The following is a 67648-nucleotide window of genomic DNA, read 5'->3' as shown; positions in this document are numbered from 1 at the left end:
GTTTATTTGAGTACCACAAACCTCTTTGGTGAGCTTACGAGACACTGGAACAACACAATAGCCAGGATTGTCACATGACAAAACATTATCTACAGTTCTACAAATTAAAAAGAAAAACTTTTGGACAGAGGAACAACCGTCATCAATTATATTAGACCCAGTTTCCTCCACTTTAGTTGCATTTTCTATGAATCTTTCAAGAACCAAATGTCCTTCTGAAAAAGCCTCTGACTGTCAGACTCAGGAGTCTTTGACTGAATTTCTCAAATAAATGAAAATGAAAATGAAATCAATTTGCCACAAAACAGAGATCCCAGACAGCACAGATGCAAGAGTACCTTCTCTCTGCCAGGAGTAAGGTAGCAGGTCTCGACGGAGAACAAAGACCTCTGACCTCTCTTTAATTAAGTTCTTCATGTCGAAGGTACTTTCTATGATTTGGCTTCTTCCCCTGTTCTTTCTCGACCTTTTGCAGTTTCTGTTTGAATATGTGTGTATGACACTGTGAATTATTCCTAAAAATGATATGTCAGTGTGTCAGTCATTCCTTTGACTTGTATCTCAAATCTTTCTAATCGCAATGTGATTTAATAGGAAGAAACCCACAGGCAGCCAAACCTGGCTTTACAGATGGATGGAAGACGTCATCGGATGATGATGGCTGACTTTAAAGGCATAAGATAAGGATAAAAAGTCAAAATGAAAATGGCTGCTGATGGAGAAGAATCTTCCCAACCAAGCAGATCATCAAGAGTGCACTTACAGTGTGTGGGGTCTTTCTAAAACTTGGACAGAGCTGCTACCAGATGACACACAAGCAGGGTGGGAGAGACATGGGACCTCTAACCCTCCCACTGATGATCTACAACTACTATTTCCTGTTGTGATTCCAATGAGCAAACTTTCTGGAGGCTTCAATACACCCCAGCTGAGTCAATAAGTTGGAGCTGTGCACGCTGTCCTGCTCTGTGCTGCTGTGAGTTCCTGTCTGACGTGAAAGTGACACAGAGGTGTTTGGCCAGTGGGGGTCAATACTGAGGAGATTTGAGATTTAATCTTGATGGAAGTGATCATCACATCTGTGCAACGATCCAACTTCAAATGACATCCCAGAGCAAAGAGAAGCAAACAAATCAGAGGAGGTGAAAACTTCAGCTCCACTGGGGATGGGGACAGGAGCATCAGCTGGTTGCCATCTTCAACTGGGAAGCCTTGACTGCACTATCAAACTGGGAAGGAAATACAGAATCAAATAGTTTGGACTTTTTAACCAATATAATGTGATGTACTTGATATTAGACTACACTGGTGGTACACAGGGAGTTGTGTTTTCACTTATATTATGACATCGCTGTAAATTATGTAGAGCACCCTAAATATGTATCGTAACAATATCTGGTAATATCACATCTTGAGGACCTTGGCAATAGGCAGAACTATGATTAAGAAATAGCTCTAATCAAAAATGGCCTGATCAAGAAGCAGGAAGAAAAGTACCCCAAGAATCTGTCTGTTGTAACATATTATGATGGACTGACGCTGTTGTTAAGTAGAAATACACTGCTGTAGCAAATCAAAGGGCAGCACATATGCAGCTCATGCACTCCTTTGGGGTTCAAAATAAAACGAACGTTTTTCAGCAGATGAAAAAGGACGAGCTATACAGCGAACAAGTGTGAGACCGATGCAATTACATGCAAGAACACATCAGACAAAAGCGGTATATTTTCAGAGAAGAGGAATTCAACACACAATTTCTGCTCTCCAGTGTTCCTGATTCTGAGTCTGGTAGCACACCGCATCAGCTCCCCCTTGACTCAACAAGAGCTTCTGTCACACATTGGATATTACAATTCCTCTTTTGAAGATTACACACCCACCAGCAGCGAGCTGCTGGAGTTTTGACTCTTTCTGATCAGTCTTGTATCTTGATAGAACGATTGTATAAGCCAGCTGAAGTCACAAAACAGTTGTGAGTAGTTTCCCCAGGTCAAATCTTCACTCGACTTCATCTCTTATTCTGCGTGAGACGTGTGTCTTCAACAGTGAACCATCAACATCCACTGACAGATATCTGGGAACTCTAATATTAGTCCCGCCCGCCATTTTTAGCCTGAGTGTGAACAGGACCTGGGTCAAGCAACCCTACTCACACCAGAGTCCCCAGCAAAAATAACTCCATTAACTGTTTCCCATGCACCATCTTCTCCGCTTCCTGTTGTCCCCCCACTCCTCCAAACACACAGTCTCTCACTCATAGTCTCTCACACACACACTTCCTGTCATGACAAGGCTGAAAATTAAAACAGGCTGTTGGTTTGGACCCTTCTGCAGCCGACAGTCAGAATAGGGAGCTTTTCTCACAGTCGTGTGTGTGACGGGACGTTAATTCACTCTGTCATCATTAGCGACATTTGCTTTGGCCTGTTACATACAGTCTAATGGCTCTCTTGTCTTGTATATTGTTTGGATATATTGTTTTAATTATAAGCGTGAAGTTGTAAAGACAACTGATAGTGAGAATGAGGGTTCAAAGGAGTACAGCAAAGCTAAATGTTCCAGTGACTCACAGCTCATCGCTGCCATGAAGCCTGTTTCAAGGCAGGCTGCTGCTTCTGTGCACTGGGAATTGGCCCTGAGTGTGCTTGTGACTAGCTGCTGCTGGTGGCTCTCACGTTGCCTCACAGACCCTGCAGAAAGAATAATGGGAAAAACGTTGGTTTCAAGCCACTCCCTAGGTTAGCATTTACCGTAACAACAGCGGATACTTGATTAAACCGAGTTGTCAGATTGTTCAAGGTTTATTTCTAAAAACCCACATTCGCATAGAACTGACTTTTCTCTGGCATTGCCAACTTCGTCTATTTGCTCCTGCAGCTCAGAGACCTGTCGCGCACATTTACAGGTGAGTTGAAACATGGAGAAATCGACCAGCTGCTTCAGTAAAATGATGAACTTCATCAGTGGCACTCAGGCAGGGCAGCAGCCTCTTATGTTGCCTGCCACCTCGGTCGGCCGTCAGCACTGACCCAGTTGCTGTGTCTGTGAGTGGGAAGTCTGTGTCTTGGTGGCTGCCGACCGCCCCCTGTGGTCGATTGGGACACCTTGTATGTTCCGGTGGTGAGAGTCTTAGCTCTTAGGAGAAAACCTGCACAAACGACTTCACATGTGACAGCAGGGACAGTTGACATACAGTTGGAGAGAAAAGCTGTGGAAAAGACAAAAAGGAGGAAAATGTAATCCAGCAACATCCCACCTTCAAAAATGGATGTGCTGCGTCCCTGTTGTTACAAGGACTCAACAAGCTCTCATTCTCATCTTCTTTTCTTTATGAATTCAGAAGTTCATGAGTTATTCAAATAGAAACAGAGCTCCATGGTGCAACAGAACCAACTTGATGCTGTGATAAGGATCCTGACTCGTTCAAACATGAAGAGGAACAGTGGCAAAATTAGGATCTTTATTTTGATCTCTGACCAACCTTGTGCTCCCTTTTTGTACAATTATCAGATTCATGGGTCTCTTCTTCTCTTTGTTCCAACATCTCTTCCTGGTTATTGGTAAATAACAAAACCGCAAAACAGCGTTCCATACCTGGCCGCGTCTCCCGGTCACGCTGGTATTTGCTTCAGCACGGACTGCTCTCAACTCTCCTGGAAAAGCTCCCGGAGCTCCGGTGACCCGTCCAGGCCTGTCCCTGCTCAGCTGTCACCCACATTCCACGTCACCTTCCTCATCTCCAATCAGTCACCCCCTCAGGTGCCTCCAGGTAAGTTTCTGCCTGGACTTTTGACTTCAGTTACCTCCTGTATGTAGGTTTTCTCTTAATCTATCCTCTGACATGAGTTTGAATAGCTTCTCATAGTATTTGAGAATCGGTGAGCATCTATAACAGATATGAGGTCAAACCAAAGCAAACACACAAATAGTCTGAAATAAACCTGATTCCACAAATACACAGTAGTCAGGATTCCATCAGCCTGTTTTTATGAGCTTTTTTGATTTGCACACTAAATTACCTGCATGGAAAATTTTAAAAATATCCTGATATACTGAAAAAAAAAAATTATGCTCAATGAAAGTGTGAAAGTTTATGTATTGACAAAGCGTAAATGCGAATAAGTGAAAAGGACACAGATTATAGCCAATAAAGGATGAGATTTAGGAATCATGTGACTTACAGGACACCATGAGAGGACACGCAATGGCGGCAGCAGACCAAACCTCACACCTTGTCCAAGCATTCATAGCTGGAGTACCAGACGATTCCAGTCATATTTTCCACAGCCACTGTGCCCTTCACACTCTTTGTTGTTACATTTTCAACGTTCTCTTTCCTTTAGTTTTGTGCTTTAATTACGCTGTCATGTTGCTCTGTCTTCTTCTGTTGTGGTTAATGACACCTGAGTGGAAATTTTGAACCACCTATTGTTTATTTCAGTGAACCTACTCCCAATATTCACTAAACGACCGAGGCTGGAAACACATGAATCCACATTTCCACTACTTTCAAACCGCGATACACTGAAACCAAGCTGTTGACTCATCTTCTATGTTTCCCCTCCTGCTGTTTGATAATAATATTTATGTTCAACTTTAATTTAATATCTATAGACTCAAAACAGCCAAACATCAAAGATATGCACAAGTAGGCAGCACTGAAAATATTCCATAGGAAAGACACTGAGCCTTTTTCCGCAGAGGCCATTTAGAGGTAAAAACATTATCATTCTTTATCCATCCAATTTCTTCCACTTATTCCTGTTAAGGGTTACGGGGGGAGGGGGGGGGGGGGGGGCTGGAGCCTATCCCAGCGGCTATGGGCGAGAGCCGGGGTTCACCCTGGACAGGTCGCCAGTCCATCGCAGGGCCAACGCATAGAGACAAACAACCATTCACACTCATTCCATTCACACCTACAGTCAATTTAGAGTATCAATCAGTCTCGTCCCATTTGCATGTTTTTGGACTGTGGAGGAAGCTGGAGTACCAGAGAGAACCCACACAGGAACAGGGAGAACATGGAGACTCCACTCAGAAAGATCCCGTGATGGAGCCAGGACTCGAATCACAACCTTCTTGCTGTGAGGCCACAGTGCTGACCACTGCACCACCGTGCTGTATCATTCTGTATGGGTGGGTCAATTTACTTCATACATGACAAATAAATAATCCTGTCAGATTGTCTCACACACACACACACACACACACACACACACAAGTAGAGATTAGAATCTCGAAAAGCTAGAAAAAGGACATTCCAAGAGCTATAATGCAAATGATCAGCCAGCCTGCGTCAGATCAGGATCAGTGGAGTCGTCTTCCTGGTCCCTCCTAAGGGCTTCCACTTACACAGTTGGTCTGCTCAGGTCCCTCTCTCTCGTGACCCTACCAGTCGAGGCAGATGGCCGCTCACAGAGCCTGCTGCTGGACGCTTCATCGCTGCTGTCTTAGATGTTCACCTTTAGACCAAATGGATTTAACAGTTCTAGACTTGTTCTGCTTGTAGAATGTCAGAACGTTAGCTATGATTCAATGCTATGTAAATACAACTGGCTCGACTTCACTTTCATGTTAGGTATGAATGTCACGAGTGAAAGTTGTAAAACATCATTTTCCAGGGTTCTTCCTGTCGTTTGTTTGAACAGAGAGAAGATGGCGACATGATGAGGATTTCTTGACTTGTCCAACAGCGAAGTAGTTGGGGAGCAGTGGTTCTTCATAAACATTTCACTGCTCGGACAAGAGTCACATGTCAGCCAAGACACCAGTCTCTGAAATGCTTTATGACCACATCTACTACCAAGTACCCCTGCTGCTTCGCGTCATAACCATTCAACTGGCAAACCAGCAAAAGTTTTTATAAAGAATTTTTCACAGGAAATACAGCATGACAAGAACATAAGACAACAGCAGTTTTAGGCAAGTTTTAGTTAGATTGGTGATGTTATGAAGCATATCAAAATCAAAGTCAACTTTAGTGTCAAATATACTATACGTGCATGACATACAGCATGGGTGAAATTTCAGTCCTCTCGGACAAAACAGGCAGAGTGCAAAACAGACAGGAGTAGTATAAAACAAACAAACAAACAAATAAATTAAATAAATAGACAACACTTGAAGTAAACATTCGACATTGACATACAAGGTACTGATGGAATTTCCTGAGGTCGTGCGTTCTAGTGCAAAGAGTGCATAGTAGTAAATAGTGCAATGCATAGCAGGGAATACTGCAATTAGTAAATAGTGCAATGAGGGGGTGGGGGTGTACGTGAGGGCAGAGTCTGTGGGGGGGGGGTGGAAGGGGGCAGAGACTCTGTGTGTGAGTGTGGGGTGGGGTGGGGTGCAGGGGGAAGTACTGGCAGAGTCCATGTGGGGGAGCAGCGACATGATGTCAGTTCCTTTGAGGGAGGCAGTGGGGGGGGGGGGCAGAGCAAGGGGGGAGTTGAGCCTCCGGACTGCCTGGTGGAAAAAGCTGTCCTTGAGCCTCCTGGTTTTTGCTTGATGCTGCATGACTAGCTGCTCGAAGCACTTCATGAGGATGCAAGGTGAGTGCGACCGGGCGGTAGTCATTGTAGCAGGAGGGAGACGACTTCTTGGAGACCGGGATGATGGAGGTAGGTGGCTGCGAGGCAGGTGGGGACAACAGCCTGGCTCAGTGAGGTGTTGAAGATGTCGGTGAAGACATCTGTGAGCTCGTCGGCACAGTCTCTCAGGACACGGCCTGGAAGTTGTCAGGAGCTGGGGCTCTATGTGCGTTGGTCCTTCTGAGAGATCTCATGTTCTGACTGTGGCGCCTCCATAGTGGGCTGGATGCAATGGGGTGGGGGGGGTGTTGGTCCTTGAGCAGGGCTCTGGAGCAGACCGCAGTCGCGTAGCTCCACCACAATCTCTGGACTTATATCCATGGATAAGGCTCTGCAGATGTCGAGCAGAAACTCACGGGAGTACGAATGACTTGAGTGTAGTTGATGCGAAGAGGATGAATATTTACATGTTGTAACACGACACGAAACACACAAAAACACCGTTCTGTCGGGACAGAGAGGAACGGCTGTGTGTGCACGCGCCACCATCTTGGTTGTAGACATTATTTATCAATATTGATTTTAATTATACAGAATTATACAGATACTTTTTGTAACAATCGTACAAAGTGTTTCACAAAAAAAATAAAACCAAACAGAACAGGGGAAAAAAGAGAAGGGTGTGAGGTGTAGATCCAACATTCCCAAAAGTTTTTATAAAGAGAAAGTTTGAGGAAGAGTTTTAAACAACGCCTCAGTCTTTGTGTGTCAGTTAAGTGGGTGAGGAGCCTCAGCGTGTGGGGTCTTGTACAGCAGCCGCCCTCAACCTCTCTGTGACACCGACTGTGATCTGGGAGCCACGAACAGGAAATCGTCCACAGACCCAAGGGGTTGACGCAGCAGGTCACTCCAGCACGTACCAGGTCACGACAGCACGTACCAGGTCACGACAGCACGTACCAGGTCACTACAGTACCTACCAGGTCACTACAGCACCTACCAGGTCACGACAGCACGTACCAGGTCACGACAGCACGTACCAGGTCACTACAGTACCTACCAGGTCACTACAGCACCTACCAGGTCACGACAGCAGGCATGGTGTGTTAAGTTAACTGAAGACTGGCAAAAATGACAATAAAAAAGACCAAATCTTTGGAATGATCCCTGACTCATTACTCAGAGCAGTCACACCCAAATGGCTGAGGATGAGAATTCTGGGACCAACAGTAGCTCCGGCACTGCCAAATCAACTAGGATGAACAATAATTCTTACTTAAAATTGATCTCCTCATACTTGAATGAACACATTCCCTGATTTGAACTATTTACCATCATTTAAACTGAGGAAAAACAAAATCATAATCATCAGCAGCAGCAGCAGTAACAGCAGCATGTTTTTTTGAAGGGTTGGTCATCACAGATGATACTGACTTACTCGTGAAAGACAAATTTAAGTATCACCTACGACTGGGATTATTTAATCTGTCTGGTTGTGTGAAGTCCTTGTCTGTAATTCGTGTCTTAAAAGAGACAGAAATGTTCTCTCAGCAGCCTGCAGCACTAGCGTCCTTGTCTACAAATTAACCTTATACAGTCAGGCAAATCAAGCGTAAATAATACAGCTGTAACTGTGGACATGCTGTTTGCGGAACTACCTGTTCACATAAACACTGTCATGACTAAAATGAACTGTGACCTACAGACATGATTTACATATAAAACACGATTCTCTAACTTCTTGTTTTGGACCACTGCTAAGGCGAGCAAACCTGACCAGCTGGTTTGAGCTCAGTTGGTTGAGGTGTGTGACACCACATCACTGCTCCACCTGGTACCCACCTACTGACCTTACAGTGCAAGTAAGGAGGAGCTGACATGTGGTTTGGTGTCGCCATCATGTGGCAGTTTTTCTATCAGATGTATAAAAAATATGTTTAACTTTTAGACAAATCGCATCAATGCACCCTGACGTGAAGCTACTTGGTTGAATGAGAGTTCTGTGCATCCTTTCTTGTCCTTCAGTTGTTCCCATAACATCAAGATTTGAGGGTCCTACAGACACATATAATGTTCCCACCAGTAAACAAAACAAAACAACAAAAATAAATTTCACAAGTGCCTTTCAATACACTTAAACAGTCAGAGCCAGATTTCACTCCACAGACCAAAGGTGTTCTCTCATCTGAGTCATGTTGGGGCGGGGGGCTTCAGTCACAGCACCACCTACAGCCAGTGGGTGTTCTCCTGCTGACTCGTTTGGCACAACTACCTTGAGTCACCATCAGCAGCCACTGTTGGTGAGGCCAAAGGTTGTGTAATGTCACAGAGTGTCAAAGTTATCCAGGATTCTGAGTCATCTCTGCCTGTCATCCTGCCTGTCATCTCAGTCGGAGAATAAAATCAGATTAATCTCTGTAAACAGATTCTGCATAGAAATACAGAACCTGTACACAAGGGAGGAAAAAAGGTGAGGGAAGCTTCTGGTTTCTGTTTTACATTTGAGCAGCTCTGACCAATGACGTTTCAGCGTGCCTCGGTCGCATCCATGGAAACAGTCCATATGGAACTTGAAAGGGACGGAACCCATTGGCCACAATGCAAGATGGGAAAAGGGTCCACAGTCTGATGATGTATCCATTGTAGTGATTTCTTTGATTAAATGAGATACGTATTTAAAATGTTTAAGTAAAAATAAGAAAAAAAAATAGTTACAACAAAAGCATAAACAAAAACAAAAAGAACTGAAAAAACCGAATGCATATCAAAGAAACATTCTGCAAGGAGACGTAAAAAAACAATCACACCCCTTTTCCATTAGTCATTAATTGATAATATTGATAATAACCTACTTCCTTTTTATCCCTTTCTCTTTTTATTTCCCTTTTCTCTCTCTCTTTATCTCTGTCCCACTCTTTCCTTCTGCATATCTGTCTTCCTCCATCATCTGTCTTTGTCTCTGCCCCGCTCTCCTGCTCTCTTTCCCCCCAAAGTCAAAGCAGAAGGCCGTCCCCATTGAGCCTGGATCTGCTTGACGTTCCTGCCTGTTAAAAGGAAGGTTTTCTTCACCACTGTTGCAGGATGTGCTGCTGATGGAGAATTGTTGGTGTAAATTCATTGAAGGAGTGTGGTACTGGACCTGCTCTACCTGTAAAGAGTCATGAGATAACTTTTGTTGTGATTTGGCTCTATATAAATAAAATTGACTTGACTTTATAATGAAAGTATATATACACATACATACATACACACACACTATCTGATTGTGCATGTGAGATATGAAGAATAACACACAATGGACACTGGAATAACTACTGTGTGAAAAAGAGCAAAGACAAGTTGATGTTCAGTCACTAAATAAATAAACAAACAAAAAGTAAACACCCGTTGATTGTTAATCCTCGTCTGAGGATCAAGTCTTGGTACTTGGTTTTAAACTGATATGTATTTGGGCTTGGTTCACGCCACAGACCCACACACAGAAACTTGTTCTGCTGGTCGGAGCACTGCAAGTTTTAAAGCTGAGTGTCCACCTTGAAGAAAAGCCACCCCCGCCCCTCCCCCCGCCCACTGAACAAGTTTGCAATGTTTCCCAGTAGTGTTTTATTTTTAGCCTTCTTCATTATTTGTGCTACTTGTAATCCGAACGATTATTACTAAGAATTTTCCTAATTTTGAAAGCAAAAATGAGGAGCTGGTGTGTTGCAGATAACCCACATTGTAAATGATCCTACATCTTCTTCTCTGTTTGCAGAATAGATGGCGATGATGGTGAACTCTTGTATTTGATGTACAGTACATATGGTAGGGCTACAGTGAAGAGTGCAGAATGTGGACTGGCTTTTGATCCAGACTTGCTTTGCTTTGAATAGTACTGAAATGCTTCTAGATACTTTCTTGTGTACATGTTGAACATGTGATTTCCAGTTCATGTGATCATCTACAGTTAGCCCAAACTCCTATTCTTTTTGTTCTGTCGTTATCAAATAACATTATTTTTGTTTTATGCACGCTAAATGATAATATAATCATAATGATAAAGGCGCTACAGAGCCCTGCGGACAAAAACCTCAAGCCTGAAAAACAGTTTCTTTCCCACTGCCATCACTCTCTTAAACAGTTGATCTGTTAACCTGCTGCACTGTTGAGTGGTCACACACTCATGTTCAACTGGATACCCACTTCAGTCTGCACTACATTGTGGACCTTGCACCAATTGTGTTTTTGCACTGACCATATTTTGGACATATCTTCTTTATATAGGTTGGTCAATAAAACTGATTCTGATAATTCATCTCTATCAAAACATTTAAAAATGTTTCTCATTTCTGTAGTAATGTCATCCAGGGGTCTTTTAGATTTTCCTCAGAACAATTGTGGGCCCAACAACACTGACCCCTGGGGATCCCACCGATAAGGTCCAAATATGCTAAGCTTCACCGACTGTTGACATATTTGATCCAACCTTACCAGCTTTAAACCTTGAGACCACTGAGACAGTTTTTGGTTGAGACAGGCTCAAAACCGCTGCTCCGTGTCGATTATGACGCTCCGCTTCTACACTGAATGTCGCTGCTGTCGTCTGCCGGACCGGCAGTTATGATGTTAACATGCCTTTATTTTTCTCTTATTTTGTGTTTAGTCATTGCTGTAAAGCACATTGTGATTTTGTCTTTATTGCAAGTGGTGTTATGTAACTAAAAACTACTGAATTACTTAACAGTGCATCTTTTGCCATATCCTATCCCAGTACTGTGCCAGTTAGTCATTTCCAGTACATGAATGGATCCTCTGACCTCCCTCGTCCGTATTTTTTGTGTGTCTGACCTCCTTTCCCTGGAAACGTAGTCGTACACAGTGAAGCAGGGAGGTGGTCCCTGATGCCACCGCCTAATGAGCCACTTACTGCATTATTGTTGATGTAATCAGTGAATCTATAATCGATTAGAGAGAGGCAGTGGGATGTAATTCTGCTGGGTCTGGTGATTTTTGGAACTAAGCCCAGACACTGACTGACGCACCCCCTCTAGAGAACCCTGGATGATCATGTCTTTGGATCATTTTTCACAGTGATATTATGAGGCTAATATCTGCATGTGCCAGTGGAGCTTCATGTTTTTTGCCAATGGCGTTGCACTTGTGTGTGATTGGCAGTGTTGGGACTAAGACGTCATTGCGTTATTAGTTACTGCCAAAAAAGTAACTTTGGCAGTAACTAATAATCAAACGCATTATTTTTAAAATTCAATAACTCAGTTATAGTTACTAAACGATCCGTTTACTGGTTTATTTTACGTTATTTTACTATCTCGGCAGAGCCACTGTGTTTACTTCCTGTGTCGGGGGGGGGGGGCAAGAAGAGCAAGAGACAGGAGGGGAGTGAGCTGCGCTGTGGGGGCGTGTTTGTTTATAACAGCAAGAACGTGCAAGACATCATGGCGGAACTTAGGGCGAGTTTCTTCTCGTGGAAGTACGTTCACTACTTCTCCTTCGTTGAGCAGAAGTAGAAAAATGTTTATGTTAAATGCAGCTTATGTCTCGGAACCAAGACCCTCTCTTCGGCCGCAAACAGCAGCTCTAATCTATTAAAGCATCTACGCACGCAGCGGCGACGAAACTTGTTACTTGAGCTAGCGGGTCAGGGACAGACACAGATACCGACACAAATGTCACCGCACCCCGTGCACCTAAGCAACAGCGCCTGAGTTGTTCTTTTCAACGAGGGAGTGCTGCTGCTAGCAAGGCTAAAGTTAATCAATCAATCACTTTGAAACATCTTAGTGTTTGTATAAATATAGACCATATTGCTTAGCAGAGTTCAGTTCAGTGATGAAAATGCATGTCAAGTAGTACAGAGCTTACAATGTTGACAGTTCTGAACTTTTTTTGTAACTAGTTACTTTCATAGTAATGCTTTACTTTTTGGTTTTAATAACTGTTAGTAACTGAGTTGCTTTTGAATTGCAGTAACTATAACTAATTACTGTTTTGCAGTAACTAGCACAACACTGGTGATTGGTCATAAACTGCAGTTACTGCTTGTGTTAGTGAAGCCACCCGTAGCAGGGTTGGCAAACCTTGGTTTAATACCTCGATCCCCAGTGCCGTGACAACACTCAGCCTTTATGCTCCTTGTCGAGAACGTTAACGCTAACACAGGCGCTGCATTAAAGACCAAATAAGGTGGTCAACAAAGATGGTGGCTAATTTCTCTCTCTCTTTCTGTGTGTGTGTGTGTGTGTGTGTGTTTAAGACACCTTATGGACGGTCACATTCATGGTGCTACATTTCTCATCTTTTCTCCAAAATCAACATTGAAAAAAGCCATGTTGTGATTATTACTTGGGTTTATCTGCTCAGTATGTGTTTGAGAGGTTTTAATCATGTGATTGCAGGAGCCACTATTTCAGTAAGTGTTTTTTTGAAAAATGATTAAGTCAGTTGGTGTGACACAGCAGCCTCTCCGAGACTCAAACCTCTTGTTTCATTTGGTTAGAATCTGTGAATGTGTGACCAAGATTGTTTTTTAGTTTCTGCATGATAATTTTTTTTCATTACAGAAAAGATAATGCACATTGTCTACAGAGGTGGTTCTCAGACTGCGGTATGCGTACCACTTGTGGTACATGAGCTCCCTCTTGTGTCTGATCCTATGTGGTTATGAGAATTCATACAAAGTGTGACGCACCTGCTGCTGCTAATGTTAGCTGCCAATGTTAGCTACTAATGTTAGCATCAAACGCTACAAGATGGTGAGGAGCTGTGACTTCAGTATCTCCAGTCTGGAGTCAGGTGGACTGAGGAAGAGCTGAGGCCCCAGCGTGTGTATATTGTGAAGTTCTCAGCAGTGGATCATGAAACCAGAACCTCAGATGGAAACTTTGGCCCGAACACCCGGGACTGAAAGACAAGCTGACCCACTGCAGCAGCAGTCCATGTCCATCATGAACTCCACCAGGCAAGGATGAAAAAAAAAAAAAAAGTATTAATACAACACATTTCAGCAACAGGGCAATTCAAGGTCTGTCTCCCAATCTAGACCTTCTTTTGTGACCCAGTACAGTTCTGTTGCTAGACATGTTAAACCTATTATTCAGTCGAACTGGTCCATTATTGAGTCTGACCCGTCCCTCAGAGCAGTGTTTCCTGACCCACCTGTTTCTTCTTTTAGGCGAGCACCTACTTTAAGGGATCAATTGGTACACAGCTACCTACCTCCAAATCAGAAGGAGACTTGGTCAAGTAAGCCAGAAGGCTGCTATAAATGCGGTCATTGTTCACACTGTAGCGATGTCATACAAACTAAAACTCTTATTGATTTCAGAACAAATAAAACCTATAAAATAAACAATTTCATAAACTGTAGCACTACTCATGTTATCGCTTGACATGCACTTGTCCTGACACTTTCTATGTAGGAAAAACTCAAAGCCGCCTGTGTAACTGTTTAGCGGAACACAAATATGCTATTAGAACTAACAAAAACATATACATGTATACGTATATATGTATGCATACATGTATACGTATTATACATACATTCAGAGCATCCAGACAATGGATCCAATAAGTCTCACTATGATTTAACTTTAATAAGCAATCACAGCCCCTTATAGGTGGGTTAATGTGTTCCAAACCCTTAATACATAACAAGGAATCTTCACTGTTATGCGCTGTTTGAAAATGGTCCATACATGCGTATACGCAGGTATATACATACAAATGTACACATACATGCACACATACGTACACAAACATGCATACATACAAATGTACACATACGTACACAAACATGCATACATACAAATGTACACATACATGCACACATACATGCATACATACAAATGTACACATCCATGCATACATACAAATGTACACATCCATGTATACGTCTCATGGCTGGCAGAGATAACCTATTAAACTTTTATAATTTTAGTCATAAATATAATACCGAGTGCACCAGTCATGACCACTGGACTGTGACTAAAGTGGTTCCACAGGCTGGATCTTTGTGAGTAAGGGAACTCTAATGTACACGCTGATAACACCAAACACGTACACTGCTTACCAATTTTAAGGGGAAAAAAAGAACACATTTTGGTGTTAGTGTGGCGCAGAGGTGGTTAGGGAGATCGAGCTAAGGGGTGGAACAGAGAAGTTTTTAAATTGATTAGCTTCCCTGCAATGTGGATCAGACCAACCCTGCCAAAACAGCCAACATGGAATTAGAATTTATTTGTTAGATGATCTGTTGCCAACAATACCACCCCAGGAATTTCACCTGGTGAGTAGGTTAACCCTTCAGACAATTGTAAGCACACAAGCTTGTCACTCCTGAAAGCTTGAGGCTGGGTCCAGTTTATAATTTCACCACTTTTATTTAACAACATATCATTTTAAACACAAGTCTTTGTAAAATTGGTTTTCGCACTCACACGTCACACCTAAAACAACCTGCAAAACCAAACCACCCACAACAAAGAAACACAATTAACCCAAAGTAATCAGAAATACGTCCACGCTGACAGACGCTAAATAAGCATGCACAGCAGACAATCCCCCCCCCCCCCAAAAAAACCTTAACCCTAAATCAGTAACGAACATGAAGAACGAGAGCTAATGTTAATGCGGAGTGCACAGCTTGAAGGCGTTGGCATAGAAAAACGCAGCAAATACGACATACCGAACAGCAAGCTGAACGACCCCGCGACGTGGCGATCAGGTGAGGTGACCTGCGCTGCGTCCGAATTGCCAAGTAGTTCGTTGGATCATAGATCTCAGAGTAGGTCGTAGGCTGTCCGAAACCACAGCTGGCGCGAGTAGCGACCTACTTCGCAACCTAAATTCCAGCCTAAACACGCCCACATTGTAGGTCGGTTCAGGGGTTCAGGTGCAAGCAACCTATGGTCCTCAATGCACCGCGGACTTCTTCTTCGTCCCCTAAAAACTTGTGGACCCTCAAGTCAAGTTTGCGCCACCAACAGTGTCCCATTCTTATGCAACACCAACATTTATAGTCGTTCTTGATGACTGTGTGTGAGCACACCTTTACAGGTGCGTTAATGTGCTTAATAACAGAGAATGAGTGATAGGTGCGTTCAGAGTGGGGTGCAGTACGACAGTCAGGCCAGCAGGTGGGGCTTTCGTTGGTGCTGTCTACCTAATTGCGGTATCTGTGCTCTGCCAGCAGAGGTCGTGCTTCACCACCAATTTTCTAGGGTGTCCGAATGGTGCCGCCGTGTTTAGTTTGTAGAAGCAGGATGTAGCTGTAGGTCGCAGCAGTAGGACGTAGGTTGCCACTTGGCAATTCGGACGCATCCCAAGTGTGGAGCCTCTGGGAGGCGGAGCACCCAGGAGCGTCGCGGCAGGAGGGCTCCCCAACCACCCATCTTTATAGACGGCGCCCCCAGCAGAGATAGGCTGATACTGCAGCACGAACTTAAGGGCACAGCAGGCTTGCAGGGGGATACTGCAACAGAAGGAATATTTTAAAGGAGGACTCCACCTTGGTTGCCAAGAGAATCAGATGTAGATTCCTGAGATTTCCTACCTCCCCTAAAGCCAAAGAGGTACATTTTGAAACAATCAATGACATTTATCCTTGAGGTGAAATTTTAAGACTTAAAATTAACTTGGACAGTCATGTGCATTTTGAAAAACAGAGGTAAAAACACCTGATGTTTTCTTGCAAGCAAATTAGGTATCCTATGATATATGGATGTGCCACCCCTGACCTACAACAGTGTTAGATTTGCTAACTTGAATTTAAAATAAATAACTTCGTTGTACTTGCCATATATTTTCAGCACACATGTAAATTCTCAAAAAACGACCCCACAATTCATCGTCTTTTTGAAGGAGCTTCATCTTTATTTTGATTCATTAAAACTTATGAAATCGAAAAAAACACTCTTGCTAGGCTATGTGAATGTTTCTCGCCTGAACGAATAAGGAACTATTTATTTTTATTAGGGCCTGAGCCAGAAGGCACTTCTGGCGAAGACCCTATTATTTTATTTTCCTGTTGTTGTTCAGTTTATATTTTATTTTTTAATGTACCTTATACATGGAACACTGCTCGGTTCTGGAAGGAATAACTTGCAATATACTTGCAATTTGTATTTTACAATTAAAAAATAACTCGCAGTAGAGGTGCACGCCCCTTGATGACGCGTCGCTCGCACCCGCTGCGCGCGCTTCCCTGACACTTCCTTGTTCAATGGAGGACGAAAACTTTTGACGGGGAAACGCGAGTTCGGAGTTTAGACTTTTTTCGGCGTGTTTCGTGTATAAATGCTGGGCTTGTAAATCTAAACCGCCGAATCCGATCCCCGACTTTCTGAGCGCGAGCTGACAGGACGTTGGGCGATGGCTGACAGCCAAGAAGAAGAGAAGAGGGACAGAGAGTTGGAGCCTCCAGGTGCCGAGGGCGGGGAAGGTATGTGGGGGACCGTCAGCTTCGTCACTGTTGAGCCGCAGCCAGACTCGAGTCTGACGACTCTTACCGCCATCATCATCCTCTTTATTATCATTATTATTATTACTATTATTATTATTATTATTAGTAGTAGTAGTAGTAGTAGTAGTTGTCCTCCAACATACCATCACTCTCCAACTCGCTTCCGCGCTACTTCTGTGCTGGCCGTGTTCATTCCACTTACGTTCATGTATGCGAGCGTGTGGGATTCAGAGGCGACATCCTGGAACGGTCCCATCAGGGGCCGCTGGTGGACCGCTTCAGTGGGCACATGGGTTCCTAGTTGTGTGGCCCACCTGGGAACCCGACCGGAGTTGCTGCTAAGGGAACAACGTCTTCCTCCAGCCTGAGCTGGGACGGTGACCCGGGACAGTGAGTGCGGTTCAGGAACCATTTCTAGCCGAGCTGAAGTAGGTCGTGAGGCGGCCTGAGCAGAAACCAACAGTGGAGCTTTTCCCTGCTGAGTGAATGAAATGGAGGGATCAGCAGCAAGTGCTGTTGTAGATGAACAGAAAAAACGTGTGTGTGTGTGTGTGTGTGTGTATGTATATATATATATATATGTGTGTATATGTGTGTATATATATATATATATGTGTATATATATGTGTGTGTATATATATGTGTGTGTATATATATGTGTGTGTATGTATATATATATGTGTGTATGTATATATATATATATGTATATGTGTGTGTGTGTGTGTGTATATCTTCCGAGGTTTACGTACATGGAGACCTCCTCTGTGCAAAACTCACTCAATGGTGGACTTTGACACCTTTGTCCCTGTCTGCTCAAGCGTTTGAATTAGGGCCTTGGTTGTGGTCCGTGGGTTGGTGTTGATCTCTCGGCAGATTTTCCTGGCAAGTTTGGGGGACACCTTACGCTTTCGGCCACGCCCACTGAGGTTTTTGACAGTGTTGAACCTCTTGTGCTTGTTGATGATGCTCTGGACGGTTGAGACAGGGACACCATACTGCTTGGAAATGGCCTTGTAACCCTTTCCTTCACTGTGGGTACAAACAAGACGCTGACGCAGGTCCTCACTGAGCTCCTTCTTCCTTACCATGATGACCAGATATTGACAATGACCTGAACACTTTCCCACTATTTATACTCCTCTGGAAAGATGTCTTTTTTTGCTTTAGCATTTGTCCAATAATGTTAAATAAAAGGTTTTATTCCATTGTGACATCTTGAAGGAATTCCTGGACAAAAATTACCACATTTGGCACTTGTTTGTTGAAATATTGTCAGGGGTATGAATAATTTTGAACTTGGCCTTTTTCGGAACTCCATCAATAAAATATCCCAGAAATATATATATATTTTTAAATTTGGTATTGTTGTCATTCTTTGAATTGTTGGTCACATAAAGCTAATACACAAATTTGAAAACATGCATTTATTTCATCACTAAATGAAAAAATCACAATTTGAGGACGACTGTATATATATATAGTGTGTGTGTGTGTGTGTGTGTGTGTATGTCGTTTGTTGAGAGCGTCACAATGGCAGCTGTGTCAGTGTCATCGCTGTCATGAACATGACCGTTGTGTGTCTGGTGCTGTGGTGTGTTCTTTCAAGCTGCTGTGAACATGAGTTTGAACTTATTGAATCTTCGTGATGTGATCAGCCTGGCTGGTGTTAAACAGGTTGAACAGACGTCCCTCATCAAGCTGCTGGTGAGTGGATGTGGCTCTTTATATTGAGACAGGAAGGACAGGGAGTAAGGGGGCCTCCTTGCCTCGCCCTGGATCCGGTGATCTGTTACTAGGCAAGAGATAGAGAACACTGGATGGTTGAGTCTCTATTCCTGGTCTTCCAGTGTGGCTGTCTAGGCAGGAGGGAGCTGGGGTGAGTCAGTAGTGTTGAAAAATTGGTTGATATAATTTGCCATAAATATCTGTGAACATGCTACAGCACGTTACCGGGCGTGCTCCCTGCTGAGTCCTTCATGATGCGCACTTGATTTTTTTTCCTTATTTGTGTAATGAGATGTTTCCAGTTATTTTCTAGGTCTGGTTGTTCCTGCTGGAGTCTGTGGGTTAGGAACTGAGGTTTCTTATTGAAGATTTCATTCAGTGGAAATGCAGCTTAGCTGCTTCTGTTGGATTCGTTGCATTGAGGTTTTCAAGTTGTGTGTTCAACAAAGATGAGTCGCCAGTATTTGGGCTGTAAGCATCCAGCTGTGAGTGTGATGATGGTTGTATTTTATTGCCTGATAGCAGTTCCACAGATGTTCCATTTTGCAAACTTACATAGTGACTTTTGAGAATAAATGCTTCATGTCTGATATAAATGTGAATGTCTGACTGTGTCGTGATGGTTCTGACTGTGTCATGATGGTTCTGACTGTGTCGTGGTGGTTCTGACTGTTGGTTCTGACTGTGTTGTGTTGGGTCTTACTGTGTCGCGATGATTCTGACTGTGTCGCAATGTTTCTGACTGTTGGTTCTGACTGTGTGGTGGTGGTTCTGACTGTGACGTGATGGTTCTGACTGTTGGTTCTGAATGTGTTGTGTTGGTTCTTACTGTGTTGTGATGATTCTGACTGTGTTGCGATGGTTCTGACTGTGACGTGATGGTTCTGACTGTTGGTTCTGACTGTGTTGCGTTGGCTCTGACTGTGCTGTGTTGGTTCTGACTGTGTTGTGATGGTTCTGACTGTGTCGCGATGGTTCTGACTGTGTGGTGGTGGTTCTGACTGTTGTTTCTGACTGTGTGGTGGTGGTTCTGACTGTCAGTGGAGGGTTTCATTTGTGTGATCATGAAGCTCTTAACAGATTTTTCCGGGTCATCTGTGAGGTGTTCAGGAACACTCGTGAAAACCAGGTGGTCACTCCTGCTGCGTGCTCGTAAGGTGCGGCTTTATCTTTGCTGGTTGATAGAGGATTGATTGCCCATCATGGTGCAAAGTCTGTTGAAACCCTCATTGACGTAATCTGCTACTTGATGCAGGTCATTTGGTAGTGTGGGAAAAGAAATGAGAAGTGAATGATGACTTGCCAGAGGAGAAGAGTTTGGCTTGTGCGCAAGCAACCGGGTCCGCCATTTTGGATCAGAGCCCCCTCAGCCCAGACTCATGATTTCAGTTCCCCTCATGATTTATTCACATATTTTTTTTATGTTTGTTGAGCGAGAAAGAGAGTCAGAGAACAGAAAAATACACTCTGCCCCTGGATGATCATAAAATGTAATGTGTATTTTTTCCTCGCTCAAAGCAGACATAGACAGTGAAACCAGGTCGAGGTGTTTCTGCATGGATTTCCAAAGATCTTTGTCCCTGCTGAGAAGCCTACGCGCCTCCTCAGGCCAGCCAGTCTCCTGGTTATTAGTGAGTTGTCCAGGCAGCTGCAGGGAGGGACTAGCTCCTTCAGGAGGGTGGCGGGTGGACGGGTGAGTCCTGCTGGGAATGTTAAACTTCATTTGGATGTGCAGGCGTCAGGGCTGATATTAGTTGAAGTTCTCTAACACAAATGATTCCGCACACATCCTGAGCAGAGCCCAGCCTCTGACTGAATATGTACACACATGACCCCCAGCTCTCCACCAGCACAATGTTTGGCTGAATGAGGCTGCTGTTTATTGTACTTTGTTATGCCACATTCCCATGGAACATATATCCTCCATGTTTGGAATTTTTGAGCATACAGTACAATATTACTCTCAGAATAGGTTGTCTATCAGTGGTTTCCAATAACTAAGCAGTCCTCACTGTTCCAGACGTGATCGATGATCCCATCCTGGAGCAAGGAGCGGTGGTCCTCAGAGGGTGAGTCCTAGCACGAGTACGTAGCAGAGCTCCCCTGCAGTGTTCTCTCACACATACTTTGTTCATGGCAGGTATGTGATAGAGCGGATAAATACGGAGGACCCTGATCGGCACGTGTCCTCTGAGGATTTGGGAGGAAGATCAAATGAGCTGAAGGATCCACAAATCAAAGAAGTGGTGGAGCAGCTGCTCAAGATCGCCGATGAGATGAACCGGAATGCTGAGTTCCAACAGTACGTCATCACCACTGGTCCCCATCCGTGCCAGCCCGTCACAGCGCATCAAGCACAGACTGACAAATACCAACAGTTCAGTTCTCCAAAGATTACAAAATGTTTGTGTGAGAAATTTGGCAGATTCTCACTTCTGATAATCAGATGTGAAATAGTTTCCGTGTCCAGAATTTAAAGTCATCGATGCGTTTATTAAGATAATAATCTTGCTAAAGAGCTAATAATCTTGTATTTTATCTTCTTAAGGGAGACGGACTCTTTTGGGCAGAAGTTGCGTATTTCACAGCAGCCTGTGAACCAGTGGGATTGTTTGCGAGGTCACGAGTGACTCAGTAGCTTAGAGCCCGGACGAGTCTTTGTAGACACTGGTGGCCCGGTGCTGCCGTAAGTCAGCATGCCCACCGTATTATTGTTAGTTCAGTAATGCGGGTGCCCCAGTCCAACCACGCTGCAGGAAGCAGAAGAGAAATCATCAATGTTGTCTTTAGCATTTTTGAACAATTACGTTTAAAAAGTGCAATTGCAATGGTAGTGTAGGTGGGTATGGGAGGTCTAGATGGAGAACCTCTCAGCCGGATTGGACCATGAAGGCGGAGAGTGAGGAGGCCAAACTCCCCCTGGTCTTCAGTTGTACACACAGATCTGAAACTCAGTTCACGTAGACTTTCCGTAAGGGCCCATCAAACAGCAGTGAGGAAATCTAACAACTGTAGGAAAGTGTGAACATTGATCAGTTTTTGTTCTGTTTTGATTTTTTTTGGGGCCTGGGATCAGTGGAGGTGCACAGGACTGGTCCAGTAGAGAGATCAGCAGCAGCAGCTGCACTCAGCTTGCATGTTGACGACCTGGACCATGATTCTGTTTGGAGCAAAGCACGGATTTTAATCCTCACAACGTTCAGCACCAGCAGAGGGTCAGGACAGTTGGACTCTGGTCTTTGATGTCTGGCATGTTCAGCCTACTTCTGGCTGAGGGGGAAGACGGTTGGAACAGATCTAAGCATGACTGAGGCCGTTTGAGATCACTGGATTAGATTGTTGGACCCCTGAGCCCCACACACACCTGAGTGTCTGTTTCTCCCTGTCAGACTGATCAACCAGGTTCAGGGGAACTGTGCTCAGGACGTCTTCATGAAGGTGGCCAGGAGAATCTTTGCTGATGGCATCAACTGGGGTCGAGTGGTGGCTCTCTTCCATCTGGCCTACAGACTCATATACAAGGTAACACTCCACACACGCGTGTCCATGTTCCTGTCTTCAGTGTGAGAAGTTCAAGTCAGGTTAGAACCCTGGTGACTGAGCTCTGGTCTGCCTTCTTCAGAGATCCCAGCTGGTCTCAGCCTCTCAGTACTGGATTGATGTAAATCCCCACAGGCACTTAAATGTGAACGTTGTGTCTCTGCTGACAACATGATCATTTTAGTTTTGAAAAATGAGACAAGCTAAGCAAGCACAACCACAGAATACTTTTGCTGTTGTTTTTAGCACTACATGATGGTTCCTCCCCTGGAGGTCAGAGAGGTGAACCTGGAACACGAAGGGTGTTTAGCTCTCTGGTTTCTCTAGAGGTTACGGAGGTGTAGCCTTTCACCGCCTCCCATGTGCAGCCATTGTAGCTAGCAGCTGACTGAGGGACAAACTTGCTTCTCAGAAATGGGAGCAAATTAGCAACATTTGCCTGCAAATGACTTCCAGTGTTGTGATTTTGCCTTCAAAATAAAAGCAGTTATACTTTATTGTTTTGTCAGAGCCTTAGCTGTTTTTCAGGGCCTTATTCAGAAAAATTCTAAAACGAAGTTTAACGGTGTATTGACATCACATGACGTCAGCAGGTCCACTGGTCCATCCTCCAGGTACAGCAGAGATAAAGGGGCTGGTTGTTTAGTACTATTGACATCACATGATCAAATGGCCATGATGACGGAGCTGTTCTTACTGGTGTTGTGGTGTTCTCTCAAAGGCCCTGACCACCAACCACCTGGAAAACATTCGACTCATCATCAGTTGGGTCCTGCAGTTCATCCGAGAGCAGCTCTACGGTTGGCTGGTTCAGCAGGGCGGCTGGGTCAGTCCCCCGTCTCTCACACGCCACTGAAAGGCTCGGCCACTGGTCACATGCTCATCCTGCTGTCTTTTTTTTCTTCTAGGAAGGGGTGATTCAGGGATTTACTGGCTGGAGAACGGTAGCTGTAGTAGCGTCAGTCATTTTGGTGGCAACCATGATTTACTACAAGAGGACACACTGACCTCACAACCAGTAGCTGTTGTCCTGCGGCTGAACACACACACTTTTCTTCTTTTAATAAAACTTCATGGGCATATCTTCCACCTATTCCTCCACCTCCTGAACTGGAGGAGGCCCAACCTTGGTTCTCTCAGGTCTCCCACAACATATATGCATGTAAACAGAACTGTCCTCTGGATGTGGGCAGCATCCTTCCACCTTCACCAGCAGCCTGACCGGACACAGCCGCAGATGTCTTCAAACAGACCTGAACTCCTGAGGCGACCTGAACCAAGTCTCATCTTCTCCTGGCTCTGAGCAACTACTGACCGGATCTGGGAGGACAGCACACTTTCATGAGACTGCTGTAATGTTGAAGTGAGAGGAGGGGGATTGTGTGCCGGTTCAGATGCGATATTGCTGACCCCACTTCAGCTTCAGATCCGTTTGAAGTTACCAACAGATGATAGAGGAAGAGTCACAACACTGAATACAACAGCCCACACTGGCTCTTCATCAGGTACCCAAGGACACAAAAATGGCAGAGACAAAAGCACAGTCCCTCCCAGAGTGTTAGGGACTGAATGCTTCAGGAGTTGTGGTAGAAAAGAAAACCAGAACAGTTTCTGTTTGTGAGACCTCTGCTGAACTATCTGGATAGAGTTGCAAGTTAGGAGGATGTGCTCCTTTAAAAAATGTGATAACGTTCCCACTTTAATGATAATCGAGGATTTTTTAAAAAATTGACTGCATTTATTGATATCTTTTATTAGAATCCAATCTTGTGAGAACCTAGAACCAGGACCAGGACCTGGACCAGGACTTGGCTGCAGCTGTCTCGTTCCAAGTACAAACACTCAGATGGCGGCTCTTGGGTATCTCATAGCAGATCCACGTGTCTGCAGGCGGGATTATAATCTGATATTTTTAGTAACGGTGTCTCTCCCACATCCTTCGTTCTGTGAGACTGACATCATCCTTGTCAGAAGGTTTAACACGCCCCCTAAACATCCTCTATGCAATCATGACGTGTCATTATGTCCCAATTTAGAGAGAAACATTCAAACAATTTAAATGATAAAAATCTCTTCAGTACCGAAGCTGTGAGAGGCGCTCTCACTCCCCACCGAGGTCACAGCGTCTCCTAGAGTGACTCCATTCCGTGTCTGTGGGTGACGGTAACAGTCGAGCCTCAGTGTCAAACACCAGCACGTTTCACTGCAGCCAGGCAGGGATGCCCTGGCAAAGGCAAGACAGGTGAGTATGAAGTCCTTCACTTGAGATGAGCTCAACCTTGGACACTCGGTGTTGGGTCCGTTGGAACATTTACATGAGCTGAATCTTTCCTCCTGATGGCGGTGGCTGCAGTGTGTCTTCTTAAAGCTCTTCAGGTGCTGGGGTCGGAGTTCGTCCTCATCAGCACAAAACATCAGAACATTCCTCGACATATCAGGAAGCTTCTAAACAAGCTGCTGCCTGTGTAGACTCTAACTACGCCATGGTGCGTGCGGACTGTGTGTGCGGTTGAAGCAGACTGTTCTGACGGCCTCGCTGTCCATCGTTTCATGTTCAAATCGAGATGGCCAGAGTATATCCTCCCAGCTTGCAACTCCACAGGCGGAGGCCTCCCTCCATTTTGAACTATCTTGACATATCAAATGCACGTTGAAGAGCAGAGGGTACATATTTGGCTTGCTGGGAAAATGGGTTTCTCTATAAAACTGATTATTTAAACTAGTACTTCGAACTTATCTTTATGAGAGAGGCAAATGATTTCCCCTTTGACAGCCAGACCTGTGGCTACGCTATGACCACAATCCATCTTGCACTTCCAGAGGGAAATCTCACTTATTTTGTGGAGTTTTTAATGCAGACCTTGTTGGAAGCAGATAGCTGTACTTACTTGAGTATATGTATTCACTGGATGCTGTGTCGTTCTTTGTTGTGCGTTCTTCATGCAGGTGGTTGAGTAATGTTAAGGTCAAGAGAAGTGAAGGTTAAAATGCTGACCAAGCTTCTCTGAACCAAGTCCTGCTCTTCTGTCTGGAGTGTCAAGGAGGTTTAATGCTCTAAAGCCTCATGAGGCCTGGAGCAAGACGTCGTTGTCTGATTCCAGACAGGAACTGTAAGTGGATGTGGCCTTGACCGGAAGTGGTTTTGTTGTGTGTTTATACGAAAGGATTAATGAACTGTCTGCACCCTCACCTCCACCCCCTTAAACTGTGAGACCAAAATCAGAGAAATCTTTCTCCTTTAATTTCTTCACTTTGAATGTGTGAATATGAAATCTGAATGAGAAGGGAAAAGGTTTTTACTATTAAATTAACTTTTATTTCTCATTATTAAAGAAAACTGGTCATTGTGTTTGCCAACTGTATTTTTGCTGATTCTTCAGACTTCCCTGACTGAACTGAAACCTTTTGTAAATGAAATGACAGACAAACTGAGAGAACACACATCTTTGTATGTGATACTAAAGAGACCCACAGACACACACACAGAGCACACAGACCTCCACCGTTCTCTGGTGTTGGTCCATCAACACAAGTCCGCTTGGTCAGCCAACACCGGTTAAGTCAGTCTGGATCTGGAAGTCCCCCAGGATCTTAGCGGGGTCCTCTCCACCACCTTAGGGGAGTCCTCCATTCTGACCTAAGGGCCTGCAGCCCAGGCTCAGTGCAGTTGTTCATGTAGGAACGTGGTTCTATTGCTCCATGGGGGCTCTTCCTGTCTCTGGGGGATCTTGGCCCAGCCTGCTCCTGGGATCCTGGCTATCACATGACAAACTTGCTGTTGTGCTGCAGATGTGTGAAGCACTCTCATCGTCACAGGTTCACCTGGGCTGCGATGCTGGGCTGGTGGCTGAAAACCACAGACTGAATAAAAACAAGTTGACAGCCAGTGTGATATCACCCACAAAACGAAGCCTCAAGTTTGGCCTCAAGTGTTGGTGGTCTTGGTTCTTTTTAAACCAGAGAGGACCACATTTGGGCGAGGGGTGGGTCTGAGTCAGAGCCTCTCCAGAAACTCTCCATCAAATCAAACTCCACTCCAGAGTTTAGCGTCAACTAAACAGATTCAGAAATGTTCAGGACAAGTGAAGTGTTGTCTAGTATGGATCTGCCTGTACACCCCAAGGGAGATACTGATGGTAAGAACGACCTAACGAGCCCTCCAACCCATCATTTATTTCAGTTGTTTGTTCCTCCATGATCCTCCACTAGATGGCAGCAGTCACTTTTACATGGACTTCCAGTAGCTTGTTCTTCTGGGAGCATGGTGCCCCCCATACTGAGAAGCAGAACTATGTCCTGTATGTGGACGTTCCGCTGGTATGAGTTTAATGAAAGAGAGATAGTGGCCCTGCTTGGACTGCTCCTTTATTCAACAATGTTCTCTATCGGACAGGAAACATGCACACATGCAGTAAATCCAGTAGATTTCAGTAAAAGAATTCAGAGCTTCAAACATCATTCTACTCGTCTGGTGATCTTACAGAAGTGCAGTCATGATGTTGGTTTGTCAGCAGGAATACGCCAAAACTACACACATTTCAATCATAGTCAAAGTACCACCTAGTGGTTACAGGAAGTAAGCATATTGGCTCTATGTTGTCTTCACCTAGTTTATAGTACTACTAGGTCCTAGGTCCCTCTTCAGTCCTCTGATGCTGTATCTCCAAAGATTCTGCTGACGAAGGAACACCTTCCCACAGAACTCTTGAGTGTTCCCTAAATATAATGCAGGAATCAAACAGCTGATATTGTTTCGTTCCTGTCTGGATTTGCACTGATGCGGCGCCAGGTTGCTCCTCTGTTACTGATCCAAGCTCAGCGTCAAACACACAGCGCCCCCGCGTGTCCAGGAGAACAAGCCCATGGCAGGTGTTTGTTCAGTAAGTTCTCAGATTGCCACTGATAGTGACGATGTACCATCAGCACGTAGGGGCTCCCTCCCAGGACCGCTGAGTCTCATCTGAGTGCCCGGTTCTGGCAGTCCTCTGGGTTTGGACGTGCAGTCTATCCCGGATGGGAGAACATGCGAGGGGACAGCAGTTGGAGGCGTCTCCTGCTGCAGGACACATCTATTAGCGCCATAGTGCTGCCCTCTCATCTCTTGTGGAAACTGGGACTGTGAATGATTTGAGATAGTTTCCCAAAAGAGTCCATGGACTCCACTGGCTCCTCAGTTTGTGCAGTGCCCTGCCCCGGCTCGTGCAAGACCTCCACTGCTGGATCTGAGGCCTGATCCAGGGTGCTGATTCTGGGGAGGAACTGGGCCAGAGCTGCGACCCCTCGGTCTCGACCCTGCAGCCTCTGCTGGTGGTTTCCCAGGCTTAGCAGTGCACCGTGTGTGTCTGACATGTAGACGTTGTACCCATCTGGTAAGATCTTCTCCCTGAAGGTGCAGTCGTCTCTGCTGTAGACACGCTGCAAAAGATTATTCATATTTGAAAACACAACCTTGTACTGAACATTTTAAAGTTCTTTTTTTAAGTAAAATCCTTGCTTTCTTTGATTGAAATGGATTTATCTAATTTGATCCATCCATCCATCGTCATCTTCCGCTTATTCCTACACATTAAGGGTCGCGGGGGGGCTGGAGCCTATCCCAGCGTCAACGGGCGAGAGGCGGGGTTCACCCTGGACAGGTCGCCAGTCCATCGCAGGGCCAACATAGAGAGACAAACAACCATTCACACTCACATTCATACCTACGGTCAATTTAGAGTATCAGTCAGCCTAGTCCCCAAATTGATGTCTTTGGACTGTGGGAGGAAGCTGGAGTACCCAGAGAGAACCCACGCAGACACGGGGAGAACATAGAGACTCCACACAGAAACATCCCGTGCCCGAGCCGGAACTCGAACCCGGAACCTTCTTGCTGTGAGGCCACAGTGCTGACCACTGCACCACCGTGCAGCCCTATCTAATTTTATTTGACTTAAAAAGATTTAAAATGCACATTTGACAGGTTCTGCTCACTCTTCTTCTGTTTTCCTCACCATTGCAAACAGAAACAATAAATCTGGAGTTTCTTTTATCTACTGCGCTTCTTTTCTGTCATTCATCGGCAGTAGAAGTAAAACTGGAGCCAGTTTGCAGTTGTTTCATCAATGACGTTACAAAGAAAATGGTGGTAGAGGTGTGTGTGCGTGTGTGTGCGCATTGGTGCAATGTGTGTCCCACATTAGTACGTCAGTGTGGTGTTCTTAGACACAGGCACCCCTTTTAATACAAAAACTCGTGTTGCCTCAGTTCTTGGACGGCTGTTTGCTGAGGCCACCAGCCAGAGGCCAAGGTTGTTGTTGCCTCTGCTGGCTCGTTTCATTCAAGCTTTCACTCTGCAAACATCCGATCCTGCACCACAGCGGGCAAAGGTTGATGAACCGAGCAGTTTGGATGACTGACTGACTGACTGGTCTGGCACGCTGTTGCTTTTGAATACGCAGTCGACTTAACATCTACAAAACACCTTAGAAGATTAAAGTGCACAACTGTAGTTTTACAAGGTGCACTTGACCTCGATTCAGTAGAGTTTGAAAACTGGCAGGGGTGAGTGATCCTCGGTATCGATCACTCAGAGGTTCATGAAAATAGAAATAGAAAGTATAACTTTTCACACATCAATCTCATAACAAACTATCAAGACAAAGAAATGAGAAAATGCAATATTTTGCATATATGTTGTAACATTTATGTATACATGTAACTATATAAAGTTGTAACATGTATATAAAAGTATATTTAGAACTACAATGTTCAAGATTTCTATATATATATATTTCTCTCTCTATATATATAAAATATATATATATATATTTCTCTCTCTCTCTCTCTCTCTCTCTCTATATATATATATATATATATATATATATAAATGAAAAATGGATATTAAAATAAACTAAGTATGACAAAAATAAAAGGAACAGTTCCAGGATGTCGACGCGGTCGGAGGGGTACTCATACGATGAGACTCGTCAGTCTCGGAACCGAGTCTCTTTATCGTCCTCATGCCTGGAGCTTTGTGAAATATAACCTGATTTTATCCATGAACTCATAATATACAGGCAGTGACGCTGGTGACGTCTGTGGAAAAATACTGACGTAAAGAGAAGTCACATCCTAAATATTCCTCCGAAAACGTGGCTGTCCGCAACTAGACGAGGACCAGCCGATGGTCTCTCCTTCAGCTGGGCTGGAACGGGACGGAATGTCAGTCTGTGTGCACGTGCGGAAGAAATTGTGCACCAAAATCTTGGTTGGAACATTTTGATTTTTCAGAGTTGACAAATAATTATGCATGTGATACAGTCCCGATTGTGTCTGTCTGATTTGAAATAATTAATTATAATTAGCACATGAACCACTGACACCATGTGTAAGATGCAGTTGCCTGCAAAGTAACGTTTTGCCATGTGAGTATATGAAGTGTTCAATGATGTACTGGAGTCCAACATCAAGTACATATCAACATCTGATCTTATTTTAGTGCTGCATTCATCTGAACTAATTATTGATGATGTTTTCTTTCCACTTGCCAAGTTCAATAACAGCTGGACATGTGACCTCTGGAGGTTTAGCCAGATGACTCAAGCTGTCATGTAGAAGTACACGGACTACTCACTGATGAGTACAGCGTGCCATCAGCCTCCATGCAGAGGAAGCGTGCTGTTACTGCACCTCTGATGACAACGCAGCCAGGGTCCACGGCCCGCAGCTCCAGCAGACCTGCAGGTCAGATGTAGATGAGTGAAAACCTGCTGCAGTCATCTGTCAGTGAGGGCCGTGTGTGTCCCACTTACTGAGGGGCGTTTGCTCTGCAGAGCCCACGATCTCTCCATCCTCCCGGATCAGCAGGTGCAGTCCCGATCGGACAGCGTACAGGTGCCTGAGCCGCACCACCTGGTCCCAGCCATGGGCAATGTGGGGCTCCTGGTCTACCAGTGGCACACAACCAACCCCCACCACAAGACATAGGCTGACAACAGACGCGAGGACCTCATGTGGTGCCATGGCTCTTCAGATCTGTAAAAGCTGTGTGGCTGCTCCCCCCTGGCTGGCTGAGTGAGCTGGTCTCATCTCCAGCCAGCCTTTTAAATGTGGCCCTTATCAGTTGCTGATAACCCTCTCTCCCAATTCCAGTTCCAAGAAGCAGACCATAACACCCCCTGCATGACGTCCAACTGTCCGTTGGCCCCAGCAGAGCCTCGGCCAGCAGGCCTCCATTTGGACCAGAGTTACCAGTAATAACCTGCTGATTGAACCAGTAGACGAGACTCAAACTCACGGGGAACAAATCCCCCCCAGGCTTCCGGTGCCCATCCATGGAGACCTGGTGAACATGTTGCCAGCAGAAAGGTCGACACGCTACAGGCAGAGGAAGGCCCCTCCGCATCATCACCACTCTCATTATTTGTATTTCCAGAGCAGGATTTTTCATATAAACATACAATGCAATTTAATAGAAAACTACAATGTTCAAGATTAAACTAAAATGGTTCAACTGGTCTCCATTTCAGGCAGTTTCAACAGAGGCAACATCTCACCCATCTGAGCGTTACAGACAAGACAAACAAAATTCAGTTCAATTAAATAAAATAAATGAAAATAAGATCAAATAAATTACAGCAAAATAGAATAAATTAAAATAAAACACGAAGGATCAGAATACTTCTCCACTGTAGCAGAAGTGGTGGAAGTAATAGTCAAGGTAGTATTTTAGTCACTTGCTGAACCAAAATGAATAACACAATTTTTTTGACCATTGAGGTAGTGAAAGTTGTACTTTTCCTGTGAGCACAGAAACATGAGTAGTATTCGTAGTATTCATAGTAGCAGTCGAGGTAGTAGTGATAGTTGTAGTAGTTTTCGTAGTAGTGTTCGTAGTAGTAGTAGCAGCAGCAGTAGTAGTAGTGGTAACAGCTGTCATGAGGACAGTTGAGTAGTCAGCAGGAACAGTTCTACATTCTACGTTCTACGTAAACTTCACTCACACCTAAAGCCTGCGTGTCTTTTACCAGCCATCCCATTGCATAATTATGTTACATAAAGTGCCAGAAAATGTATTCTGTCAGAAGATAGCACGTTTTTTATTTGTGGACAGGGTAAAGTCTACGGACTGGGCTGAATCCAAGCAGAGCTGTGAGACTGGGTCACTCAGCACTAAAATAACAGACTTCTTTCCGCTCTTATCACCTTCTGGCCTGTGCTTCCGATGCTCCGCCTTGCATCTACATACGAGTTAAACTGTAATGGAAAGTAAACACCAACATCTACCACAACGCAACCGCAGGCCCAGATTTCGAAAGCTTATCTTTTGCTCAGTTTTATATTTGTAAGCTTGTGTTTGCATCAGTGCTCCGAGAAGCATGTTAGCTTCACTTCAACCATTCGCACAGTTTCTGCCACTAGATGGCAGTCTAGACTATGAACGGTTCGATTCAGGGGGTGCATTAAACACACACACACACACACACACACACACACACACACACACACACACACACACACACACACACACCATAGGTACTATTCCTCCTCCTTCTCCTCCTCCTGCAGGTGCCGCTGTAGGAGGAGGAGAAGGAGGAGCAGAAAAATGGTGCTGGTCCAGGATGATGCTGATGAGGATCAATACTTTTATTGATACTTTGACTGGTGGCATAACACACAATACTATGTGACGAATATCTGGCTACCTCAAAAATATATATACTTTTAAGCTGGGCTGGAACTCAAATGCTGTAGATCAGTGGTCCCCAAACTACGGCCCGTGGACGCATTGTGATCTTTTTTCCAAATATGTGTATTTGTATTTGATAATAAAATTGATAGCTAGCTATGGACTATTTTCATTATTAACTATTAAGGTGTGTTCACACCAAACGCAACGCGAATTTTCACGTCACTTTATTGGTGCGAATTTGATCGCTGGATCAATATCTTTATATTCGTGAATAAAGCGACGTGAAAATTCACATTGCCGTTTGGTATGAACACACAGTCAGTTAGTAACTATTTCATACACGCATAGAACGTGACATTCTATTCCACCCTTCTGCAGTCTGTGCCCCTATCTGGCAACCCCAGATAAAAATCCTGGACCCGAACCCAGAGAGGGTTATTTGGTTGTGTGGCTTTCTGGAAAACAATACATTTTTACATTTAGGCAACCCCATGATTGTCACACTGCCCCCCATCAGAGAAGGGGAAAGTTATGTAGCCCTTGCAGAAAAAAGTTTGGGGACCCCTGCTCTAGATGGTTCGGATGCACCTGTAAACCTGGACAATATTGTGCATTCAGCCTGTGAAATTCGAGTGATGCTACATGCCTGTTCCTAGTAGTTTAGAGTCGTACTACTACAGTAGTAGAGTCATGAGGCAACTTTTTCTGTGCTGTGTTTACTTGTTGAGTTGATTTGTATCAAATCATTTTTTCCTATGACATCCTGAATATAATAATAATAATAATATAATAATAATAACAACAACAACAACAATAATAATGATAATAATAATAATAATAATGACAGGGGCAGCATGGCTCAGAGGTAGAGTGGCTGTCTAGCAACCAAAGGGTCGCTGGTTCGCTCTTCACTTCCCCCGGTGATCATCTCCAAGTACCCTTGAGCAAGATACTGAACCCCTAATTGCTCCTGACTGGCAACCCATCCAGAGTGAACCCCACCTCCCGCCCAATGTCAGCTGGAATGGGTAGAAAACGGATGGAGGGATGGAATAATAATAATAATAACAATAATAATAAAAAATAAAATTATTATTATTATTATTAATAATAATAATAATCAGCAACCCTAACAGTAATAATCATAATGACAACAACAATAATCATCACAATCATCAACATCATCATCATCATCATCATCATCATCATCAGAAGTGACCCATACTCGAAACCTGTAGAACTCGAGCCTGTGTGATGCTGGATCCTGCTGTCAGCAGCGACCTTTATCCACCAGAGGGCAGCAGTGACGCCCAAAAATCAAATGGGATTTCTAAAATATAATGACATAATTACATTATGATCAGAATCTATAGAAAATGGCCTGATAAACCAGATCACCACTGATGAATTTTGACTATGGCCGACTTTATACACACTAAAGTTCAAATTTGTCGTGGCTGCAATTATGGACAGTTAAAATATTTTTCATGTTTTATCAAATCTCTTCTTTTTTCACAGTTTCATCTTTCTTTTCAGCTCTTTATTTAAATAAGTATTCATCTATAACTTGTCATGCAAAATATAAGTGTCCTCATGTTTGTGTTTCAACACGTCTCGTCTTTCTCACTGTTACAAGTATCATGTGTTGCTCACTAAATAAAACCATCGTTGAAGCTTCTTTAACAAGGTGTGAAGAGGACTGGAGGTTACGCTGTAGCTGTGGTTCTCTGAGTGGGGAACGCGGACTCAGGAATGAAAAAGGGTGCACATATTTTTCAGGTGTTATTCTTTCAGGATGTTATGTGTGAATCGCACAATCTCTCTCTCTCTCTCTCTCTCTCTCTCTCTCTCCCTCTCTCTCTCTCTCTCTCTCTCTCACACACACACACACACACACACAAAAACACTTGCTTAAGGTATCCATCAATGAGTTAAGAGTTTATTGAGGTGTCGTGCACCTGTGCATCATCATGGCTGCCAGCGGGGCGGGCCTGTACGGTGCAGGACAGGGTGGACCCTGCACGTGTTGTTGCACTCTCCTGCTTGAGACCTGCTCTTGAAGGTGAGTCATACCTGGTGGTGCTCCAGGAACTCTAGTGCTGAAAGGTGTAATGTGTCACTTCCTCAGGAGTATTTGTGCATGATCCGTGACTGTCTGAGACACGGCTATGTAGGATCACTAACCAACACAGCAGCGATGTCTTCACACGAGCAGGACAGCATGTCCACAGAGGACAAACTAATTCTTCACTGTCCATTAAGAATTGTGTGTGTGTGTGTGTAACACACCTCCAGCAGCAGCTCTCCTGGCTCTCTTGTGTGCAGAGGTGATATTGTTTCATGTGTGCTTGCTGCTTCATGATGTTTACTCTCTTATTAAAGTGGCAGCTTCTCAAAAGACCAAAGTCCAGATCTGTTCCAAACGCCAAACCAGCCTGGATGAGGACGTCTGCATTTGTTCTGTGTCAGCCCAGCTTGAACCCAGCGTGATTGATGTGCTCTGAAACCGTGACATCACGCACTATGAATGGAAGCAGCAGAACCCTCAGAACTCAGAGGTGAAGAACTCAGCAAAGCTGTACACCAAGAAATCGAATCTAGAATGTTGCGCCTCATCCAAGACACAGACACTGTCGCTGGGTTACAGGAGCAGAGGAAGACCCTGTGCAGCTACACTGCTTTTCTCAGTCTATCACAGTTTTTGTACCCTAAGCTGAATTGACATTTCCATTTGTACATTGTGTTCCATCCTGACACTGATAGAACAAACCATACAGTTGTTTTACCATCTTCCTCTCACCTGGATGACTGAAAGGTAAATTCTTTGCTGCTGGTGATCATCTGCTTTGCTAAGGAGTGGAGACCTCCATTTTCAAGCAAGGAGGAAAGAGCCGGTTAGGTGCAAAAACGTTCTTTGTCTGACAGCTTCAGCAGCAAGATGGAGGAACGCTAGCAGCTTGGACACTTAGCCAGCTAGCTTTAGAGCATCCTGGAAAGGCAGCACTTACCGGTTACTGTAGAAACTTAGCCTGTCTTTGTGTGCATTTGTGTGTGTGATTGACAGCTGTGCAGTAGCAGCAGGTGTGTGGCTTATGCAGGACATTTGAATGCTGCCAGTAAGCACCTCATTTGCCTCTGGTCCATCTAGAAACCAGCCAGCTACTCACCAGTGGCCTTTATGCTCCACTGATTGATGGGTTGATGGTGCCATTCTTCGCAGATGGACACGGGATATGGAATCAAAAAGTATGACAAAATCTACACATACAAACTTATATAAAGAAATTAGTTTCAAATGAACTCAAATTCGTCAACCTCTACTGCCCCCCCACGCTAAAACACATGTGTGGTGGGAACCATCCTATCTCCATCTAATAAAAACATCAAGCCACATAGCGGGTGTGTATTCAACTCCTCACCTACCTGTGTGTCTACTCAGCCTCCAGTTAACCATTTAAATCTCTTTTCTCTGTTGACACACACATTGATGTGAACTCTTGTTCTCCTAAAGTGTTCACAGCTTGAAAGCCTCAGATGGTGTGTGATTGATGTGTATCTTGCAGACAATAGTAGCGAGGACGCAGGGGTGGGGAAGGTGGGGTGGGGGATGGGGGCTCAAACCTGTCCTTCCGTCACTGTTTCCGGCCGTGACGTGGCTAGTTTTTGTCCAGGCAGCAGGTGAATAGATGAACAGAAGGAAGGAAGTACAGAGGTGAGCAGCTAGGTGAGCACCAGCCCTCCCTGATCCAAGTATCTGGCAGTAGGAAAGAAGGAAGCTCAACATTTATAAGGCAGCAAACTTTCAGACCAATCCAAAATGGTATCGATTGGAGGGTGCAGACTTGTCTCTGCTCTGAATTATCAACCACAATGTCCTTGTTCAAACCATCAACCCGCATCCTAAATCCTGCCCTCCTCATCAGCACGTCTTTGGGCCCTGTCACACAAGCCTGCTTGGCCTCGACCTTTTGACTTCCTTTAGATCCAAACTAAAATCATCAGTGTGAAAGTGGACAATTAATTACCCCCGAACTTAGAACTAAAGCCCATGACAAGATATCCTTTTCTTTTCATGGCCCAGGTCTGAGGGCAGCAGGAACCTGGATATTTTCAAAGGTAAACTCAAGAGCTTCTTCTTTGTTTAGCTTTAATTGAATATTTGCTTATTTATTATCTATAACCCCCCTCCGATTTGTCTCAGCGGGTGGTGTTTTGTTGCAGTTTGCTGAATGAAAAGTACTCTCTGCAGTAAGGGCACAATTCCACCGGCTCACTTGGGCTCGGGTTGGGTCGGGTCGGGTTGGTACAAGTGCGTTTCCACTAGCACTGGGTACCACGTCAGTGTGAGTGGACTCACTGGACAAGAGTTCCTCAGCCTAATTTGTGTGCGACACAACAACAACAATGGACGACGTGGAGGCAGCGTGATGCCTGTTGCTCAGTCTGTGGTTTTTGCTTAAACTAAAAGTAAGGGATGACGGACAGGCAAGGCTTCAAGCGGTGAAACAGAACACCCAAAAAAAGTATAAAACACTTTACTAAGCCATTGACCAGTTTTCCGCCGAGGCAAAGATGATACGAAGTAGACAACGTGAGCGGGTAAGTTACCCAATCATGTATGTATGGTACATTTTAGTCCCTGCTTCGCTCGCTTGGAACCCATGTGGAGCAGGGACCAAAATGGTAACGGTTAGTACCATGTTGGGGCCAGTGGAAATGGGGCCAAACTGACCCGACCCCACCCAACCTAAGCCAAAGTGAGCCAGTGGAAAGGCGGCCTAAGCTGGTAGAAGACCTATTTACTAGGCTGATCTCAGCACTCTGCTAGCTCACGAGCTGGTGATGTGGCAGGAGGGAATCATAGGTCCCAACTATGGCGATGGAGGAGAAGATGATCCTGGTCAGCCTGAACAACCCTGGAAGAGACGGTCAAGGACCTAAAGCTCCCGGACCAGCGGGAACTCTTTACTTGCTGTGCTGTCCTGAGGACAGCTGACCCTGGACAGGTTGCCAGTCCATCACAGGGCCAACACATAGAGACAGAAAACCATTCACACTCACATTCATACCTTTGGTCAGTTTAGAGTATCAATCAGCCTAGACCCCAACTGCATGTCTTTGGATGGTGGGAAGAAGCTGGAGTACCAGAGAGAACCCATGCAGGCACAGGGAGAACATGGAGACTCACACAGAAAGATCCCGTGCTGGAGCCAGGACTCGAACCCAGAACCCTCCTGCTGTGAGGCCACAGTGCTGACCACTGCACCACCGTGCAGCCTGTATTCAATACCAATTACAGGAATTAACATTTAACATAAAAAGAAGCTAAGGCAAAAATGATGGCGATATGGTAATAATAAAATTGATTTTAATGGAAAATAAAAGTAAGAAATTTCTACTATCCATATGCTTACTGTATCACTTTAACAGTATAATTACAGTAAACTACAGGTTTGCACTAATAATAAAGTTGGCTACTCTTACATTTAAAGGATACCAAAAGTGGTTTTAAAACTTGACATTTTTAAAAATGATGAATCTTAAATTATACTTAATATATTTGTAAATAACTAGTTTACATCCGGTTTACTTCAAACTGTACTTTCATAACTAAAAAGTATATAACTAGTAAACCAGCAGTATGTTAATCTGCAGGTTCACAGTATTTGCAGTTTTGCACTACATACCACACTATATATACCATCCATCCATCCATTTTCTACTGCTTATCCTGTTAAGGCTCGTGGGGGGGGGGGGGGGGGGGGGGAAGCTGGAGCCTATCCCAGCAGCCTTCGAATGTGAGGTGGGGTTCACCCTGGACGGGTCACCAGTCCATCGCAGGGCCAACACATAGAGACAGACAACCATTCACACCTACGGTCAATTTAGAGAATCAATCAGCCTTGTCCCCAATTGATGTCTTTGGACGGTGGGAGGAAGCTGGAGTACCAGAGAGAACCCACACAGGAACAGGGAGAACATGGAGACTCACACAGAAAGATCCGTGCCTGAGCTGGGACTCAAACCCGGAAACTTCTTGCTGTGAGGCCACAGTGCTGACCACTGCACCACCGTGCTGCCCTTGTGTGTTTGCGTGTACACTAATAATTTGATCACAGAAGTATAGATGGAGGGACACATGATTTTGTGAAGAGGATCATTTTATTGTCAGTTATTTAAGTTAGACTTAAGCCATGTGCACAGCACATACAGAGTAACACTTTATGAGGCCCTGTATAAAACTGCAGGTCACCTGATAAAAGTAGATGATACAAAATTTTCATAAGACCACAGGACTCAGAATCATAGATAGTACATAATCACATCATGACATCACACTGGGAAACCCACGAACACAGCAGGCACAGAGACGCTATCAACTGCTCATGAAAAGCCACTTTAGTGGTGTTTGTAACTGCAGGCTGAGTTGATGCTGTCCTGACAGGAGTAGAACCAGTGTGTTGATACACTCACAGTACCACAGCCCAACTCTCAAGCCTTCACTTAGCTCAGTGTGGAATTTTTAATTTGAGAAAAGTGATATGGAGCTTTCCAGCTTACAGCTTTAGAAATCCAAACAATGTTATTGATGCTCAAGAGCCATGTGTTCTGGTAGAGAGGTGGTTCCAGTCCAAACTGTGGAGTATATATGATAAAAGTAAAGTATAAGTATAAACTGACCCTTGGTAAGGTGGTATGACTTGGGGATTCCGGGTAATGTTAGGAAACACTCAAAAATGGAAGAATGAGATGAGAACATTTCCGTACTTGCAGCTAGACTTTTGAAGAATTTTCCCTCAAAGTGTTGCTCTTGAGGAAGCCAGGCTGCTCGTTTTGACTAACATTGAGGGTGCAAAGTTATCTAAAGTACACAAGAGTACACAACTCCTTAAGGTACAGGCTAGCACCTCTATTTCTGAGTGTGAGTAGAGCAACATAAAGCTGCAGTGTGTAACTGGTGTCCTCACGAGAGTTGGCCTTGATCTTTGGAGCAGTCAGAGCTACACCAGTCTTTCTTGAACTACAGCTGAATAATCAAATGAGCAGCCAGAGTGGAAAGGCTGGTCCTGGGTCAGTAGCACAGGGCAGAAAAGTATTAGACTGTAAACATGATGCCTGCCATGCAAATCAGTGATACCAGAGAAGACTGAGCCCAGCTGGGAGCATCAGACGTACCAGTATACGTCCATCCATCGCTGCTGACCATCGACCTTGTTAGAGCAGAGAACTAACTGGTAACATGAGCTCCTAGAGCCATACCTGACAGTGTGGGGTTTGGATGTATCTCATCGTCCTGCGCCTGCGTAGCCTGGATGAGTCTGTAGACAGTACAGACAGCAACAGTTTGCATGATATTTGCTTGTGCAATTTGGGACTTAAAACCGAGCGTGTGCATTCAGTATATCCAGCCTCTGAGCGAATGCATCACCACTTCAACCGGTGGAAACAACAATCACAGTTTCCCTGCTTCAGTGAAGGAGTCGCGCCAGTGCAGTTTGTACTATCATATGTGGAATGTCAAGATTGAGACCTCGAAGATTAAAGCCCAAAGAAGACAAAGGAAAGCAGAGCTGCGGTCAGCAGTCTGTCCCCAGCCCTCTATGGTTGTGGCCTGGCTGGTTGGTGATTGGTTGATTCACTCATCAATTGTTAAATGAGCCAATCAATTGCCCGTCCTGCCTTCAGACGACATCAGTCCAGCTCTGTTGATTTGAACCCCCCCCCCCCCCCTCACCCCAGAGGAATACCAGCACCTTCAGTTACTTACAAAATATATAAAGAAAAATATAGGGTTACTGGCCTGAGAATATAGTACAGTCCAACAGCTGTCTGTAAATATTTCTCCCATGATTATCCTTTCTAAAAGTAAATCACGGGTTAAAGATAGCCAGAACGTGACAAGGCGCAACTAGGACAACATGGGCTGAGCCAGACTCCAGAAAGACTCTGAGGGGATGAATACGAGGAGGACTGAGTTGATGAAGTATGTACAGTAAATAGAGCAGAGGCAGGGGGCCGCGACTGGCCTCAGACGTCTAGCTCAGTGTTTAGTACAAGAACCTGGGAAAGGATTGTACCAAAACTATGCCAAAGTTTTTAGTGCTGAGGAGAAGTGTTTAGTAGATTACATGTTTGGAAAATGAATTGATTGTGCCGAAATGTAAGATCAAAATAAGAAGCTCCTGTGTGTCTGTAGGACAAGTATGAAACTGGTTAGTTTAGCTTAGCGTAGCATAAAGACTGGCGGTGAGGACACTATGACCCTGGTCCTATCCACACACCCAACGGCACCTCCAACGTTCTGCTTTGTTTAGTTCTCAAAGAAACCATATTTGGCTTTTTTCAACTTTCAGGTTGAGGGTTCCCAAAGATAAGGTCCACAGAACATATCCGTGTACATCTTTGACACCCAGTGAGGAATTTTCAGGTCAAGCTCATAGAGAGTCCATGTACTGACATGTTAGAAAGACATGGCGACACCATAGAGATGCCAGTGAAGTCCAGGTGGGGATCTGCAAGAGGTACCAGAGAACGTGAGCTGGTTCTACCAGCAGGGCTGGTTTTTAGTGGTCCTCTGGAGATGAGCTGCAGGCTCGTCCACAGACAATTACCGTTTTTTTTCCGTTGTCAAACCACTTGTGAACGAGCTGTGGATTCTTCATAGTAATCAATGGCGGCTACAGCGTTACCAATAGCTGCAACAGTAGGGGAAGAGGCTGTTGTCAACATTTTTAGCACCAGCTTGAAAGTGATATGTTGCTGCAGTCTGGAGACCAAGACAAAATTTGAGAAAGCAGGCAAAGACGCCATCATGGCCCATCCTCGAGTCGATCCCAATGCTTCCATCTCCCATTTTACAGATTTCCTTTTTTTGGTAATCAAAAAAAACGACTCAAACAGGTGAGTGTTTTCTTCCATCGCTTATTTCTGATGTGACACATCGGATGTAAGCTCAACTGGCAGCGCTGCCGAGAGCAACAATGGTGCCGCCATAACAGAATTTGTTTCCGTTGTTTGTGCAGCACAAACAGCAAATATCCATGATCTGATTAGGTTAAACAGTTTTCTTCCAACAACTGGTTGCAACCTCACTGGCGCAAGTTCCCAAGCAGGAAAATCATCAGTCACACAATCAGTTCGCTAGTTCTATATCTGAATTTACAGTGAAGCCTGAAAATAAATGATTTGTCCTTTGTGCTTATAAAAGGTAATATTTAAATGCCTACATGAATTTTTGACCAAGAGGCAGCGGAGGTTTCCCTGAGCCCCACGAACCAATGCAAACTGCACCTGTTGACGGCACGGTTACTTCATGGCACCCTCATGACAACAAGGGTGTGCAACGAGTTACTGCACCCAGTCAAGAAATAGACCGCCACATGACTCCCCGAAGAGCGAACAGTGCTGTTACACTGATTGTACTGGTGAAAGGAACGAACTGGTAGCGCTAACGTTCCCATGTCGGTGCTACCTTCACCAGACGATGGCTCGAATATCTACCATACAGACACCACACGGGTCCCATGTGATTAGCAAGCTCTCGACAAGATGGTGAATATTTCGCGGACTTGCCTTTAAAACCCTGAAACAGGCTGACCGAGACTTGGTAACCAGCGTGTCCACAAGTGTCAGTGAGCGCTGGGTTGAGTTTCATTGCTCAACAGTTAGCTTACGTTCTCTTCTCTTTATCTCCTCCGTCTTTTAGATGAAGACACAAATCACCGAGTGAATGACAGTTTCTAGGGGAAACAAATTTGGCACAGCACTTGCAATATGATGAATATCTGTCAGACTGGGCCAGGAAGTAGACAGCCACAGACCATCAGAAATAACTCCACATAAAGAATATTCTGCCGTCAAGGTTACAGTTTCTCGACTGCATTTCAGCACTTTGACCTTGCCTTTAAACTCCCAAATTCCCTCCTTATATAATGTCAGAGAGGATGCCTCTCTATCGGCAGTCTCATAGATCTGACTGAGATTGACGGCAGAGAAGTTCAGAGTTCACCCCCTCCACCCCCCCGGCGGTGCTATAAACAGACCAGTGGAGGTTGTGGGGGTTCTTCAATCCCCCCAACACACACACACACACACACGCGCGTGCGCGCACACACAGGCGCACACACACAAACACACACACACACACACACACACACACACACACACACACACACACACACACACACACACACACACACACACACACCTCCCTCCCTGGCAGTAAGATGATACTGTTTCAATTAGGCTCCAGTGCCACACAAAGGAGTGGGAGCAATGGACAATCAGTGCCATGTTTGACACCAAAGAAACTGGCGGCTCATTTCTTTTTTGTTTTCTCAGGCTAAGACTCAGAAAGATCCTGGTTGGTTGAAAAGAACAAGAAAAACAAAATCCCCAAAATCTCCTGTGCCCTGGTACGAAATCTCTCGTCAGTGCGAGACAAAGCACCAGCCGAAGACCGGATGCCATTGAGTAGCAGCAAAAGTCTGATCATTTGAAAAGGAAAATATAAATTAGCTTTTTTAAAAAACCCCATTAGTGAAAAGATAACTCCTAGAAACAATACAAAACTGCAGTTCAACATAAATATTAAAAAAAATATATATATACAAAGACGTCAGATATGATACACTTGCATAAATCTTGGACTGAAAGTGCATCATGGTTTGGAACACCACCCCCATCACCCCCCAGCCCCCACCCCCCTCACCCTCACACAGGCTCCATATTGAGGTGAAGCCTATTTATAAGGCCATTAGATTCTTGGCAAGAAATGTGTCACTGTCATGGCGGGTGAGACTCGGTTTCCTCTTTTTGTTTTGCCGTTCTTACTCAGGCCGATGAACATCCGTGGGTAGGCCACCGACTCGTAGGCGTTGTAGTTGTTGGCGAGGAGCTTCTCCCGGAACTTAGACTCGTGGTTGTAGTGTAACTGGAAGAGAAAAGAGGGAGGTGTCAGGATGATTGGAAAATGCTGATTGTTTGACTGTGAGAGACAAAACAAAGATGACGTGACAGTTTTTCAGGGGAAACTTCAAGTCTGTATTGTTCTTTATGATTAGGATCAAACAATTGCTGTATTTATGAGTGCAGGGCTATTGTACACAAGCTGTTGCACTCCGATTTTCACAAAAAAGAAAAAAGAAACTGTGTAGTGATGAATGATGTGAGTGAGGCAGAACCCAGGACACCAAGCTCTGCTTTTGTTCAGGCCATTTTCTCTCTGTTAACAGAACAGAGTTCTGAGTCCATCTGAGATGGAACCATAAGACGAGCCGAGGAGAGCAGACATCCACATGCTGGTGCTTCAAGTGATGCTTCAGCCTTCCATGTACTGACGAATAGGAGTTTTTGTTCCCTCCTGCATCCTTTCCTTATGACCACAGAGTGCAGAAAGAGCCAGCCATGTATATTTAGCTTGAAGCTAATGGCTAACAACAGTTAAACTGTCCAGAAAAATGTTTGTTACAAACTCACAGGTAACCATCCACGATAGTCCACATCTTCTGAATCCATCCACATGTTTAGTAATCCACAAACTCTTTGACGGGAGATGAACACACCAACTAGAACCAGAGCTGCCAAGTCTCACGCTTTGAGAGTGAGAGTCACGCAATTAAGCCTCTTTTCACGCCACACTTGCCGTTTCACACACTCATTTGCCAAAGTTGAGATTTGCTCAAATTCCATGAAATCCGTTTAAATTGCCGTTAAAAAAGGCGCACTGACCAGAGGTCTCACTCTTGGGATTTTCTGGAACTCGGCAGCTCTGCTAGAACCCTTCCAGTTCTGCACGACAGTGAATGAGCAGATAGAGCACATAGAGCTGGCACATTCAGTCCAACCAGCTCACTTGTGCTCATCCCCGCTCACAGTAGCGCCTCACCGGGTTCTGCTTTACGACTCTATGGCCGCATAAAAGGAGGAGCAGCAAAAAAATCAACATGTGATCGTGTCATGTTTATGTCAGGCTTGAATCCCCCATTCGCCAGCGTCTTATTACTTTTGATAAAACACCATATCAGAACTACAGCCTTCGAGACCCTTTGTCTCCAGCAGCGTGTCACATCTCCACTCAGAGCTGATCTGCTATGGATCGGGAATGCTAGACCCAGAGTGTCACGGGGGAAGAAGTTGAGCTGGTGGGAGCCTGCAGCTGTGTGGCTACTCAGATGTTCTGTCAAAGTCTTGGAAATGGCACTGGAGGCCAGTTATGGTCGTGAAATGAGCATTTTAGTGACTGAGTTGTGTGCTCAAACTGCAAATTTGAGACCAGTTCAAGACTCACCTGCACAATAATCCTGCCCTTGAGTCTGCATGCTGATGTGCACACCTGTCAGGTAGAGGGACGGTGCTTTGAACCCAGAACTACTGCTGCTAAAAACTATTGAGCTGGAGGAAAATTCTGTCAGTGTGTAGACGTCACCAGTATCGTGCACATATAAATGAATACTGATATTTTAAGGAGGGTGTAAGGGTGTTTATAGGCCTTTGTGTCTGTACTGCTGGTCTCAGCCAAAGCCAACTCCAGCATGCAGTGCCGCTCTGCTCAACTGAGCTGCGTGCTGTCACAGCGCGCTGGTATAAGTGAATATCTGCACTGTAATTCCTGACTCCACGTATGTGGATGTAATTGTTGTCTGAAGCTCTATCAAGAAGCTTGAAAAATAAAAACTTAAAGGTGCAAAAGTAGGACGTGAAACCAAAAGGCTTTTTCTTCTTTGAAACCGATGACTGTGGGACACTCACAGATCCGTAGAGCTTTCCTCTCCGGTTCATGGCCACGAAGAGTCCACTGCGAACACCCAGCAGGGTCACCACCCCCCTCTCCACCGGGGAGATCTGTAGGAGACCTGGACCAGGGGGACAGAACACACTGACATTCACCTGAAGCACGATGAGCTCACACACACACACACACACACACACACACACACACACACACACACACACACACACACACACACACACACGCACGCACGCACGCACACACACACACACACACACACACAGAAAAGCTAAGCTGACTTCTGTCAGGCAGATATTAGTGACTGATAGGAAACCATTAATTAGCAAGACTGGAAAATAAATGATCACATTTTAATAATGTTAGATTTCCCACAGCCTGATGGATGACGTCATGCAGTTTAGCTCAGTGAAAACTCCTAATACTTCATTATTCAGACATCTGTTGAATACTTAATATACTTAACCCCCCCCCCGAGACACCACCGTGGCCGTGGACGAGGCCTGAGGCAGCTCCTCTCCGCTCTGACGCTCCTGAGTCTGATGCTTCGATAACCCACCATTGATCAGGCTGAGCACTCACGTGAGCAGGCTCAGTGGAACCAGTACCTGTAGCAGTGTCTTGGTCTCAGAACCACTGATCAAAGCCTAGGCATTCATGAGCGGAAACTGAGAGACCTGAGCAAATCTGGGCTGATTTACAAATGTATTGGTATATATTTATTAAAAATTATCTTTATCTGCTGACATGACCCTGCATCGCTCTGTTAAACATTGACTTGATGATTGCAACCGAACCGCAGGTGAAACAAGTTTTCTCTGTAGCTCGATTGGTGCTTTTTGTAGTTGTTGTTAATAAAAGGATGTTCAACCAGTCGCGATGTTGTTGTCAACTTGAGGGTTACAGCGCTGTATGCGCGCGCGCGCGCGTGTGTGTGTGTGTGTGTGTGTGTGTGGGGGGGGGGGGGGGGGGGGTCCGGCTCGCATTTTAAACTTCTTTCCCGTGTCTTGAATTCCTCCCCCAGATTTCGTGTAATGTATCTCCTGAGCTTCTCTGCTTCCTCCGGTAGCGAGGCTCCCGTTGCCCCTGAGCCGAGGGTTCAGCTGCGACTCGCCGGTGAATAAATGTTTGTTGTCCTTCTCGTCTGCTTATGCGCGGCGGCGTGTGACTTTGTCTGGGGCTGATCTGCCTCCCAGACGGGTCCGCGCCTGCCGGCTCCTAACTTTAGAGCCCCGGGGCTCCGGTTACACGGCGGAGTGGCGCCGCTGCACCTTTGTGCTCAGCGGCACTTCGGAAGGACTCCGGATGTTGTGAGCGAGCAGCATCTCCGAGCAGCAGCGAGCAAGGAGGTGTGATCCGAGCCAAGCAGGTGTTGACAGGTCTGAATCGGAACCGGCGCTCCATCTCATCGCCATGGAGACGAACTTTGGACCCACCATGTCACGATTGAAACGACTCACCGAGGAGAATCATTCCTCAACCGCAGGAGTAACGTTTGTGGCTCGTGGCAGGTTCACGGGCCAATAAGTTAACAGTTCCATAATGTAACTTACTGTAACGGTTCTCGTTGTGCACCCCGGTTATTCTCCCGTCCGGCAACACCTGGATGTGAAAGCCGATTCCCACGTTGCAATAGAGGCGCCGCAACCTTTTAATGCCCAAAAGGTAGTCGCCGTCCCGGCTGATCTCCTCCCTCCTCTCCCCCGGGATCCGCGCCAGGGACCGGGAGTAGAGGGCCTCCCAGCGGTCCGCGGTCCCGTTCAGGCAGGGGGCACATCCCGCCAGTCTGGTCACCAGGCCCAGGACCAGGACGGTCCACAGGGCCACCAGAGAGCCCATCCCAGGTCTGGCTCTGAAAGCAGCCTGCCGGCCTCCGCGTGTATGAAGAGAGAAGAAGAAGAACAAGGAGGAGAAGGAGCGGGGCGCGAGGAGCGAGTGGAAGCTGCGCTCAAAGCGAATGACAGGCGAGGAGGCTCCACGCCGGAGGGACATTGATCTGCATGGACGCGGTCCAGCCAGGCCTCTATATTTATACCTGCAGACACATTACATCACAGCTCCTCACTTAGAAGAAATCCGCAAAGTGTATGTTCACACTCCGGCGTGGCGGAGCCCCGGACCACATTGAAATCAAATAATAGCGGTCTTATCTGAGAGGAAAATAGGGAGTTTGTGGGAAAAAAATGAAAAGGAAAAAAGAAAAAGTTATTCTAATAAAAAAAAGTTCTTTGTGTGAGACTTTCATTATCAGCAGCGGAATATCATAATTTATGTATGGGAGGATGTAAAATAGGAAACGCTGGAGCTAACAGAGCGCGGTGCGGAGACAGGAGACAGTTCTATAAATGAACAATAACAGGAAAAAACACAGGTCCGATTCGACCAAATGAACTTAAGACTGGCTGAGGGGAAACCGAGTCCCGGGTCCTTATAGAAAACAATGGTAAGACTAAATAGAGAGTATGCAGCATGATAAGTATGCTGTCATTGTCCCCCCCCCCCAGTCGACACCAGCGTCGCGTTAGCCAGGCACCGTGTATCAAAATATCCCAGTTTATGATTCCGTAAATACACAAAGACGCTTGACATCCGGAAATATATTTGTTTATTTGTTGGCTGTTGCCTCCGGCGCGGAGGAGTTCATCGGAGGGTGGAGCTGAGGCTCCACTAGTCACCGTTCAATGTTCGTCTGACGTGATATTTGTCCTCGTTTCCCCAGATTTCGGTACATCTGTTGGGACCGCTTGCGCCCAGACGGACCGGGACCTCGCGCACCTGCTGTCAAACACGTCCGTAGGCGTGAGTCGCTGTCATGGCAGCGCGTCTTTGATGTGTCACCCTTGACAAGCTTTCAGGCTCACTGGTGCGTTGCTCTTGATGTCCTCTGAAATGCACCAACCTCGGGAGCTTGCCCTCTTTTTATTCCACCACCTCATCTCTGTTGTCCGCTAATTGTATGTTCCGCACCAACATTTAGCCTCTCTGGGACTGTCCCATTATGTTTCTCTGTCTTATGTGAGCCATTGAAGGTCCCCGTCACTGGGCCTTGATCTCTGGGGTGGCTCGCTGATGCTCCTCACTGACCACGCATGAAATGTTTTCTCACGTTCACATTTGGCTGACCCTCAATGTACAACGCCATTGTTTCTTTGTGTGCAGCAAAGGGCTCCTTGAACGCAACCCGATCCTAAAGACAGTTCTGAAGGCCCCTGGTAGATGACCAACGGACCCCAAAGATGGCTGACAGAGCATCTGACCTCTGGGACCTGGCGGGGTGGACCGAAGAACCTTCAACAGGGTTTTGTGCTTGCTGGCAGAGGAGCAAGAGGGTCATCCTTATTCTCCAGGAACGTTGAGAGAGTTGATGGCAGCTGCCCTTTTAGGAGGCTGAACGGAGCACGAGAACACTTGAGACACTTCTGCACCCCAGAACCAATGGAAATCTAGGACAATTGGTGGAATACTGAACTGCTTGTCCCCATTATAGTCCACTGGACCTGAGGGACAGGGACGCACCGCCAGAACTTGGGAAGAACAGTTTGACTGCAGCTGGATTCCAATGACAATGTCAAGGGTCACTGGATGTAAAGTACAATCTACTGCTGGAATTTTAGAACAACAGACCTTCAGGACCGACTCTGTGTGGGCTGGAGGACAGGGTTCTCAGGGATTCCTGAGTTATGTTGGGATTTGATGCTTTTGTTTATTTTGCTCTGAAGTCATTGTTGTTTCCAGTAGTAGTGACTGACAGCTGTCAGATTTCACTGGCTGGCAGTTGCACTTCATCCGACTCAAGCACTCGTTCGCGCTCTTCTTTATTCATCATGTCCAAGCCTACCTGTGAATCTTCTGAGGATTCACAGGTAGGCTTGGACATGATGAATAAAGAGGACGTCTTGACTTCTCTCAACTCTTAAAACATGACGAAGTTGATGATGCTTCCAGAACTGTTTTCTTACACCGAAGATGCTGAATATTAAGTGGCTTAATTAGCCGTCATTCCTTTTCTTCATTTTCTCTTGTGTATTTACTCATTACATTTTCATAACAGGGTGACCAACATTCAGATATCCAAACAGTCCACTGAACAGATGACTTGCTGCCTGGATTCCCAGGTGTGTGTCACAGTTGAAAAGCTTCCCTCCCTGTCAGATTCCAGAGTCATGGTGGCAAATGGACATTTCCTCTGATATTGTGGGGATTGTGGTGCTGGAGGCTGGCCAGCTAACAGCTGACGACAGCCTGGATTCCCTGACCGACATACTGACTGACTTGTACCGGTGAATCTGACCACATCATGTAATTCCCTCACAGGGGCAAGTGGCTGGAAAGGATTGTACTTAGATTTGATGGTCACAGATCCTCTGGCTGTGTGCTGCCTGCAGAGGGCGTTGAGGGAAGTCACATCCACCAGCATCTGGAAGAGAGACAGGGGTTTGCCTCTAGAGGGCGCTATCTGCAAGAGAACGCTGCTTTTCCACAGTCACCTGCTGGGGGCTGAGGGCCAAGGACTCAGTCTCTCACCATCCCATCATACCTTCACATGCACACCTCTCTCAGGGTAAAAACCTGCACGACATCAGTCAGATACTTTGGGTCATGACCACCGTTGCTCAAATACAAGACGCTTTTTGGGTCCGTGCAATGACATGTTTCCTACATTTAGGGAGCAGGTAAAAATAGGAAGCCTTTAAACTTGCCAGCAGCAGAGACACAGATATTTTTACCTGAAAAATCAGGTAGGACAGGAACGGGTCCCTTGACCCCCGGCCTCAGAGGAGCTGCGGTGAAACAGATCCCATGTATTTCCGTCTCAGAGAGATGGAGTCAGAATGATTTCACTATTATGTAATGGTTGTCAAAATGCTCTCCGAGGAATCCTTATCCCTACACACCATCAGCCCGGTGGACATAGCAGCTAAATGCATTTTTTTTTTTTGTAATTAGCCAGCGGTTAATCTTCAGCGGCATGTCAGGGATAGAAGGTAGGAGGAGATTCCTAAGATAAATGTTGCTGAATGAAAAAAGACAGACGGGGAGAAGGGGCCACCTCTCTGAAGTGCTGCATTCCTCTTCAGTAATATTAGAGTTTGGCATTCATAGCAAGCCATAGCAAAGGTGTTACACTTTGTATGACACAGTTTCTGCTTTCAAGAGGGCCTGCCTTGTTTATCAACTTTTGGTCTGTGTTTAAAAAAAAAAAAAGCCCAAAAGTCTCAGGCGGCATCGCTTCCCAGGCCCCCCTTGGGAGGAGCTATTGTCCAGGCCAGGAAGCCTCCCCAGCCCGCAGGTATAGAATGACAAGGCTTTATATGCTGCTACCTATAGATGGGAGTGAGGCAAGTGGAGCCTGAACATCCAGAGTCCAGATGCTGTAAGAATTTTACATTGAGGGTCGTTACTGTAGTTTCTGTCTGTCTGTGTTGCACTAACGAACATGGGCACTTTAATAAATGAGCAGCAATGGGGAGGAAGGGATAATGTCCCATGAAGGGAGGGCGAGAGACAGAGAGAGAGAGAGAGAGATGAGAGAGAGAGAGAGAGAGAGAGAGAGAGAGAGTGCCTCCCTTCACTATATTAAACTTTTAGCAACCACACCTGTCACCTACATCGCTACATGGGACACGCATCAGACCAGGTAGACTGATGGAATTTCCTCCAGTTCTGATCAGAATCTCGCGTATCTTCATCTTTGAATAAATGTTACACAGACGTTACTGTTGCTGTTACTAATGAAGTTACTGTTAATGTAAGCTTTAATGTTACTTTTACTTTCACTGTTAATGTTAATGCTACTGCTAATGTCACTGCTAATGTTACTGCTAATGCTACTGCCAAAGCTACTGCTAATGCTACTTCAAACTTCAGTTCATACTCATTGGTCCTATCAGGAAGCCCATTGGGGTTCTTAACTGATACTTCAACCAAAAATGTGTTTCACCTTTCAGGTACTCACTAATAGGAGTATTAAACTCACTAAGATGTTGAATTTAATTTCTTTGTGCCTCCAGGATGTAGGAAAAGCCAGCCATGTATATTTAGCTTGAAACTGAACCAAAGTTCTACAGTTTATTTTAAACTCAAACTGTTTATGGATTACTGGGCATGCGTCTGGATGAAGAGGAGGTGGATGATACAAGATGGTGGTGGGGGTTTAGCCTCGAGCTAAATATATGTGGCTGGCTCTTCCTGCATTCTAGAGTAACAAAGAAGTAATGCAGGAGGGAAAAGAAACCTCTATGTGAGCGCAAGACTCCTAGTGAGTACTTGTAAGGTAAAATATACTTTTTGAGGGAAACATCACTTTAATGTCCTACTTTGTTTCAGGCAACGGTGCCTTCAAAGACCAGAGCAACAATATGAAAAATGAAAAAAGAAGAGATTTAATCTCCTCAAAATTTCATTTTTCACATAAAAAACAATAACTTTACAAATTCCACCAAATTGTGAACAAAAGAGCAGTTCTGTGCTGTTTTTTTTGTAAATGGGCCATTGTTATGTATTTTTTTTCGAGTTGATTTTTTTTTTATGTCAAACTACCATTGTCAATATTTCAGAATGGAAATGAAATTTACAGTAAGCGGACACACTCAGCATTGCTTACACCTCCTGTACTGGAGGACACGATCGGGTTGGCTTGTCAGAACAAAGCAAAGAAATGCTGTGACTTTGGGTCGGAACCATTGTGTTTTATGTTGGAAACACAGACGGTGAGAGAAAACTATGGAACAAAAAGCAACATTGCTAAAATGCAGAGAGTAGTCTCATCAATAACTTACAACACGGGCCCCAAATAAATATTCATATCATTAGTAAAATATACAAAGTACTTCTTTCTGATTACAGACAGTAGACAATCACATTGTAAAAAAGTTGCAAAAATACACCGCATGCCTTCCCTTTGCTTTGCTGGAGAATCTGACAAAAGTGCTTTGCTGTGTGTCCATTTTGTGAGTTTAAGCACTTAGATGCAGCAAAATATTGGTTTTCCTTTCAGTTTTTGAGAAATGGAAAGAGATAAAGTCACTGTACATTTGTAGCAAAAGACTGAATCAGTTTGTAGCTTCTTTGATGCGCCGAGTGAAGTTTTACGCCTGGAAATGAAAGTAACCTAGTTTCACAAAGAAGTTTGCAGGTTATATTAATATATTTGTTACATAGAAGAAGTTACACATCAGTTCATAGAGTATACGTCTGTGTGTGTGCGTGTGTGTGTGTGAGTGTGTGTGTGTGTGCGTGCGTGTGTGTGTGTGCGTGCGCGCGTGCATGTCAAAGTCTTTGGTCTGCTTGTATACTTTGGAGGTTCAGGTCTTTCCTTCTTGGATGGTTTGTTTTTATCGTCTGCTAATCCAGATGCTCAGATCCTTGTCCTCCATGGGCTGAGATAAGAATCCGTTTTCAATTTGTCAGTTCTTGTGAAAAGTCGTCATTCTCAGCTCAACATCCCCATCAAAGTCTGGATCCAGGACAGTCCATAGGACACCATAGGACAGGAAGTGTCATTCTATTGAGGAAACCTCGGGTCAGGATCCAACATGGTTACATTTTCATGATGAGGCTGTTAAGTTTTTATGTAGATTCAAGCCTAAACATTTGGATTGTAAATGTACCCCTAAGTTACCCAAATATTAGCCAATTATTGATTTACCTCCGTAGATATGGGGGATGGGACGTGCTGGCCGGTAACTGGGCCCCCTGGAGCACTGCTCCTGCTCGGCCATGTATGGTGCGTTCCTGTGGGCAACCATCTCAGCTGCTAATAAAGCTGTAAAGATCTAATATTTGTTGGTCTGTAGGTAAAGTTAAGCTCAAAGTTAAGCTTATTCTACTGCAACAGCTCTGCCTCTGTGGACGTTGCTCTGTATGTACAGATAGAATTACATCTGAATAAATAACAAATAAATTACAATGAGCAGAGGCAGTGCGGTCTATATGAAATGCTGTTTTATTTTAGGATGAACATAACAGTTTTGATTTGTAATATACATTACAAGTTAGATAACGTAATTGACGGCATCTCATTGTCAATTACTCTACTTTTGTTTGTGGATCTGTGAGTTGATTTTGTGACAGTACAGTTAAGTTGAATTGTTCGACTCCAAAATAGAACTCCCAAGTACGAAAGTCCGAAATGTTTGTACCTGGTTTGGACTTCCAAATCCAGTTCTCGAGTACGCGAGTCCAAACTTGTTTGAGGTTCTCGGCTTGGACTCTCAGGTCCAAGTCCTACGTATGCAAGTCCATTTAGGCGTATTCAGAGAAACCTCAGGGGTTCATGTCAGGTGAGTCCTAAGGCCACGAGGGGCAGCTCCCCATGTACAAGTCCGCTCAGTCATCTGGCTGCTGGGCGCTGACCCCTGGCGCGATGCCTGCGTCTCCGGCGTTCGCCACGGCCAGCGTGGTGATGTGTGTGTTGGGGAGTGCTTTGACTGTCTCTCAGCCGTCTCACCAGCTCATGGTCCTTGTTGGCCAACACCCGAGGCAGGAAGAGCGAGGCTTTGTCTGTGCTTCTGGTTTTAAAGCCTCTCCTCGGCCGGCCTTTACCGTTGATGGAAACGTACCACTGCCGTTTGGCGCTAGCTCGACGCTTGCTGCTGCCCCCTGGTGGGAGTGGCTGCTCAGTGGAATGGTGGCGGGACGCATAGGTGTTGTAGCCTAACTCGTGGATCCGCTCCACAAACTCACAATCTTTGCTGAACACTTCCTGGGGAGATGAGAAGGAAGAAACAATGAGCCACATTTGTCATGCAGCTTGCCGTATGGTTTCAATCCCTGGAGAGACTTTCCATGCCATTCCCTTCTGTGTGGCTCTGGCAGATGCCACACATTCATGCAGTTTACATTGGACAACCAATACAGCAGGTAAATGTGGAGGAAGCCTAGGTGGTTTCCCGTGAGTCACACAGGAGCTGCATGTGTCAAAGGTGAAAGACTAAAAGTGATGATATGTGCACCCACCGATGCGTACAGCCGTCCTTTATCGTTCATGGCCAGATATCTGCCTGAGACCAGCCCTTTAATGGCCACAACACCCACATCCACCGCGGTGATCTCCATGATACCTGCAAGCCAGAGACACAGACCCTCAGAGGAGGCTGAGCCAGGAGGCCTCCCAGGCCCAGCTGACTCTCTTCAGCACAGCCTTTCATATGTGGCTGAAAATCTCCAACCATTAACTGATACATGCAAGACTTCTGATTAAAGATCCTTTGATTCTGGTTTGTAAATGTTAAAACTCAACCAAAACTTCCCTTCAGAAATGAAATTAAAAACATTAGAGGCAAAACAAAGAATGTTTATTCCGAGTAAATGAATGAATCTGTCACCTCTTGCCGCTCTATTCACAATGTGTATTGGCTGTTTTAATCAGCGCTTGATTACTGAATGGCTCATTGGGTTTTGTAGAAAGACTCTAATGGCCGCTGATTAGATAAGTACATCCGTTAGGCCAGCGCCTTTGTCACGCCTGGATGTTAATACTGCACTTCTAATAGAGATTAACCTGCATGTCGGCAGCTTTGCAATGACATGATTTCTCTCTCTCTCTCTCTCTCTCTCTCTCTCTCTCTCTCTCTCTCTCTAATACACACACACACACACACACACACACACACACACACACACACCGAGTCGCTGACAGTGAAACTCGTGTCTGATCCTAATAGATAAATCAAATCAGGAGTCATTACAGATTCTCCAGATCATCATCAGAATATGTCAGTTTGAATACTGTTCATAATGAGGTATTTGATTAGGCGCCACAATTAATCTACCAGTCAAAACAATAAAATGTAATATTATTTCCCCGCATTTTAAATGGATAAAAGTTGTCCGACTCTGCCCTTGATGATGCTGCAGCAGATCTCTGCGCCAAACGCAAACAGATACTTACTAAACTGATTGTTTTCCTCCAGTGATCCGTCTATTTTCCCGTTAGGATGGATTTGTAAATGGTATTTGGTTGCGCAGTAAAGTTTTCTCCTTCTCGGAGCTCCCCCGAGGTGCTCATAAACTCCTCCGCGCCCCCCGGCGTCCCTCCGATGCCGGGGGTCGCAAGCCTGACCCGGGACGCAGCGGGCCTGGGGACTTACGGGATCCAACAGGCACAGCAACACCAGCAGAGGTATCACCAGCATTGTGGCATGGCCGGGGATGGACGACTGGGACGAAAAAGTGGAGAACTTGTGCCCGGCTCTCGGGGTCCCATTAAAGTGTCGGGGTCCCGACGCTGGAGGTCTCCAGTCTGGCGCACATCTGAGCCCAGAGTCCGCTGACAGCACAGGCTCCGCTCCTCGCCCTGCCTCTGCTGGAAGTCCCTCCCGTGGATCTGACTGAGAGCCTCCGCTCAGACTGAGCACAGATATAAAAGAAGCTTGCGGCCACAATAGGCTGAACTCCGACCAATTGATACAAAGGAAAGGAGGAGGCAAAAGGTATCAGCCATGTGTGAAGTGAGAGACCGCGGCGTGGATAAAATTACACAGTGGCTGAGCGCGGAAAAGCTCTCTGAACTCCTCCAGGGAAACATTCTAAAGAGCAATTAGACATCTTGAGGGATCCAGGTGGGCTGAGCCAGGAACACCAACAGGTGAGGAGGAAGACTGCAGTGTTCAGAGCTCAAAGGTGGCCTCACTCTTCTCTCCCTGCTCTAGTCCTGACCCAGCACTCTTGCTCTATGGTGTGAGACAAAAGATTGTAAAAGGAGGACCAGGTCTAGCAGAACTCAACACATCCATCCTCCTTTAACAGGTGCTGGGCAGGCACAACTAAACCAGCTGACCAGCTGAGGTCAGTAGCAAGTTGTTGAGATTTAAGGCTTGGAGCCACCAAAGGTACTGCTAGTCACTGCAGGTTAACTTGTCTCAGCTGATCAAAGTTCCCAGTTGCCTTTGTTCCTTTATGAAGTCGCTCTCCTCCCGCTTGCCCTCTATGGCTCCTTTCTGTTGGGTTTGGATTGGGCGAAAAAAGACAAATTAATGGTTGTGACGGCGATCCCGCAGGGTTCCCTCCATGTGCTCCTCACACCACACAACCTCTCTCTTGTGCGTTATTCTTTATCCTTCACCCGAGCAGTAGATTGTCCCAGACTTTTCCCATCCTGATGCCCAGGCTCTGGCTAGGCAGCAGCCGGTGGGCGGAAGAGCAGCAGGCTAAATGACTACTGCCTAAATTGCTTCCATCTTGGTCGCATTATGGTTTGCATTCTGGTAATTAGCACCATCATCTACAAATCTCTCTGCCCTTTGGCGCTGCTCAACTGCTGCTATGAAGGCCTCTGCTGAGAATCCCCCAGAGAGACGACGGTTAATTTGTCTTCCACTCCCATACATCACCCAGCTAGCTGCCTCTGTCACTTGATGTAGCCTGATGATCAGAAAAAAGGAAGCTCTTTTATTTACAAATGTGTGCACATTATTCCTCGGAGACCCTGCAGACAACACACCAAAACATCAGCATCGGGGCTGTGTCTATCAGAGGTTGTTCTGGTGGCCATTTCTAAGTGAGACGCTCTTGATGTGGTTAAATGCTGGAAGAGGGTGGAACTTCAGATGTGGTGTGCTGTTTCTCTCAGAAACTATTTTAATTACGCTCCCTCCACGCCGCCCACAAAGTATCCCAGCAATAAGCAAGGCAAACGCTCTTCATGAGGCGCACACACACGCACACGCACGCACACGCACACACACGCACACACACACACCCTCTGTCTGGTGTTTCTAATTGAGCAGATTCAAATTCAGAGTTGAAATGGTGCTAAACCAAATTTTGGGCCTCATTCAAATCTTGTACCCGGAGACATGAGCACAGGTCTCAGGGGAACCAGGGGTCTCAGGGGTCACCTCACTGCTGACCTCTGCACTCCGTCCATGATTTGGTCACATGGCCTAAAAGTTCAGATGATTTTCTAGCTGTTCAAGCAGGATCTTCAACTACATCTCCAGCATCTTCTAGATGTTTGCTGTCTGTCTGAATTATGCTTCAGTGTTTCCACATCCCGACCCGCTCCCTCGGGTCCTCTGGTGCCGGCCCGCTTCATGTTCCAGTAGTGATTTATTATGACTCCTTGATGGCCCGGAGCAGAGAGGGAACCTGTGTAGATAGTTTGAAGAGCAGCTGCAGGCTCATTTCTTCACCTTTAACTAATTACTGATAGGTCTTGTACTAAAACGTCTAGCTTTGGTTGTTACTTCTTATTGATTGTTTCATGCTTTTCCTGTCTTTTATTGTTTTTATTATTCTTGTTTGATATCCTTTTATATTTCCTCTATTTTTATACTTCTGGCTTGTGACTGATTTCGAAGGAGTTATGGGATCTATGTGTTTTATCATGACTATTTCTTATTGGTACGTTTGAATCTTTTTCACTTGTGTGTATTGTGTACTGTGCTGTTTGACTACTTTCTTTTCTAACACCTTTGCATGTACAGCACTTACAGCTGAGTTTTTAAGGAGATGTGCCATGTAAATAAAGGTGATTATTACCATTACTATTAATATTATTAGAACATTTAAAGCCAGCAAGGCCAGATACTGCTGACACATCTTCTACCCAGAGATTCCACAATAGCGCCTGCCATTATTATGCGTTAGGGTTTTGAATACGCTGTGACGTCCTCTTCTGTCTTCTCCTGCCTCCTTTGTCCTCCTGCATTCTGTCCCCATGTACCTTACGGAATAATATTCCTGCAGTAAAGAGGTTAGGATAAAAGAGCTAAAAAGTAGGAGTGGGGACAGTACCATCACGATACACCACTCACAATGCGATTTTATCTCACAATAAAATACATATATCATGAGGTTCTTTTACATTAAAAACTTCAAAATAGATCTGAAAATATAACTCTGTTAACATGTATATCATACGACATGTAACTCAACGGACAAACTGAGTCAAAACTATATGAATCAAAATGCCAATTCCAGTTGATGTTTTTTTATTTACAGACTTGAGCAGCTACACTGATACTGAACACACTCGCTACCAGAGTTTTATCAGGAAATGTTGCAGTTTGATATCAGCTGCTGGGTATCGGTACAGTCCTGTGAACAAAAATTGCGATATATTTCTTGAGAGGTATTATTGCTCAGCTCTAGTCTGGAACAGACAAGTATATATTGAATATTAAATGCAATAAAGACGGGACCGAGCCACAAAGATTTATATAATGAGACAACAGTGAGTGGGACTGCCTCCATTTGGGGTTTAGACACACTGGCACAAAGACCTCCACGCTGTGGTAGTAAGGCCCATTAGACTTGTTGACTTGTTGAGTTGAACCTGGACCCTCAGAACTGGAGCCCTGGCCAGCAGAGCTTGTCTCAAACCCACCTTGGTTTTCTTTCACTGCACATTGGATGGGAAACTTTGATCCCACCAAACAGAGACAGAATATGCGCTTGCAGCAGCAGCAGCAGCAGCAGCAGCAGCAGCGGCAGCTGAGCTCAGACCTCAGAATCTGCTCTGGGTTGTTTGGCAGAGGAAAATCAACTGTGTTTAGGAGCTTTGTCCCACAATCTGCACACAAAGTTGACTAATTGGTCCTTCAATGTGGCCGGGGAGCCATTCGAGTTCACATTACACTGCACACTTGCATTCCTGACCACCTCCTAGTGTGGCTGGAGAAATCACATCCCTGCAAATGTGATGCATTTGTGACACACCTGTGTGTCGGGGAACAAGACAATGAGTAATGCTCACACTTCAAGGAGAAAGCTGCTGGAATATTTATCCACCTGAAATATTTCCAGCTATTCCCTTTGCCATCATCCACTTGACAAACGAATCCAAACCCAGCCACGTGAAGTGGCCTGACACAAAACCCAAAAGCATACATTTTAACTTTCCCTTCTTCTCTCCTCCAGCCGTGAATGAAAGCAAGAATTTCAGGGCTCCTTTTTTAATTGACCTCCCCAAAAGTCCCCCCCACCATAGTCCCTAAAAAACCCTCTTGGCACAAAAGAGTTTCCTTTGTGCAATAATACAAAGGTTATTAGCCAGGTCCTTTTCTTGCCCCCCCCCCCCCCCCCCCCCTTATAGTGGAAGAAAAAGGAGGTACCAGTAATCCACAGCAAATCAAAATGACCTTTGAACCCTTTCTGCTGTACTTTTTCTCATGGGCAGATTTCTTTGGTGAGGCGGTGATCAGAGGGCTGAACCCAGCCACTGCCTCTCGTCTCCTGACAAATCGCCGCTGAGCCTCTTTTGTCCCCTCGACTTTGATCTCACCTGCTTGTCAGCGCTTCAGAAAGAAGTCTCGTACAGTTCCAGCACACAGCAAACAAATTGGCAACTATTTTATTCTGCGTCTCTCTTTGATTTTACCTCAGCCAATCACAGGCTTCAATACTGGCACATTGATTTGGCTCATGGAACCGTCACGCTCAGAGTTTATAACAAAGTCATTGACTGAACATCTGAGGATGAAGAACAAACTTTCATTCACACTGCTACTAAACACACCATATGCAGCTGCATCATCTGAAATATTACGACACACATGGATCCTGATAGGATTTTATCACAATCTAATGCAATAGAACATATATACATACATACATATGCAATTCTATATACATGTGTATATAGAATTGCATAGCCATATTTCGCATGCATATTCATTCAATGCAAAATATGTGTTCAATAAAGCAGGAAATGCTAAACAGCTTGCATTGAATTTAACACGAACACAATCACAATCCTTCTACAAACACAGTTTTTATGCACAGGTAACAAGGTTTTTACCGAATACAAATAGAGGCGAGACTTTATCAACCTTCCTGAGTAAAACCAAGGTCACACATGGTTTACACTTTTTTTCTCCTGGAGATTAATAAAGTATCTATCTATCTATCTATCTATCTATCTATCTATCTATCTATCTATCTATCTATCTATCTATCTATCTATCTATCTATCTATCTATCTATCTATCTATCTATCTATCTATCTATCTATCTATCCATCCATCCATCCATCCATCCATCCATCCATCCATCCATCCATCCATCTATCTATCTATCTATCTATCTATCTATCTATCTATCTATCTATCTATCTATCTATCTATCTATCTATCTATCTATCTATCTATCTATCTATCTATCTATCTATCTATCTACACTTGATGGGACTGAGTGACAAGGGTTCTACATTCCAAGATCCTCTGCTAGGAGGAGTCCCAGATGAGTTTGGTTGCCCACCACCACGCGGGCCGCTGGTGTGGTTCCTCATTATGCGTCCTGTGTTGGAACAGTAATAAAGTTTGAACAGTAATAATAAAGGAGAAACACTGATGTTATAAATATACCTGTCCCTATATGTGACACCGGGTGACAGAACCATACATGAAAAAGGATGTTTGGTTCCAGAATGGAATCCAGAGAAATAAGTGGTCAAAGTTTTTGTGCTCTGATCTTCAGTGAGAGGAAAGAAGATGGATGAGAGAAAGTACTGGGATCTTGTCATTTACATGTGTTCATATCACTGGTGCGTGTTGCACAAGCACACACAGACAGAACAGCCCCTGCTGTTACAGACAGTCCTTCCTGCAAGGTTCCATCACACCATGTCGCCTGCTCTGATTGGCTCTTGTGGCTGAGGCTCATCACCCAGGGTTACGGGTATTCAGCCTCCTGGGTATCTGGAATGTATCGTGCATCAGTGAGACAGTCGGCTCGTGTCTTTGAACTTCAACATCTATACCACATGACCCACAGCTCTGACTGCACGAGAAATGGAGCTAGCAAAGGTTGCTTTCCTCAAGTCACGTGTGAGTGGTGCTGGAGTTAACACAGCAACACATGACATCAGTGTTCAGCCCGGAACATTCATGTCAATTGCATTTGGCACATCGAGGTGCATGGCCTCCCCTTTTGAGGAGAGAGGGGAGAAGGACAAACAGTGAGGCTGGTGGGTCTCCCATCTGTTGGGTCTCATCCAGGAGAGAGTAGGACATGTGAGAGAGAGGCGGCTGAAGAAGCCTCACCAACAGTTTCAGAGGATGGATGAAAATAACAACCACTGAAATGTTTCTCTCCCTTTCTTTTTCTTCCACGTTTTCTCTCTCAGTCCCTCTCTCTCTCTGTCGTTCTCCACTGTCACTCTTTGTCTCTCATTCACTCACTCTCCCTCTGTAACCAGATAGCTCTGTCCTATACTCCTACAGCTCTTTGATTGTTAGCTGCAGGTCTCAGATGCCTGTGGAGCGGCTGCACCTTCCAACAGGCAAATGATTGTGGAGGGATGAAACTCTAGAGGCCATCAATGACTGTGACAGACACACACACACACACACACACACACACACACACACACACACACACACACACACAAAAACCTCTGCATGTAAAGAAGACATACAAAAACCATTCACACACATGCAACACACACCTTAATACACACGGTAGTTGTGGTGTTAAGCTTTGAAATTGTGGTTTATCCCATTTAGCTGAGACAGGCTCTTTGTGAGGCTCTTGTTTCCTGATGGCAAAATTATTGGACACAAAATAGCGGGCAATACATGTGATACAGCAATACATACATACATACGTATATATATACACACACACATTCATACATACACATTTATATATATATATATATATATATAGTTGGAAAGGGAATGTAGAATGAAATAGTTTTGACTCTGTGTGTTTGTTGTGCTATTGATATGATTTTATTCTGTCCAAGCATGCTTGTATTTTCGGCTCTAGTTTGGAAATGCTTTGTTAATCGTGTAAAGTACCTCAATATTGTATGGTATTACAATATATTTTTTTCAAAACTGAATGGTAAACCATGTGTCTTGATGTGTGTGTGTGTGTGTGTGTGTGTGTGTGTGTGTGTGTGTGTGTGTGTGTGTGTGTGTGTGTGTGTGTGTTGGCAATTCGCAGCCCTACAGAAGAAGTCGTCAGATCAAGCTAAACAGCTACCTGACCTGACACCCTCTCTCAGAACACACTGCAGTAGGTTCTGCTCCAGTCTGAGAGTCTTTTCCAGGTTAGCTTTCCCAGGTACATCCACGGAAGCAGCTTGAAAAATAAAATAGGCTTATAACGAATGGTGTTATGACATATGATGAAGGTGGGGTTGGTTTAAGCATAGCACAGACTGAGGTAGCATCAAGGATGAGTTTGACTTAAGTTAAACTTTGTTGTCATGGTTACAGTAATAATTAAAGCTGCAAGCAGCGTTGTTAGGGCCTGAGCCCCCACGCGGCCTACGGCCGCGTCCTTGACACCGGCCCCAATCCAACGGTGTAATCGGCAAATCCCTAGGCCTTGTAGTTTAGAAGATACGAGCCTCAGTGCGCTGCACAGTGTGAGTGCAGAGCTGAGAGCCGGCCCTTTAAGAGCCCCTCCCTTCTCTGCTCGCTCTCTGCCATCTGTGTCAGAGTGGAGAGCAGAGGAGGATTTGACAGTTTAACTGTGAAACACAGTCATAACTCTGCATATGTTGGTCAAAAGTGTAATGTAAAGACATCAGTTCGTAGAGTTTTTTCTCAGGAATTCAATGGTGTGTTTTCTGAAGGTGTGAGTGTTTTAATTTAGAAGCGACAAGTGTTTGTTTGAGAGTATGTACATGAGGGCAGAGAAGTGCCAATTGTGGTTTCCATGACTACAGTAAACAAATCTCTGCCATCTCTGTCAGAGCTGAGAGCAGAGCTGAGAGCAGAGCTGCCAGCTGGCCCATTAAGTACCCCTCCCCCGCTGCACTCTTTGATCTGTGCTAGAGTGGAGAGAGTGGAGGATTAAGAGAAATGTAGTGTGTAAAAGCTGAATAACTCGGCCTACGTTGGTGGAAAGTAACACAAAATACCATATTTTTGTAGGGATTTTTGTCAGGAATACAGTGATATGTTTTTAAAAGCTGTGCGATGTATGGTATAGACGTGAGAAGCATTTGTTCGAGAGTATGTACCATGAGAGGACACGGCCTCCCCATTGACTTCCATTGTAAGCGTGAAACGTGTCTCCCCCACTTTGAGGGCTTATAAAATCCAAACCGAGCGCGTAGTATATTAGCCTTTAAAGATTTTTGAAGAGCACAGTTGGGAGAGTAATGTGTGAAAGTTTGGAAGCCCTGGCATTTACGGTTTAGGAGGAGATAGATTTTGTTCGGGGAGTAAAAAAAGTCCTGATTTTGACAGTTTTGTCCAATTTGTGGACATTCTGTTGGAGATAGGTGAGGGGTCAGAGTGTAAGAATTGTTCGTCTTGATGAGACGAGTCCAACGGTGTTGGTCCCATGTCTGTGGGAGTTTTGTGTGAGGAGTTATAGCGCGTGAAATTAAAAAAAATTATCTTTTTTTTGTGTGGCTCCCTAGGTGGCGCTATAGACTTTAGTGGCGTTTTTGTTTTTGATTAGTGAATGTTGAGACATACCGAACGATTGTGCCAAATTTCAGCGAATTTCATGCATGTTCAGGGGGTCAAATTAGATTATGCGCGTTATGCGCATTATGCGCATATAGCGCGCACTCATTGAGAGCAAGAACAGTATAATACCAGGTTTTGAATGGGTGTGTATGTGAAAACTGGCTCCGGGCCGTCTGGCCCAGTTGCCTCATGGGTGTTGGGGGGGCCTGGGACACTGTTTAGTGTGTGTTTTTAGTGTTTTTAGTGCTGCTAATGTGTTGCTCTGCCGAGCAAACATAATAGGGTCTTCGCCAGAAGTACCTTCTGGCTCAGGCCCTAATAATCGTGCTGGGGGATGATCTGCTTCTTTTAACACCCTCGACCCATATTTGTAAATGTGGACACAGCAGCCTGTATCCTGACGCCACCTGACCTCCTCCTTCACTCTCTGTCACTTGGACATGAATTATTCTGGGATGCTTGCATTTGGAACTAATCTTGTGAGTTCGGCAACCTGTCACCACTATAGATTATAGCTGATGACGGCCATTAAACTTTCAAGTGGAGCGCTGTTTGTCTTCTAGTTAGGGTTCTGGTTTCGGTTCACTGACAGGAAAATGAAACATGTACAACAGAGAATCGGTCATCAGGATACCAACAGTTTCACATTCAGGAATGTTAAAGGATTCTAGAAGCTTTTAAAACCAGACAGTAAACTAACTACAGATCCCAGCAGGCTCTCTGACGCTGATGCTGCCATCAACAACCCTGGAGCTTTTCTCACCAGTGCTTCTTCTCTGGGCTGCTGGTGGTGACCGTGATTTGTTCACATCAAAACATTCTCTTTCAAGGTCGCGGTGGTGGTGGACTGGAGCAGCACGTAACCACCCAGCGTTTGCATGTTATGGGTGTGGCTGTGAGAGTGCCCATGATGGCCACCATAGCACAGAATTAGACCAGAACCAGCGTGGCATGAGCATGATCACGGTAACGTGATCACAGTAACGTGATCACAGTAACATGATCACAGTAACATGATCACGCTAGCTTTTGTGTTTACTTTTGTAGCGGGACTAATTTCACTAAACTCAGCAGCGGCGTCGCTGTCGGACTCCAGAGTCAAACCTCAAATATCCTCGGATTCATGCTAATCAGCCTGGAAGGGTCCAGCAGCAACGATAGGATGATCACCTGCAATAATTGATGTAACAAATCATAAACATTTGTTTCTTGAAGCATTTATAAAAGCAGGTTTCCAGGTCTTCAGTTGTCACAACATGGTTGTGTCTGTAAATGCAGACATGTAAGAAAGAACTCTATCCTGGACCTCAGAGTTTGTTTGACTGGAGAAAACATCAGACTAATAAAAACCAGCCAGAGGGATTTTCACCAGCCGGCAACCCAGAGAGAAAAGACAGTCAGTCATACAAGGCAAACTTCCTGCCACCAGACACTCATCAGGGCAAAGCGCCTTTCGACAATGAACGGGGTTTCTTCATTCTCAGCAGTCCATCAGCTGTGTGACCAAAACAACAAGAAGGATTTTGTGAAACAGAAATGGTTTGCCCTCTTTTGTCACCTTAAGGATGTGATTCCTGACTTGGGAACAGAAGTTTGAGTTTTGCTGCATGTTGAAACATTGAAGCAAACATTGCAGAGGTTTGCTGGTTGCTGCTACTCAGGGCGGGCGTTTTGCTTATTTTTCCCTTTTTAACATCATTGATCAGGTGATGAATGTAATGTTAGAATAACAAACAAACCAAATGAAACTAATTTAATAGGGAAGTCTTTTTTTCAATTGCACCTTCAAATGTCAGCCAATAGCTGTATTTTTCCTTTCAAGTACTCACTAATTGGAGTCTTGAACTTGCCAACACATCTTTTCCCTCCTGCATTACTTCTTTGTGACTCCGGAGTGCAGAAAGAGCCAGCCATGTATATTTAGCTTCAAGCTAATGGAGACTGATGGCTAGCAAAAACGACCTTTTACGAACTCTCCAGGTCATCGTCTGATATAATCCACAACTACTTTGAGATGGAAACAAAGTAAAACAGTTTGCTGTCAAGTCAAAGTAGTGCTGAGAGTGAGCAGGGTGTTTTTGGATTATGAACGTATGGCTGGAGGAAGGAGCCGTGGATTTTGTTGTGTGGTGATTTGCAACAGTTTTGCAAGAGTTGCTGCAAAGCAGTTTGTATAAATTTGTTGTTATGATCTGAGAGCATGCAGTCAGCCTGCCAGTGTGTTTGTGCCATCGCTGTTGAGTTGTCAAGCATAACTGATTATACTGCACAACAGACCTGAGAGTTTGTACACCGATGTCTTTGAACAGTTTTGCTACTGTTAGCTATCAGTCTCCATTAGCTTCAAGCTAAATGTACATAGCTGGCTCTTTCTGCATTCTGGAGTCACCAAGAAGTGATGCAGGAGGGAAAAATGTCTTTATGAGCTCATGACTCCTATTAGTGAGCACTTGAAAGGCAAAATTCACTTTTCACTTCAGATATTTCTGCGAACAGGTGAATAAAGGATAGAAGAGAAAAAAGACAAGACTGTTCTCAGTGTTGTGGATGACTGGTCAGGACGAATCAGACCACTCCACCTTAAGCTGATGACGACACACACAAGCTGACACCTGCTTCTCTTGAATGTGCCGACAGTAAGCTCTAACCCTCCAGCTGACAGTGATGAAGCAGCTCATTTCTAACTGAATGTCATCTCATTATCCCATTATTCTCATCTACGGAGGACAAACCCGGCTGTGCAGCAGGGGGTGACGATGGTTGGCCATGAGGAAGATTGATGAGGGGTTTTACCGGGTGAATCACTTGACCAGGATATGTATCCTTTAATGAGGAACACGGTGGTGAGGAGCCTCTATTTAAAGTAGTTCAACATTTGAGAAATGTGCAAGTGATCGAAGCTTGAAATGCAACCGCATGTCTGTGATTAGAGCGACTGAGTCACTGGAGGAGCGACGAGTAATGACAGGAAATGACCAGACCAGGTTTCTGCACTCTAAAGCTACATGAGACAGCCAGCTTCTTGTCTTCGTCTTTCATCACTCTGTGTGATAAAATTTATATATATATATATATATATATATATATATATATATATATATATATACACATACACACACACACATACATGCATATATATACATATTAGATACATGTATATATTTATATTTACATATCTAAGAATGGACTCTGAGTCAAGGTTCGTAATGCTGCTAACCTACCTCAGGATGGGCCAAATGAACACTAAAGTCTGTGTGTGTGTGTGTGTGTGTGCGCGTGCGTGCGTGCGTATGTGCGAGACAGCGAGTGTGTGCATGTGTGTGTGTCTCTTCCTCATACACTTGACAACATGGTACGAGATAATCACAGTGATTTGTTGCTAGACAGAAGCCACGCTCATGTTAACGATGTCTCCATGTACGGCGCAGCATGGTGGGCTGTCTAATGAAGAGCAGACTAATGTGTGTGTGTGTGTGTGTGTGTGTCTGCATACCTCTGCAAGGAGGTGTGACAGTATAAGTCTTATTATTCCCCAATAAACTCAAAGAACTTCCTGTTTCCAGGCTTCATACCTGCAGGAAACTTGAAGGAGGAGCCTATGTCATGTCATGGCTTTCATGATTTGGGAAGAATAGTCAAGTTAGATGATATGCTTTTACTGTTTGATAGCTCCCGAGGAAAAACATGTCCCACTGAATAGCTAGGCTATCCTATCATTGATTTTCTGGGGATGGGAAGGGCAATTCCACACACCCACATTAAAATCATTATTATCATTTCTATTATTAAAGTTTCCTCACTTCTCCAGATTGTCAGGGTAACTGTTGAATTGTCACCTTTCCATCACATAGTTTTAGATACTGTTGATCCAACCAATGGAATGTGGCCCAGTGGAACTTGGGCAGACCTTAACAATGCAGGTCACCTCAGTCCATGAACCCAGCAGCTCGCCATGCATCTGGAACCAGCTTTTGAGAAACCATTCCAGTATGCAGCTTTCCTGGTTATGGTGGTACAGACAAATGCATTTTATTTTTCAGCTTAAGATGATTTTTTAAGTGAAGAAACAAAATAGCAAAGAAGCCATATCTAGACTGTAAGTTTAGGTGCATTCTCTTGTGTTCCCCCATTTCTGGTTTGAGTTCGAGTGACTCTGACTGATTTGAACTGTTGCTGGACTGTTTGGACCCTGGACTCTTTTCTTGGGTGCTACTGCTGCTTTTCTCTCTTAGGTTTTTGTGAAAGACTTTTATTACAAGCCTGTTGCTCTCTTTGAGATCCCTGCAATTGAGTCTCTTCCTTTGGAACAGTCGTTACAAACTCGTCTTGTGTTTACTTGTGATTTAATGAAGTGTCTGGGGGGCAGGCACGTCTCTGTGGGCTTTTTGGAGCTGCAGGTAATGTCCTTATGGAAGAATAGACGTCTGTGTGTGTGTGTGTGAGACATCCAACATTGTCACTGCAAACACCGACTCAGTTGTGTGCAATAATTTTAAGTCAGCACACTGAAATAGCAAAAAGTAGAGAGAAGACATAAACATGTTTCACCTCACTTGTCCGTAGGAGGTTTCATTGGTTTTATTGGAGGTTTCTTGTGTT

General features: G+C 44.9%; 4 protein-coding genes and 2 long non-coding RNA genes across 6 annotated transcripts; 3 read left to right on the top strand and 3 right to left on the bottom strand.

The window, feature by feature from the left end:
• Positions 1-7367: 7367 nt before the first annotated feature.
• LOC147268744 (uncharacterized) lies at positions 7368-7626 on the top strand. Its single transcript, XR_015111144.1, has 3 exons — positions 7368-7473; positions 7514-7533; positions 7594-7626. It is a non-coding gene; the product is annotated as an uncharacterized LOC147268744 (long non-coding RNA).
• A 9110-nt stretch (positions 7627-16736) lies between these two features.
• Positions 16737-25614, top strand: LOC147268743 (apoptosis regulator BAX). The gene is made up of 6 exons (XM_086222480.1): positions 16737-16968; positions 20735-20783; positions 20855-21016; positions 22104-22236; positions 22976-23080; positions 23163-25614. Exons 1-6 carry the CDS (start codon positions 16899-16901, stop codon positions 23259-23261), a joined length of 618 nt encoding a protein of 205 aa, XP_086078606.1. The 5' UTR covers positions 16737-16898; the 3' UTR covers positions 23262-25614.
• Positions 25468-30293, bottom strand: fgf19 (fibroblast growth factor 19). The gene is made up of 3 exons (XM_086222473.1): positions 30045-30293; positions 29867-29970; positions 25468-27669 (listed from the first exon to the last, which is right to left on the bottom strand). Exons 1-3 carry the CDS (start codon positions 30253-30255, stop codon positions 27349-27351), a joined length of 636 nt encoding a protein of 211 aa, XP_086078599.1. The 5' UTR covers positions 30256-30293; the 3' UTR covers positions 25468-27348.
• Positions 30294-42641: 12348 nt separating this feature from the next.
• Positions 42642-46525, bottom strand: fgf4 (fibroblast growth factor 4). Its single transcript, XM_086192750.1, has 3 exons — positions 46226-46525; positions 44675-44778; positions 42642-42857 (listed from the first exon to the last, which is right to left on the bottom strand). Exons 1-3 carry the CDS (start codon positions 46509-46511, stop codon positions 42681-42683), a joined length of 567 nt encoding a protein of 188 aa, XP_086048876.1. The 5' UTR covers positions 46512-46525; the 3' UTR covers positions 42642-42680.
• Positions 45772-48402, top strand: LOC147268740 (uncharacterized). The gene is made up of 3 exons (XR_015111143.1): positions 45772-46681; positions 47392-47535; positions 47832-48402. It is a non-coding gene; the product is annotated as an uncharacterized LOC147268740 (long non-coding RNA).
• A 4366-nt stretch (positions 48403-52768) lies between these two features.
• On the bottom strand, positions 52769-54893 carry fgf3 (fibroblast growth factor 3). Its single transcript, XM_086192737.1, has 3 exons — positions 54565-54893; positions 53631-53734; positions 52769-53376 (listed from the first exon to the last, which is right to left on the bottom strand). The coding sequence occupies exons 1-3, from the start codon at positions 54806-54808 to the stop codon at positions 53005-53007; spliced, it is 720 nt and encodes a 239-aa protein (XP_086048863.1). The 5' UTR covers positions 54809-54893; the 3' UTR covers positions 52769-53004.
• Between the last annotated feature and the right edge of the window lie 12755 nt (positions 54894-67648).

The sequence above is a fragment of the Aulostomus chinensis genome, chromosome 2, assembly GCF_037954235.1.
Source record: "Aulostomus chinensis isolate RoL2024-O1b breed Wild chromosome 2, RoL_Achi_v1.0, whole genome shotgun sequence".
Lineage (NCBI taxonomy): Eukaryota > Metazoa > Chordata > Actinopteri > Syngnathiformes > Aulostomidae > Aulostomus > Aulostomus chinensis.
The sequence above is the reverse complement of the archived record's forward strand: the minus strand, read 5'-3'. Positions and strand labels throughout refer to the sequence as shown.

What these genes read in the sequence shown, in the direction of transcription:
- fgf3 (XM_086192737.1), bottom strand. Translation starts at nt 54,808, where the DNA reads ATGCTGGTGATACCTCTGCTGGTGTTGCTGTGCCTGTTGGATCCCGTA. An exon ending in GGAGGAAAACAATCAGTTTA is followed by an intron (nt 53,735 to 54,564) that starts GTAAGTATCTGT and finishes TCTGGCTTGCAG; the next exon opens with GTATCATGGAGATCACCGCG. An exon ending in AAGGACGGCTGTACGCATCG is followed by an intron (nt 53,377 to 53,630) that starts GTGGGTGCACAT and finishes TCATCTCCCCAG; the next exon opens with GAAGTGTTCAGCAAAGATTG.
- LOC147268743 (XM_086222480.1), top strand. Translation starts at nt 16,899, where the DNA reads ATGGCTGACAGCCAAGAAGAAGAGAAGAGGGACAGAGAGTTGGAGCCT. An exon ending in AGGTGCCGAGGGCGGGGAAG is followed by an intron (nt 16,969 to 20,734) that starts GTATGTGGGGGA and finishes TCACTGTTCCAG; the next exon opens with ACGTGATCGATGATCCCATC. An exon ending in CCTACAGACTCATATACAAG is followed by an intron (nt 22,237 to 22,975) that starts GTAACACTCCAC and finishes GTTCTCTCAAAG; the next exon opens with GCCCTGACCACCAACCACCT.
- fgf19 (XM_086222473.1), bottom strand. Translation starts at nt 30,255, where the DNA reads ATGGCACCACATGAGGTCCTCGCGTCTGTTGTCAGCCTATGTCTTGTG. An exon ending in TGCAGAGCAAACGCCCCTCA is followed by an intron (nt 29,971 to 30,044) that starts GTAAGTGGGACA and finishes TCTGACCTGCAG; the next exon opens with GTCTGCTGGAGCTGCGGGCC. An exon ending in ATGGCACGCTGTACTCATCA is followed by an intron (nt 27,670 to 29,866) that starts GTGAGTAGTCCG and finishes AATCTTTTGCAG; the next exon opens with CGTGTCTACAGCAGAGACGA.
- fgf4 (XM_086192750.1), bottom strand. Translation starts at nt 46,511, where the DNA reads ATGGGCTCTCTGGTGGCCCTGTGGACCGTCCTGGTCCTGGGCCTGGTG. An exon ending in GCACAACGAGAACCGTTACA is followed by an intron (nt 44,779 to 46,225) that starts GTAAGTTACATT and finishes CCCCTGGTCCAG; the next exon opens with GTCTCCTACAGATCTCCCCG. An exon ending in GAGGAAAGCTCTACGGATCT is followed by an intron (nt 42,858 to 44,674) that starts GTGAGTGTCCCA and finishes TTTCTCTTCCAG; the next exon opens with TTACACTACAACCACGAGTC.